The sequence below is a fragment of the Neodiprion pinetum genome, chromosome 4, assembly GCF_021155775.2.
Source record: "Neodiprion pinetum isolate iyNeoPine1 chromosome 4, iyNeoPine1.2, whole genome shotgun sequence".
In the NCBI taxonomy this organism is placed as follows: domain Eukaryota; kingdom Metazoa; phylum Arthropoda; class Insecta; order Hymenoptera; family Diprionidae; genus Neodiprion; species Neodiprion pinetum.
The window spans coordinates 13,009,423-13,081,511 of record NC_060235.2 but is presented as its reverse complement, the minus strand read 5'-3'; the positions used below and the strand labels follow the sequence as shown (position 1 = coordinate 13,081,511).

Here is a 72,089-nt window from a genome sequence, read left to right as displayed (position 1 = left end):
GATAAAACTGTACACGTTTAAGTATTGTGAATATTTACGTTTGACGCCTCGGGCGATCCGCCATCATGCGGAAACGATTTAGACTGGATTTGAAAATGTGAATTCATATACTTAACATTTATTTATTTTTTTATTTATTTATTCATTTATTTATTTATTTATTTATTATCAATATATTGAGAAATTATTCATTTTTATTCGTTTACCACGTGAAAAGTTTTCAGAAAACGAAAAAAAGTTTTCAGAAAATGAAAAAAAGTTTTCCGAAAACTTTTTTCCCATTTGATTAACATGTTACGGGGTAGATTGCGTAGGCTCCGATGAGCGGTAATCGGAGCTTACTCCACGCCCAGCCAAGGTGTTATTTGGCTATTGTAGGGTCCGTTCACGTCGACTATGCACTCGCGTGCTACTACTCCCAATGCAGGAAGGGAATGGAATAGAAAGGGATCGGTATTAAGGGAAGGTAAACGATTTAAAGTGTATGATTATTTATTAGTGGTCAATGCAACGGAGTCGGCCAAGGGAAAAAGGGTATGGTCTTGGTTTAGAGGGATAGGTGTCTTGCTTGAGTGCTGGGATGGATCTGCCTGCTTCTGCCGGATGTAGCAGGCGAGCTGGCCGCGAGTTACAGGAGAACCTGCTGACTCGCGAACGATAAGGGTAGACTACAGAGCGTAAGGTAACTAAGAGCGTGGGAAAGGAATATGAAGTCTGGAGGACGTAACACGCCCCCCCTTGGGGAAGAACATTCGGTGAGGGTACGAAATAGAATGTTCGGAAGGAAGCGGAAGGCCATGAAACGTAGTGACTCACTTACAGAATATTACAAAGAAAGGTCTTAAAATCTAGCGCCTAGATGTTAGTGCGCGTTTAAGTGGGTTAGTATACATTTGAATAAAAAAAAATTTTATAAATGACATCTTATCGTACTGAATCACTTACAGAATATTACAAAGAGGAGTCTTAAAATATAGCGCCTAGATGTTAGTGCGCGTTCAAGTGGGTTAGTATACATTTGAATAAAAAAAAATTTATAAATGACATCTTATAAATGTGGTGGTATATATGATAGATATTGTATATATGATAGATATTGTGTATGTTATAAACGAAACTTATGCAACGTGCTGATGATTATATTATGGCTGCAGATTATTATGGGCAGAATAAGGCAATGAAAGAATATAATTGCTAATAGCGGAGGGCTTAGCGCCAAACTTCGAGTGGTTCGGAGCTATCGTTAAAGCTTTGCTCGGGAACAATTTACGTGGCTTAGGTATGCCTGGTTCCGTCATTTCAATTTCCGATTGGGTCCGGAGCAGCGACGAAGAGCGAGTAGGCAGGTCATCGGGAAATGGTATTATTTCTAGGTGCGGGTGGTGGATGGCATGGCGCGTAGGAATTTGGGGTTTTGTACGACGCGGGTGAGGGATATGTTTAAGGCTGGAAATAATTTGTTCTGGTGATAGAATTTTAGGTTGGACGATACCTTTTTGGGCTAAGGGGATAGCGTCTACTAAACTGGACAGGTCAAGTTCGTATTCGTTCAAGCGTCGGTCCAGGTCAATTAGTCGGTTAAGTGTGCCAATTTCAATTTATTGAAATGGACGATTTTAGTTTTTCGGGGGGTAATCCAAATTTCAGCGTTAATATTGTCAATTATACGTTTAATCGTATACACTCCTTTATAGTGGTCGTCGAATTTGGATCGGGTTTCGTTCAGTAGATAGACCTTTTGACCTGCTTCGAAATTTTGGCTGTTGACGTTACGGTCGTAATACGTCTTGGAACGATGCTTTGCTTGTTGTAGGTTGGACGCGGCGTGTTTTCTTATGCTGGATAGATTAGCGATTAAGTCTAGAAGGAAGGAATCGTAGGAACGAGTATACGCGCTGGCAGGGTTCGCGTCTGTTGGGAGTCTGGCTTGAGAGCCAAAAATTAGTTGGTGGGGGGTGAAGTTAGTACCTTCGTGCTTCGCGGTGTTATAACAAAAAATTGCAAAGCGGATGTAATCGTCCCAGTCTTTACCAGCATCCGTGTAGTGTTTGATGTGCTCAGTGAGAATAAGGTGACTGCGTTCTAGCGATCCGTTAGACTGTGGGCGGTAAGCTGTGGTTCGTATTTGCTTAATTTTGAAAAGTTTACAAAGATGTTTGATGACTGTGCTCATAAAATTCTGTCCTTGGTCTGTGAGTATTGCTCGAGGAGCACCGTAACGTGTAATGTATTCTTTTGCGAATGCTGCGCCTATAGTTTTGGCGGTGGCATCAGGTAAAGGGATGGCGTCCAAGAATTTTGTCAAATTGCATTGTATCGTCAAAAGATATTTGTTGTTCGATTTAGTAAGGGGTAGAGGTCCAACAATATCTAATGCCACTTTGTCGAATGCATCGGCAGGCGTGTCCGTTATCATCATTGGCAATTTGGTTTTTACTCTGACCAATTTTTTTCTTTGGCAAATCTCGCAAGTTCTCATGGAATCTTGGATTTGTTCTTTCATACGGGGCCAAAAATACTTTTGTCTAATGCGGTTATATATTTTAGTGACACCTTGATGACCGCCGATCAACGATTCGTGGCATTCTCTGATTATTTCTTTTCGTAAACATTCGTCTGGGATGACAGTCGTGTTTCGACAAAGGATGATTTGAATTTCTAAGTCTGCGAAAATATAGGATAGAAGTTTTCGGATAACGCGAGGATCGAGAGCGTCTAAACTGTCATCGGTTATCGGGAGGGCAAGAGACTTTAGGTTTGAATCGGCTAAAGCCGTTTTCAGTTTGGACAATAGCTTGAAGATATCGTATAGATTGCTTTTATCTGAGCCTTTTGTTTTCAATACTAGGGTGAAAATACGTCGACTATTGTGCTTAGATTCAATGATATCAAATTTTCGCGGACGAGGCCTCATTACTATTTTTGGGTCAACCATATTCTCGCCGGCAAGTTGGCCTGGTATACCTTTGATCCAAGCGCAGTCTGTCGATATGAAGTGCGCATAGTTGGTTTTGAGCATCAAAAGTCCATCATTGGTATCTTTGACATTGTCCGATACTGGTATGTCGTCCAAGTTGTCAATAAAATATGCGAAACCGTGAGGGTCATTAATTTGATCATCGTTAGTGTTGAGAGCACTGTCATGGTTATGGTCAGTAATTTCCATATGGGAGTCGAATTGTTGAGTGCACGTATAGTATTCAGCGTCTGTGAGCAAGTCGGAACTGTCGTCGTTATCAGAGGTGGGCGGGAGGGGCGAGGGGGGAGGGGAACAGGAGTGTAAGGAAGGGTTCGTCGGCCTGGAAGTAGCGGGGGGGTATCTCCTAGCGGGACGCGGAGGCCCGACAGGGGAGGGCATGATGACGTCAGTGGGTGGGAGTGGAGGTGGAATCGGACGAGGTGCTGCAGGTTTAGTCGGACGTTCCGATTCCTTTCGCAGATGGCGGCGGGGGGGTAATCCAGATGTGGAAGGGACAGGGTCAGGGAGGTTAGTATAAACGGGAGGGGTGTAATGCAGGGGCGCGCGGTGGCAGGAAGCGGAGAGTCGAGGCGGCAAACGGTGATTCTTATTTTCGAATTTTTGAAAACGTAATGGATCATTCTGCGTACCGCGCTCCATTCTAATTTGTCAAGTCCGCAACCTATCAATGGTATCGAGACGGATGTTACGCCATCTTCTTGCAGGGTTTTCCTAAAGTTAACCAAGGTGTCAAAAAAAACGTGGGGCAAAGGTTTGTCGCTGTATTTGGACTTCGTAACTAGGTTATAGATTTTCCGGTTTCCATGTACCACAGAAATAACGTCAGTCACAGTCGGGTCGAATTCTCTAAGTTGTTCGCGGTTTATGAATCTACGTTCTGTCAGTTCTGAAGCGATTCCTTTTGACATTTGGCAGTCAGCCGATATGCAATGAGCCAAGTTATCCTTTTGCTGTAATAGGTCAGCTTTTATTTCTTTGATACGTCTATTACGCATGAGAGGAAAAGTTTCGCTTTCTATGAGGAAATCGCTATAAGCAGGGCCCGGTAAATCGGTGGTTGGACAAAGGTCATCGGTTCCTGATTCAGTTTCTGGGGTCTGTAAGTCATCCGAGCTAAGGGAAGAATCTGAAAAATAGCTCAGGTATGGTCTTTTATGAGGCCCAGGATTTGTTGAAGTATTTGTTTCGCGATGGCGTTTAGGTTGGTGATGTTCTGGGATCGGTGCCGGGGTAACGAGGGGGGTTTTGAGCAACGGAGTTTCTTTATCGCTGAACTCATCGTCGGAGAGATCAGAGGAATTAGAGGCATCAGAGGAGTATATCATCTTACAGGGTTGTGAGATTTTAGGGTGTTTCAGTGGAGCTGGGTTGGTGGACTCGTCTGTGGTCTGTCGAGGGCGTCTGGGGTACTGATGAGTGTTTTTAGTGCGTTTTTTTGGTTTATCGCTAGAGGCTTCAGTCGTTGGACGGGGGCGTTTTGCATCTATGGGAAGAATTTGAGCGGTGTCGGGCGGTGCGTTCCTGGACAGAGCATCAGCGTTGGTATTAGATTTTCCGGACTTGTATTTCGTATCGAAGTCGTACTCTGCTAGTTCTAAGCTCCATCGTAATAAACGGGAATTAGGCTTCTTGACGCTTTTTACCCATTTGAGTGGCTCGTGGTCTGTTATTAAAGTGAACTTCTGACCATAGTTGTAGGGGCGAAAGTGATTCATACTCCAGTAGGCGGCTAAGAATTCTTTATCAGGTACCGAGTAGTTTAATTCAGCGGGCTTGAGGGCTCGGGATGCGTATGCTACCGGTAGGTCGGCACCGTCTTTATCTTGACTGAGAACTGCACCTATCGCGAATTTTGACGCGTCTGTAGTGAGCGTGAATGGTTTGTTGAAGTCCGGGTGTTGTAGAATTGGTTCTTTGCATAAACAATCGCGTAAGGTTTCAAAGGCAGACTGGTGTTCGGACGTCCAGATGAAAGGGGTATCCTTCTTCGTTAAATTGTTAAGGCATTTAGCAATTTTTCCAAAATTTGGAACAAATCTTCGGTAATAACCTAAAAGGCCAAGGAACTGTCTAACGTTTTTGGGACTTTTGGGGACAGGATACTCTTTTACAGCTATTAATTTACCAGGGTCAGGTTTTACTCCTGACTCAGTTATGAGGTGTCCGAGGTAAACGACTTCCTTGCGCAAGAATTCGCACTTGTCTGGCTGTAGAGTTAAACCAGCAGCGGTTAGTCGCTTCATTAATTTCCGAAATTTAATTTCATGTTCTTGCAAGTTTCTAGCGTAAATAACTATGTCATCTAAATATACGAACATCTCGTTGCCTTGGAAGGCCTAGAAGGACTTGGTCCATGAGCCTTTGAAACGTGGCGGGGGCGTTCTTTAGTCCGAAGGGCATACGAGAAAATTCATAATGGCCTCTAGGTGTGGAAAATGCAGTTTTCGTGCTGTGGTCCGGATGCATGGGAATTTGGTGGAACCCGGAAGCAAGGTCGAATGTGGAAAAGTATTTAGCTGAGCCAAGCTGGTCAAGGATTTCCGTGATATCGGGCATGGGGTATGCGTCGCCGACCGTTTTTTCGTTAAGTTTTCTGTAGTCGATTACCATACGCCATCGTTTATTGCCGTCACTATCCGGTTTTTTTGGAACGATCCACACCGGGGAATTATACGGAGATGAGGAATGTTTAATAAGATTTTGTTTGAGTAGTTTATCAACTTGGGATTCGATTTCGTCTTTGTGAATTTTGGGAAAACGGTATTGTTTGGTATGAATGGGCGTATTGTCCATCGTGGGGATAGTGTGATGAGATAAATTGGTGTGGCCTAATTTATCACCTGGGAGGTAAAAGAGATGGTTAAATTCTGTTACGAGGTTAAACATATATTGTTTTTCGGTCTCATTCAAATGATCAAGATGTAAGCTGTTCTTTAGGACGTCCAATCTTTCTGACCTACTGTCAGTCAAGAGCACTGTTGCGGCACCGGGACAGGGTGTACTGTCGTCAGGGATAGGAGGATCGGATTGCAGTTGCGCGAGGTCAGTGGACTGGATGGGGCAGGAGGGGGGATTATTAGTCGGTCGCGATGTACGCTTGGCGGCAGAAACAATTAATGAGTTGCTGAGGAGAGGGCCTGGGTGCGAAACGAGGGTTTTGGCGCGGGCATCGCTGTGGTGGTTACTCGATGCAGTAGGCGTAGCGTTGGGCATGACTGTACTCAGTGGCTCGTCGAACTCGTCTAGGGTTACTGTTGGGGGTCTTATCTCTACGGCAGATTCGTTACAATTGAACGCGTACGAGTAAGCGATGCCGTTCTGGTTTTCAACTAACGCTTCACCACATAGAACATTGTTGCCTAAATCGATGCGTTTAAGGTAACCTACTTTAGTGTCTGGGTTCGCAACTATTAGTGGGATGGCTTTCACGGTACGGGCCTGTATTGTAATTACGCGCGTTTTTTCGGGCGCGGACGAGGGTTCATCGAATTTACTAAAGTAGATTGGCAATGAGGATCCAAGCATCACCGAGTTTGAGTTGAAAGAAATAGTTGCTTTCTCTTTTTGTAAGAATGGCTGGCCTAAGATGCCGTCGTGCGGAATCGGAAACGAGTCAGGGACCAAGTGAAAGGTATGGGATTTATTATTAAAACGTATTTCCGTTTTTGCGATAGTTTGCGTCTTTTTGTCTGTTATACCAGTCAGCGTCAAACGTTCGTCGGTTGTTCGTCGTACAAGGGGCCTAACGGAACTTTCTTTGACCAAGTTGACGTCTGCACCGGTGTCAATAATAAATGTAGATATTTTCATTAGCTCGGGGGTGTCGATCGAAATTAGTGGAGGGTCAGCTGAAGCTGTTATGAGGATATGACTTCAAGATCGGAACGCTAGTTGTTTGCATTGCTCGCGGGCGCGTTCTCCCCGCGGGCGATGTTCCCGTTTAAATGTTTATTTGAGCCTGCATTGCCTTGGTTATTACGCGGAAAGGATCTACATCGGTCTACTGTGTGGCCTCTGCGATTACAATTGTCGCAGTGCAGTTCTTGGTTTACGTTGCATTCATTGTGGAAGTGGCCCATTCTGCGACATTTGGTACAATATCTTTTACTTTGCAAACGGTGACATTCTGTGATGGAGTGACCCTGGTGGTTACAAAATTGACAAGTGCTGGGCAGAGCATTAACGTGGTCAGCAGAACTGTTCTTCGGATGGAGTGCTTGGGCGTAGGTTCCGGGTTCGGTACGAGGCGCTGGTTGATAAACGTAACCACGTGTGGGCAATGACATCAGGGGGGGGATAGAGGAGGCCGCGGTGGGCACCTGAGACGGAGGAGCAGTATGGGGGGGTAACGGCAGACACATGGGTGTAGAGGGGGTAAAATAATGTGCAGAGAATTGCATCTGACGGTTAATTAGCTCGGCTTCTTCACCTTCGGCGATGCTGACGGCAGTTTCGAAGGTTGGTAATGGTCTGATAGTAGCGATTCTCCACTCCAATTCTGGCCGAAGCCCTCTAATAAACGATCTAGAGGTATCCTTCTTTAGATCGTTCAGTAGAAGCGTTGCTAAGTCTGGTGTGTGTTTGGCTATGATTGCTGTGCTTATTTCTTTTGATATTGCTCTTATTCTGCACGAGTAATCTATGATGCGCTCATATGGTTGTTGTGTAATTCTATCTAATTGAGCGGATAACTGGCGTATGGGGATATCCGGGCGGTATGCTCGGCTAAGGGCAGTTATGAGGTCCTCGACGTCATTACAGTTAATGCCTATTAAATATTGAGATGCGGGGCCTGTAACCTTTGATTGCGCAAATTTGGCGAAAGTCATTTTATCCGAAGCTTTTATAAGAGTCTCTACGTGACGTAATTGTTCTACAAATGAGTCAAAGGGCATGTTGTGGCCGTCAAAAGGGGGGATTGTCGGCAAGACATCTTTTACTGACCAAAAATTTGAACCGGTTTCGTTAGTTGGTGCCATGTTGATTTAAGCAGGGTATTGCAAGTACAGGAATAAAAATATCAACTTAATACTAAGACTTAGAATAGACTTACAGGGCGAAGGTAAACGCAAAAACAGAGTACAGCATGGTTCTAGGCAGCTGGACGCAGGTGAAACTTGAAGAGGCGATACACGTCATGCGTCTGCACGAGGAGGGTATAGATGAGGTACTCCGTGGTGTGTTGATAAATAAGTGTGGTAATCCAGGTCTTAGGGCGATGTCACTTTCGGGTCCAGGTTCTCGTCTCAACAGGGTTGCAGGAGTCCGAATGAGCGGGAAGGGTCCATTCAATATTTGTCGGTTCGAAGGGTGATGTGTTCAGATGCGGTGTGCGGCTTAACTTGGCTATCGCACTGAATTTCCACTCGCTACACAGTTATTCGACGTCGTACGTATCGATGAATTTCAATAGTACCAAAATGTGACGGAGTTATTGAAATTGGGGACTGTTTGCAGAGCCTGTGTCCGTGGCGAGTTGAATAGGTTCTGCATGCCTGTCACAGTACCTCGTGGGCCGGAGTTCGTTCGTAACACGGCTATCACTGATTGATACGGCGTTAGAAATTTTGAGCACTGAACACTTTCGTAGAAAACATGCAGCACTGCACTGACGGGTAGGTCGACGGGCAAAACCGCTGCCACCAAAATGTTACGGGGTAGATTGCGTAGGCTCCGATGAGCGGTAATCGGAGCTTACTCCACGCCCAGCCAAGGTGTTATTTGGCTATTGTAGGGTCCGTTCACGTCGACTATGCACTCGCGTGCTACTACTCCCAATGCAGGAAGGGAATGGAATAGAAAGGGATCGGTATTAAGGGAGGGTAAACGATTTAAAGTGTATGATTATTTATTAGTGGTCAATGCAACGGAGTCGGTCAAGGGAAAAAGGGTATGGTCTTGGTTTAGAGGGATAGGTGTCTTGCTTGAGTGCTGGGATGGATCTGCCTGCTTCTGCCGGATGTAGCAGGCGAGCTGGCCGCGAGTTACAGGAGAACCTGCTGACTCGCGAACGATAAGGGTAGACTACAGAGCGTAAGGTAACTAAGAGCGTGGGAAAGGAATATAAAGTCTGGAGGACGTAACAAACACGTAAAAAAAGTTTTCAGAAAATGAAAATAAGTTTTCTGAAAACGAAAAAAAGTTTTCTGAAAATGAAAATGAGTTTTCTGAAAATGAAAAAAAGTTTTCTGAAGATGAAAAAAATAAAATGTGTAATAATCGTATGGAAAAATTGCAGATTATGATTATTATTATTATTATTATTATCATGGCATCGAGTACGGCACATGTGCATGCAAAGGAGATAAGTGTGGAAATATTTGTATATTCAAATCTTTTATTGTAATTCGGAAAATACATAAAAATTATGTTACATGGCTGTTTTATTTATCCGGCTTTTGTGCGAACTATCAAAATCAAACCACTTCTCATAGACCCGATTCCACCGTTTGCGTAATACTTTCTCCACAAGATAGCCGTCGGGGTATTTTACTTTGCCTAGCTCCTCCTCGTAGAAGCCCCCCTCGATGGGATGATCTTGATAATCTGTAGGTTTGTACGTCAGTGGATTGGTATCTTTCACCTCACTCACGGTGAATATTTCAGTCGTCCAATTGGGCGTATAGCCTTTTCGAATACATTCTTGTACTTGCTGATTCGAACTCGATCGCCCGCACTGAAGGATGTCCCTAAATTGGGGGCCACGGACCAGTCAGCGTGATACCTGACTCAAATCCAACCGAGAATTTCTTTGCCGCAAGCTCGTTCGACGCATAGTTTTTGAATTATAAGCGATAGCGTTAGGCCAATCAGAGTGCACCATTTCATCTGGATTTGCCGCCGCGGAAATTGCTGTTTTCTTCGTCTGGGTGAATTATTATTATTCGTTTACGAATTGAATATCGGCACCTCCCCTCTCTCCCTGTTGTACCCCTTCTCGAGCGCTGACCTCGGTATTGTTACCGCGGCACACGCTGCCGGCCGCACACCCGCGGACGCACACTCGTGTGTGTGAAACATAAGCGAATGCCCAGCTACACAATACTACGAAACACACATCTACGAGTGAAAATAAAAATATATCCCCAAATAAATCAGCGGATTTAAGATTTAATGTTATAAAACACTTCCAATCATCGATGTATGCATCAAACTAGAGATTTTAGATGGTTGATATGCCGTTAGGGTTCATAATTAGTCATTCAATCAATCTGAATTATGCTTTCCGAACATTTCTTGTGTCTTTGCAACATAATTCTTCCACTAGTTTGAAATTCATCATTGACATCCGATTTTTCAATAATGCGAGGGAAAAAAAACTTGCTGAATTGACGTGTCAATGGGTTTGTAAATCAATTACGATTCACTTGAGTTAACACAAAATAACTGAATAAATGAGAATTCACTGAATCACTAACAATGATAACCGAAATCATGCGAATTATTTGAGATATAACTGAATTAGGAAGAGTTGTAATAAGTCAAGTTACTTTGAATAACTTTAGATTCGTGCCAAAATTTTATGTTTAGAGAGAAAAATAATTAAATTCAAATAAAAAAGTAATTTCAAATCAAGAAGAAGGAAATTCCCAAATACCTGAATTCAAATGAAGCAATTTCAATTTAATAAATCTATCTGAATTTGAGGAAAAATAATAATTATTATTAGGAATAGAAAAATGAAGTCGAATTACATGAATAAATTCAATTAATTCAATTCAAAAAAATATGGTGTCATTCAAATTCCTAGTCATTTCCTCGTCGATTCAATGTGGGTCTGGAGCCGCTTGTTTACTCACACGAACGATGCAATACAGTATCGATGTATGTAATTTAAGTATCAATTACTCAAAATTTATCAAACTTAAAAATATTTTGAATAAGGCTATGAATTATCAAAATATCTCTCAAATACCTCGACGAGGAAATGACTAGGAATTTGAATGACACCATATTTTTTTGAATTGAATTAATTGAATTTATTCATGTAATTCGACTTCATTTTTCTATTCCTAATAATAATTATTATTTTTCCTCAAATTAAGATCGATTTATTAAATTGAAATTGCTTCATTTGAATTCAGGTATTTGGGAATTTCCTTTTTCTTGATTTAAAATTACTTTTTTATTTGAATTTAATTATTTTTCTCTCTAAACATAAAATTTTGGCACGAATCTAAAGTTATTCAAAGTAACTTGACTTATTACAACTCTTCCTAATTCAGTTATATCTCAAATAATTCTCATGATTTCGGTTATCATTGTTAGTGATTCAGTGAATTCTCATTTATTCAGTTATTTTGTGTTAACTCAGGTGAATCGTAATTGATTTACAAACCCATTGACACGTCAATTCAGCAAGTTTTTTTTCCCTCGCATTATTGAAAAATCGGATGTCAATGATGAATTTCAAACTAGTGGAAGAATTATGTTGCAAAGACACAAAAAATGTTTGGAAAGCATAATTCAGATTGATTGAATGACTAATTATGAACCCAAACGGCATATCAACCATCTAAAATCTCTAGTTTGATGCATACATCGATGATTGGAAGTGTTTTATAACATTAAATCTTAAATCCGCTGATTTATTTGGGGATATATTTTTATTTTCACTCGTAGATGTGTGTTTCGTAGTATTGTGTAGCTGGGCATTCGCTTATGTTTCACACACACGAGTGTGCGTCCGTGGGTGTGCGGCCGGCAGCGTGTGCCGCGGTAACAATACCGAGGTCAGCGCTCGAGAAGGGGTACAACAGGGAGAGAGGGGAGGTGCCGATATTCAATTCGTAAACAAATAATAATAATTCACCCAGACGAACAAAACAGCAATTTCCGCGGCGGCAAATCTAGATGAAATGGTGCACTCTGATTGGCCTAGGGCTATCGCTTATAATTCAAAAAATATGCGTCGGACGAGCTTCCGGAAAAGAAATTCTCGGTTGGATTTTAACGAGGTATCTTGCTGGCTAGTCCGTGGAAGGCAATTTAGGGACACCCTGTATATATATAAAAATTATACATTAATATAATCTATTATAAATGTGGGCGAATAAATCAAATAATTCAATGATATAGAAAAAAATAATCCATATGAATCATATTTCTTGAATTAAAAAATTATTAGTTTTTGAAAATTAAAAATATGAAACTAAACAACCGATCATTTATCTGTGTGTATGTTTTCTTCACACTTTCCGATCAGTTCTAATCTATTGTATAAATGTTCTAAATTACAATTCATGAAGAACATTAAATGGCATTCTTTGATTGAATATTGTTTATCATAATTATTATGTGAGCGAATAATTAAAAAATATATAGAATTTTTCGGATGATCATATTCATTTTTAAAAAATTGATTTGGTGTAAAAATTTTATTTTTCTTATTCTTCTTTTTTGGAAAGTTAATTGAAAATTATGATATATAGAAATAACATTTAAATCGGAAATTCATTTATCATTTTCTTCATTCAATCAATCATATATACATACAAATTATACATTGATATAATTGATTATAAATGTAGGCAAATGAATTGGATAATTCAATGATGTAAAAAGAAATACTTCAAATGAATCATATTTCTTAAATTAAAAAATTGTTGGTTTTTCTAAATCAAAAATATGAAATTAAGTAACTAATCATTTATCGATCTGTATGTTCTCTTTAGACTTTTTAATGAGTTCTAATCCATTGTATGAATGTTCCAAATTACAATCCATAAGGGACAACGAACGGCATTTTTTCAATGAATGATACCCTTATTTTGATTATTATGTGAGCAAACAATTAAAAAATATGTAAAATTTTTCTAATAATGACATTTATTTTGGAAAAATTTGATTATTGGAAATTTTTTTTTTCAAAATCTTTTTCTTAGAGTTAAATTGAAAATTATAGTACGCATAGATGAAATATACATGATAAATTTATTCATCATTTTTTTATCATTCAATTAATCATATACCTATATAAAGATACAAATCATACATTAATGTAAAATAATATTAGGCGGCAATTCAATGAAAAAATCTAATGATATGAAAAATGATAATTGAAATAAATCATTTTTCTCAAATTAAATAATACTTAATTTCTAAAGACTAAAAATATGAAATTAAATAACTTATCATTTATCTATCTGTATGTTTTCTTTGAACTTGTCAATAAGTTCTAATCCGTTGTATAAATGTTCCAAATTGCAATCCACAAAGTACAATAAATGGCATTACTCTAATGGATAATGTTTTTACTTTGATTAATATGTGAGCGAATAATTAGAAAATACAAACTTTTTTTTCCAATAATTATATTTATCCTCACAAAATATGTTCAAAGAAAAACTTTTTTTTTTTTTCAAATCATTCTTTTTTTAGAAGTAAATCAAAAATTATAATGTACATGAATGAAATATAAATAATAAATTTATTATTCAATTTTTTCGTTCAATTAATTATATATATATACAAATGATACATCAATATAATTCAATATATGTACGCAACTGAACCAAATAATTCAATGATATGAAAAATATTTAACCTGAATAATTCATTATTCTCGAATCAAAGAATAATTAGTTTTGAAAAATTAAAAATACGTAATTGAATAACTAATCATAGATCTATCTGCGTGTTTTCTTTGAACTTCTCAATGAGTTATAATCCATAGTATGAATGTTTCAAATTACAATCCATGAAGTACACCAAATGGCATTTTTTTAACGAATCTTATTTTCATTTTAATGAATATGTGAACAAATAATCAAAAAATATATAGGATTTTTTTAATGATTATATTTTTATCTGAAAAATTTAATTATTGTGAAAATTTTTTTTTAAAAAAATTCTTTTTTTTTCAAAAGTGAATTGAAAGTTATGATATACATCAATAAAATATGTATAATAAATTTATTCATAATTTTTACTATTCAATTAATTATATATATATATATGTACAATTTATACATTATTATGATTAAATATAAATAGAGGCAATTAAATTAAATAATTTGATGATACAGAAAATAATTAATTTAAATTGATCACTTTTCTTGAATTGAAGAATTATTAATTTTCAAAAATTAAAAATATGATATTAAACAACTAATCATTCATCTATCTGTATGTTTTCTTTGAACTTTTCAATAAGTTATAATCCATTGTATAAATGTTCCGAATTACGATCTATGAAGTACATTGAATGGCATTTTTCGATTGAATACTATTTTTATTATAATTAATATGTGAGCGAATAATGAAGAAATATATAGAATTTTTGTAATGATTATATTCATTTTTGAAAAATGTAATTCATGTGAAAATTTTTTTTTTTCAATTCTTCTTTTTTTGAAAGTTAATTGGAAATTATAATGTATACAAATGTGATATAAATAATAAATTTATCTATCATTTTACTTACCTAATCAATTATATATATATACAAATTATACAATAATATAATCTATTATAAATGTGGGCGAATAAATTAAATAATTCAATGATATAGAAAAAAATAATCCATATAAATCATATTTCTTAAATTACAAAATAATTAGTTTTCGAAAATTAAAAATATGAAACTGTTACGCGCCGACGTACCTTCTTGGCGTACCTCTTTCAAAATTCCATTTCATTTCATTTCTTCAATTTCTTCAATGCACAGATATCATTTCATCAAAATCTCATATTCTAATAACGGCGAGTTCCACCCCTCCTGGCAAAAGTCACGCATAGACCAACGATGATCCCTAGTATAAGGTTCAACTGTCTTCTATTTAACTGGTACCAAGAACTGAGATAGGAGACTGCTGAATTAGCATCAGTAGCGCTCAGCCTGGAAATATCCCTCTTTTTAAGTCAAACTATAATCAATAATTAGGATAAACCACTACCTTTCGAACCACCAAATTAAAATAGATTACTCATTAGGATGTATGAATGAATGTGTGAACATTGCATGTAAATATATTTTGTTCATATCTTCAATGTGTCACCGACGAGATTGAGAATCGTCGGAACACCGTCGAAGAGCGAGAAGTAACGCTGACCATGTGGATTTGGGCGCCAGGAGGTCGCCCTCGCACCTCATTGGCTAATTACCGTTGTAACTTATTACAACTGAAACTCCTTGGACCCTCGGGCCCAAGAAGCCGCGTCTTTCGTCTGTCAAGTCGCGAAGTGCGTGGACGTCAACCCGTATTATCCCTTCTTGAGCAAGAGTAGCGTTTGGAAAACCTTAGTTGTGACCGGCCTAAAGTCTCGCGCTAATTCGTCAAATTCGAGCATTCAGTTATCCTGTTAGCTGCAAGAGACTCACTATCTTCTACGTTTCCATCTTTTCTGTGCTTTGCTGAATCTTATCATTTCGAGAATAGACATTTTTATGCCATTTCATTTTTCATAATTAAATTGAGTTCGGCCCTGATTCAACCGAATCAGGTAATTTTAAGTGATAATAATAATAATTACACTATCGTTTTTAATAAATAATCGTTGCAATCATTTTTAACTTACATCAAAATCAGAAAATAGACACTTTCAAGCTTTCGATAATAAGATATCATTCCAAATCTACAAAGACTAAGTGACCGACGTTCAACATCGTTCGATTGATCAACTCTTCCAAACTTGAGGTGAGGCCCTGGTCCAGAATTCTACAGACGCAGACCGACACGATTCGACGGCTCTCAATCTCGTCGACCGATTCACCTAAAGCTAAGTCAATCCGAGTGTTAATCTTCGAAATTGAACGAATTCTTGTTTCACCTTTATAATCAAAATTTACTTCAGTAATATTTATTCAAAAGCAAGTCTAGAATTGGTAGCTAGCTTCACTACCCCTAATTAAATCACACTTATTGTATTCCAAGAATTAATCAACAAGACTTAACAATAGGATATATAATTGATTCAAGATAATCTAAAAAGAGAGATACAATACAATAATCGCGACCAGCTAGTTATAACCATCGTTCAGAGTAGATGTTCCTGGTACCAAACAATAATATCCTTTAGAATAGAATAACACAGGATTTGTATAAACTCGAACACTTTATAAATTGTTACTTTCGGCTCTTATATCATTATCACCATTGATTGTTACTAGACATTTCAATCACCAAATCGAAACAGAATATACTTCATCTTTTACCAGTTGAATCATATTAAACATTTATTTTGAACGACCTTTTCCCAATTTTTATCATTATAAAATTGCCTCAACAATTTAAACAAACCTCACAGACCTGTACAGGACTATAGCAACACGATCCTACAAATTACCGGCTTATCGAAAGGTAGGTCTTTTCTTAGTTTCAATAATTATGCATTGTCGTTACGTGGGAGCTTGATTATTCAATTAATCATTAACTACCACCGCTCAGTACACCCTCACCCCCACGTAACAAAACTAAACAAATGATCATTTATCTGTGTGTACGTTTTCTTCACACTTTCCAATCAGTTCTAATCCATTGTATAAATGTTCTAAATTACAATGCATAAAGAACATTAAACGTCATTTTTTGATTGAATAATGTTTATTATAATTATTATGTGAGCGAATAATTAAAAAATATATAGAATTTTTCGGATAATCATATTCATTTTTAAAAAATTGATTTCGTGTGAATATTTCATTTTTCCTAATTCTTCTTTTTTTAAAAGTTAATTGAAAATTATGATATATAGAAATAAGATATAAATCGGAAATTCATTTATCATTTTCTTCATTTAATCAATCATATATACATACAAATTATACATGGATATAATTGATTATAAATGTAGGCAAATGAATTGGATAATTTAATGATATAAAAAAAAATACTTCAAATGAATCATATTTCTTAAATTAAAAAATTATTAGTTTTTCTAAATCAAAAATATGGAATTGAGTAACTAATCATTTATCGATCTGTATGTTCTCTTTAGACTTTTTAATGAGTTCTAATCCATTGTATGAATGTTCCAAATTACAATCCATAAGGGACAACGAATGGCATTTTTTTAATGACTGATACTCTTATTTTGATTATTATGTGAGCAAACAATTAAAAAATATGTAAAATTTTTCTAATAGTGATATTTATTTTGGAAAAATTCAATTATTGGAAATTTTTTTTTTTCAAAATCTTTTTCTTAGAGTTAAATTAAAAATTGTAATACACATAGATAAAATATACATGATAAATTTATTTATCATTTCTTTATCATTTAATTAATTATATACATATATAAAGATACAAATCATACATTAATGTTTTTTTTTTTTGATTTTTTTTTTTTAATTTATTGCAATAAACAGTTACAGAACTGTTTTTAGCAAGGGAGAAATACAATATAAGTTCATACAAAATAGTTAATCAGTTGTTGTGTAGAATAAGACAGCAAAATGTAAAATAAGGTAAAATAGAGTGAAAAATAACATAACAAACTGTCAATTCTCTCCTATGAGGAGTTGATCAGTGCGGCAAAAACAGCCTGAATATATAATTAACTAATTAATGACTTAGACAGTTTTTTTTTTTTTTTATAATTAACTAATAAAACTTATCACTTAGATAACAGCTTGTTCAACCAGAATTAACAGTAGAGTATACGTGTAGTGATTTAAATTTTATGATCTATGGTGTCACAGGTTCAGAGCCTAGGCTCTCAGTTTCATGCACGATTCCACGTAGTTAGAAATCGCAAATATTTCCGTGACATTTGTAGTTGCTAGTAGCATGTCAATGGTTCCTGTTTTTCGAAGGGTGTCTTGGAGATAAGATGCTCTTAAGGCCGTGAACATTGGGCACATACTCAGGAAGTGGCGGAGGCTGTCAGCTTCGTGTAGGTTACATAATGGGCATTGATTGTTTGGCGAGAATTTAATAGCCAGCATGCTTAGATTTAGAAAGCAATTATAGATGTTGGCAAGTCTTAGTTGTGCAAGGGCGCGCTTAGTTGAAAGAGGCAGTTTTATCAGCAGGTATTTGGCTGGTGTGTATCGGTCTGGTCTGGCTAGCTGGAATTCGAGTGAACTGCAGCTTCTTGAGTTCTTGCTTCCCAGATAAGCGGATCAAGCGTATCAAAGAGGTCAGTAGCTTCACATTCCGTTAAAAATTCTCTTATTTGAGTAGCCCAGTTGTAAGGAGAAGTAGTCGTAGTATTTTTGGCTGATTCGAACAGGTGAACCACGCAAATTTTGTGCAGGCAGGTGTCTTTTGATTTGAGCGTTTTGATTAGCCATCTCCACAGACGGAGCATCGCTTTCTATGCAACTGGGACAAGACCAAACTCTAACCGTACAGCCCAGTCGGCCGAGTTTCGTGGAAGGTTAAAAAGTTTTTTATAAAGAAAGGTTTCAACGGGCTCCGGTGAATTGCGGTACCAAAGACCCCATGCTGGGAAAGCATACAGGAAAACAGACTCCACCATGCTTTCGAAGATTTTATTGTAGGCTTCCCACGAGTCACATTTAGCTTTAGCCAGTATGGTCATAGCAGCTCCAGAGGCACATTTAGCCTTGTTGATAGCTGTTTGTAATGATTTAAGGCCCTTCGTCGACGAGGATATGTTGACACCCAAGTATGAGTAACTTTTGACTACCTCTAAGCATGAGCCCTTGTACATTCTGTATTGCGACAAGCAATCACGTGTCCTCCCAGCAGCTTTGAAGGTGACAATCTTGGTTTTCGGTTTGTTGACGGTGAGACCATTTGCGTCGCAGTATTCTTCCAGCACTCGGAGCTTTCGTAGCAAATCTATTGGTGAGTGAGCAAAGATGACCGTGTCGTCGGCGTAAAGAAGCATCAGGATGTCAGTTAGTCCGTTAATACTGAGGCCATAGTAACCTTTGGATTGCTCAGCGACATTCGGTGGAGCTTCTCCTAGAGAAGTGTGTGAGGAACCGAATCAAACGCTCTTTGGAAATCTGCAAAGATGCCGAATATCTCTCTCCCATCTTTGTGGTGGAATTGAAGTTGTATGGAGCTGATAAGGGAGAATATGGCTTCGGTGCAACCTCGGTTTTTGCGGAATCTCAGCTGGCACTCGGGAAGCTGATTTTCTTGCTCTGCCCACGTGACGAGTCTTTTTTTTAGAAGAGTTGTGAAAATCTTAGTGATTGTGTTGATAAGGGCTATGCCTCGGTAGTTAGATGGTTCAGATTTATCACCGTTTTTGTGTATCATAGTCATCTGTGTGATTGCCCAGGATCTGGGGACTTGCTCCTCCTCGAGTACCTTGTTGAATAGGCTTCTGAGGATTTCTTTGTGTTGACTAGTTAGTGCTTTTAAAATCTCGTTTATTACAAGGTCAGGGCGAGGGGCTTTGCCTGATTTGAGAGATGCGAGTGTAGCGTCCAGCTCAGTCAGAGAAATTTCGGCGTCTAAAGTGTTGTTGAGAATCTTCGGCAGAAGAGATGGAATGACAATTCGTGGTTTGTATATTGTGGCGTAAAAGGCATTCCACGTGTTCACCGGAATTTCGCATTGCGCTCCTTTTCTGAAGCTAAATTTTTTCAGAAATTGGAAGGGACGGACAGGTTGGCAAAAGCATTCTTAATGTTCAAAATGTAGGCTTTCTTTTTTTCCTGGCAAAGGTTTCTGTAGATATTCTTGCAATTTGACACTTCTTGGTGCGCCCTAATATTGAATTGACCTTTCTTGCAGTTTCGAAGTGATTTCCGGAAATTTCTTTCAGCGTCTTTGCAGCTTTTGTCAAACCATGGGGTACGGGACGCTTTTTGACTGCTGGTTGAATTTGAAACTTTTATTAGTCCTGCCTTCTGAGCAGCAGAGTGTATAGAGCTTAGCAGCCAGTTGTAGGTGGTATCAGCTGGATCGTTCTGGGCATCCGGGAGGTCTTGTGAACTAAGTAAGTGGTTCTGGTATGTCAGTTTGGCTTCTTCGGAGCAGACGATTTTTTTCTTTATGTGTAGAGTGGCCTGTGGAGCGCAGGCATGATGTTGGTCAAGTGTCTCGGTATGAAGGGTTAGACGGACAGGTCGATGGTCCGAAAGAGATGGTTCAAGAATGACTTCTAGATCCACTATCAGGTGAAGCGCAGAGATGTCAACCCAAACCAGGTCAATTATTGAAGTGCCACGATTATCGAAAGTGGGCTGAGCCGGGGAATCACCAATTGTTCTGCCATTTAAAAGGATGAAATCGCTGTCGAGCATAAAGTCCATGAGCATACGTCCTCTATCACATATTGTTTCATCTGTGTAGTAATTAGCGGGTTCAGAGGAAGTCCTGTGAAGAGTTCCTCTGGCCAGGGGTTCAGAGAGCCTACTTTGGCGTTCAGATCTCCACCAATAATGAATATATCGTACGTTTGGGAGGATTTGATGCCATCAATTACCTCTTGTAGTATATCGAGTAGGTATCGAAGGTCGAGACATTTTCTTAGGTAGACTGAGCCAAGGATCAGTACTGTGGAACCTATTAATACTTTGTTGAAGATCCAGCATGGAGCGTCTTCTAGTAACGATGCGTTGAGGTTAGCGTTAATTGCAGTGATTAGGCCTCCACTGGCTCTTCCGATGGCATGGTTCCTGATGGCATTAGACCAGTATGTGTTGTAGTTAGCGAGGAAAGGTGGTGAAAACGGCTGCGTGTTCCAGGTTTCGCAGGCTGCTATGATGGTAGAGTGGTTTATTAACGAGCTGTGTTGGAGGTTTGAGAAGCCGTGGAGATTCCAGAATGTTATTTCAGTCAATTCTGGCGAGCTGTTATCTAGTTTTGCTAAAAATTTTTTGGGACAGCATTCAGTTCTGGAATAAAGGAGCTTACGGTTTTTGGCTGAGGAACAAGAGCGTTTTTTGCCTCATCCCACGAATAAACCAAGTCCTTCGTTGCGATCTTGTTTCCTTTTCTGCTGAACTTTGTGCCTTCACTCACTAGTTGCTTAACCTTTGTTCTTACATGCCAATCTATTGTCCTCTCTTTCGCAGTACGGTCCGGGTTGATGTAGATTTTTGTGCCTGCTAGAATATTTTTTTTGTTCTTGAGAATATGCGCTTTCTGATCAAGATCAAAGAGATTCACAATAATCCGTTTCGTGAATTCTTTTAGCGAAATGTTAAGGCACGATACTCCGAATTTCGTACTGAGGAAATTTTCAATCTCGGATACGTGGTCGCTGGAGGTAAAAGAGTACCCTGTAATAGAGATGTTTGTCTTTTTACTTTCTTTTTCGATAGAATTTAGCTTATTAGTGAGATAAGAGATCTGATCATTGCTAGGATTATTAACACGTGCAGTGAAGTTGAGATTAGAGGAAGACGGGTCCGCCAGAATGTTACTCAGTTGATCCATCGTAACAGCATTTTTTTCAAGTTCTGCAATACGGTTAGTCAGGTCAGTCTTGGTTGCTTTATGTTCCTCTTCTAGCAACATTAGGCTGGCTTTTATCTCAGTGAAGGAGGCCTGGTCTTTCAAAAAGTTCTCTTGAAGTTTGTCCGTTAGTTCCTTGTGTTTTTCTTCTTGGCTGGTTCTAAGCGCAGCAATTTCATTGAAAATTCGTGCCATGTCTGCGGGTTGATCGAAAAAGTTGGGCTTGACGGGACTTGACTCCTTGTTGAGTTTTTTAGGTGTTCTGAAGTCCAGAGTAGAGTCTTCTGACTGCCGGGAATCGTCCAAAGTTCTTTTTCTCTTCGTATCAACTGTTTAGTTCGTGATAGGAGTACAAGATTGGCTGGCCGCAACCAGTAGTTGCTGGTTAGACGGTCTGCCTGGCTTTGGAGTGGCAATTACAGGGGTTTTTACTTGAGAGTTACCGACGGCTGTAGGTGTGCTCAAAAGCGATGGAGAGCTACCCGTGGCGAGACCAGAGATGGCGTTGGTATTCATAAATCGCGTGGGCAGTATTAGCCGAAAAATATCCAGCTCCTAACCTAGATGCTCTTAGTCGGGCCGAAAACAGGCTGACAAGAAAGAAAACCCGCAGATCTCACCAGATTCATTAATTTAGAATGATAGAGTTTTATTTTGCGCGTTGAGAGAGATCAAACACTTGAGGTAGAAAAGTGAATCACTATAGTTATATGATAAAACTTAGAGAGCACACAGAAAAAGCGTCTTGACACAACAACGGTTCAGTGGCCCCCCCTTATTTAAATATATTATGATTTTCAATTCACTTTTGAAAAAAGAAGAATTTTTATGGAAAAATATCTTGACAATAATTGAATTTTTTAGAGAAAAATATAATTATGAAAAGAATCCTATATATTTTTTGATTATTTGTTCACATATTAATTGAAATGAAAATATAATTCATTAAAAAAATGCCATTTGATGTACTTCATGGATTGTACTTTGAAACATTCATACAATGGATCACAACTTATTAAAAAGTTCAAAGAAAACACATAGATAGATATATGATTAGTTATTTGATTTCAGATTTTCAATTTTTGAGAATTAATTATTCTTGAATACAAGGAAAATAATTAATTTAAAATGATTATTTTTTGTATCACCAAATCATTTAATATACTTGCCTCCATTTATATTCGATTATAATAATGTATAATCTGCATATATCTAATTAATTAAATGGAAGAAATAATGAATAAATTTATTATTCATATTTTATTCATATATATTATAATTTTCAATTCTTTTTTGGAGAAAAAAAATTTTTCTAGGAAAAAATTCTTACAACAATTGAAATTTTTAGAGAAATATATAATTATTGGAAAAATCCTATGTATTTTTTAATTATCCGTTCACATATTAATTGAAACAAAAATATAATTCATTAAAAAAATTCCATTTGATGTACTTTATGGATTGTAATTTGGAAAATTTATACAGTCGATTGGAACTTATTGAAAAGTTTGAAGAAGACATACAGATAGATGAATGATTAGTTATTTAATTTCATAATTTCAATTTTTCAAAATTAATTAATTTTCAATTTAAGAAAAATGAATTATGTAGGTTATTTATTTTCCGTAACATTGAATTATTTGATTCAGTTGCCTTCATGTGTATTTAATTATATTAACGTATCATTTGTATATATATATAATTATTTGAATAAAAAAAATTATTAATAAATTTATTATTTATATTTTATTTATATATATCATAATTTTTAGTTTACTTTTAAAATAAGGAAAATGTGGAAGAAAAAATTTTCAGATCAATCAAATTTCTCACAAATAACTATAATTATTAAAAAAATCCTGTATATTTCTTCATTATTCGCTCACACATTAATTATGATGAAAATATTATTTAATCAAAAAATGCCAATTAATGTACCTTATGGATTGTGATTTGTAACATTAATACAACGTTTTATAACTTATTAAAATGTTAAACGGAAACATACACATAGGTGAATGATTAGTTACTTAATTTCATATTTTTGATATTTGGAAATTGATTATTTATTAATTCAAGAAAAATGATTAATTTAAATTTATTATTTTTTATATCATCAAATCATTGAATTCAATTGCCTCCATTTATATTCAATTATAATAATCTATAATTCGTTTATATATATAATTAATTGAAACTAATTGAAAATAAATTTATTATTCAAATTTCACTTATATGTATTATAATTTTGAATTCATTTTCGAAAAAAAATAATTTTTCTAAAAAAAAATTCTTACAACAAATAAATTTTTTAGAGGTAACATAGTTATTGAAAGAATTCTATGTAGTTTTTGATTATTTGATCACATATCAATTGAAATGAAAATATGATCCATTAAAGAATTGCCATTTGATGTACTTCATGGATTGTAGTTTGGAACATTTATACAATGGATTAGAACTTATTATAAGGTTTAAAGAAAACATACAGATAGATAAATGATTATTTATTTAATTTCATATTTTTAATTTTAAGAAACAAATTATTTGTTGATTTGAGAAATATGATTTATTTAAATTCATTATTTTTTATATCATTAAAGTATTCAATTCAATTGCCACCATTCACATTGAATTATCTTAATGTAAAATTTGTATATATATATAATTGATGAAATAAAAGAAAATGATAAATAAATTTATTATTTATATTTTATTTATATATATTATAATTTCCAATTTAATTTCAAAAAAAGAAAATTTCATGAAATAAAAAAATTATCAAATTAATTGAATTTTTTGAAAATAAATACAAATATGAAAAAAATCCTATATATTTTTTGATTACTTGCTTACATATTAATTAAAATAAAAATATTATTCATTGAAAATATGCCATGCAATGCCCTTTATGGATTGCAATTTGGAACATTCATACAATGGATTAGAACTTACTGAAACGTCTAAAGAAAACACACAGACAGATGAATAATCAGTTATTCTATTCGATATTTCTAATTTTCAAAATCTGATTATTTTTTAATTTAGGAAATATGATTCATTTTGATCATTTCTTATCATATCATTGAATCATTTAATTTATTCGCCTACATTTCTAATCAATAATATTATTCTGTAATTTGTATATATATATAATTGATCAAATGAATTGAATGATAAATAAATTCATTATTCATATTTTATTTATATATAATATAATTTTTAAACAACTTTTAGCAGGAGGGAAATTAAAGAAGAAAAATATTTCCACATGAAATCAATTTTTTGAAAATGAATATAATAATAAGAAAAATTCTTTGTATTTTTCAATTATTCGCTCACAAATGAATTTGATTAAAAATAGTATTCATTAAAATAATGCCATTCAATGTCCCTTATGGATTGTAATTTGGAACATTAGTACAATAGATTAGAACTTATTGAAAAGTCTGAAGAAAACTCACGGATAGATATATGATTAGTTATTTAATCTCATATTTTCAATTTTTCAAAATTAATTCTTCTTGAATTTGAGAAAAATGATTTATTGAGATGAATTATTTTCAATATCACTGAATTATTTGATTCAATTGCCCCCATCTATATACAATTATATCAGTGGATAATTTATATACATATATACAAAATTGTTGAATGAAAAAAATTAGAAAATAAATTCATCATTCATATTTTATCCACTATATTATAATTTTTAATTCACTTCTGAAAAAAAAAGAATTTCTGAAAGAAAAAAATTTTTACACTAATCAAATTTTTTAGAAATAAATACGATTATTGGAAAATTTCTATATATTATTGGATTATTCGCTCACATATTAATTGAAATAGAAATATTATACATCAAAAAAATGCTATTCAATGTCCTTTATGGATTGTAATTTAGAACATTTATGCAATGGATCGGAACTTGTTGAAAAGTGTAAAGAAAACATACAGACAGATAAATGATCATTTATTTAATTTCATATTTTTAATTTTCGAAAACCTATTATTTTTTAATTCAAGAAATATGATTCATTTGGATAATTTTTTTTTATATCATTGAATTATTTAATTCATCCGCCTACATTTATAATCAATTGTATTCATGTATAATTTGTGAATATATATGATTGATTGAGTGAATGAAATGATAGATAAATTTATCATTTATACTATATTTCATTTTTTTTTTTTTATTTATTTATTTATTCCCAAGAAAATATAAATATACATAATATACAGAAGTAATATACAAAAGTACATTTATAGTCCTATAGAGGTAACTTAAAGTTTCCTGTGCATAGGCTCGGGAAGAGTGAAAAGGCATATAATCTAACATATATGCCAGTTCAACGATTTTAAATTTAATTTTAAAATTAAGAAAAATCATACAGTTTGTACATTTAATTGAGCGAAAAGCATGGATATGCCATTAGTTCATGTTTCATAAGATTTTTAAATAATTAGAGGATTAAATTTTACAAATAAAGTGAAAGACGGATATATTCTACTAAAGCGGTGATAGATGCTCAGGGTGGCCGATCAACCATTTTTTCAATTTATATGTAATTGACTTGGTCAATATAGGTAAATTCTTAATTTCGTTTGGTAACAGATTGAAAAATTTAATTGCAGTGTGTAAAGGACTGCTGCAGAACTTAGTTTTAGTGACTTTGGGTCCTTGTATTAACTTATGTCTGGATCTACCGTCGTAGTTATTGTATTTTTGCCTACAAAAATTAAAGTATTTTGTTAAACTATTTAAGACGAAATGTTGTTTGATGTTCAGTATTATTTTATCATCTACTCTTATTTTCTTTAATATTCTTTTTTGTAAGCTAAAAAGTGGCTTAATTGAATTATTATATGCTCCACCCCACGCTATGATACCATAGTTAATTGTACTTTCGAAAAGTGTATGGTAGAGAATTCTCAGAACATTTTTTTCCATGAAATAACTTAATTTATACACGAGAAATTGGAAGTATCTGACTTCTTTAATTAACTCTTGTATATGTATATCCCACTTCAAACATCTGTCAATGTAAATACCAAGATACTTACAGCTATTTACTGCCTTAATTGTTTTATTATTTATGCTAACTAGGGGCTTCGCCCCTGCGCGCTTCGCGCGCCAACCCCATCTCGGCGCTACGCGCCTCGGGCACTCGGCGCTGCGCGCCTCACTATTTCCTTACGCATTGTCTAGTAGACAGGCGAATTCCTTCATGTTGATTTAATGACAGGTCCTGCACTTGCTGTCCACTTCAATTCCTTCTGTGCTTACTTTTCTTTTTTCCATCAATCTAAGCTTCCATTCGTTGGTTGAAAATTGGTGTTCCTTCTCTATTGATATCTATCTATCTCCTTGACTTGCTGAATTATTTTTGCTACTGCTCTGCCCGTTATTCTCCAAAATCACCTTCTTTATATTATTTTTTTCTCTATATTTATGTTGCTGTTCACTTCGTAAAACACCTCTTTCTCTTGTGGTCAACATCGATCATGGTCGTCCTCTTGCCTGGTTATAGGAATATTTGTTTATTATTATTCTCTGGCTTATTTGGTTCTTCGCACTTAAAATTTTATTTTCCTTTTTCCTTTGTGATACTTCCGACCATCCACCATCTTCATCGCCTTGTCTGCTGCTTGAAACTCCTCCTTTCTCCATTGTCATCGTAAATCCTGGCTGTCCTTTTGACTGTTTGGTGATATATTTAGATTTACTATTATTTGATTGTTACTTTTCATACTTATTACTCACTATCTGAATTTTATTTTGGTTCTGCAAGACATCAAAGTGTCCACTGTCTCCGTCGCTGGTGAAAAGTAGCGAGAATTGTGTTCCATTTTGTGATCCGATCCGGTGTGGATGAATTTGTTCTTCGCGATACACGATTAAACATATCTTAAAAATATCCGCAGCTGCATATATTGCATTTTTATTCATATGTGATTTGTAATCACCAGGTCACCTAATCACAGCACCGTTTGACTCATTACCTGTAATAAAACCCGCAAATGTAGACCAATTATCCACTATATTTGGAACGATACTCAGTCTCACCTCTGCGTGTCGATCTTGAGTGCCGTATACACAATACGCCAACGCGCGAAAAAGACAATTCCTGTCGGGAATCATCTTGATAATTTTCGTTTGCATGTTCATTTTTTGCGCGTCAGAAACAGATACCTATAAAGATATTTGTCAAAGACTGTCATAAACAGCCGATGACAGCTGTCAAAGGGTTTGCTAGATGCTTTTTGTTTTGTTTTCGGGATCTCACCCCACCGCCAACTTCATGCGTATACTATTGTTATTATAATCTTTTTTTACTATTGTTATTATAATCTTTTTTTACTATTGTTATTATAATCTTTTTCTACGTTCATTTGTTTGAAACTTTTTTATTAGATAGAGAGATTATAGTCTTTGGAGTAGAATCACTATAACAGGAAAAAGTTAGATAAACAGTTTTATCAACATTTAGTGTCAACTGGTTATTATTTCACCAGTCGCTGATTATTTTTAACATGTTATTCATGTCCTTTTGCACTTCGTCCCATTTGTCTCCTGAACACCGAACAGCAGTGTCGTCTGCATATGATAATAAGTATTTTTTGTCTACAACTCTAAAAATGTCATTAATGAACATTAAGAATAATAGTGGGCCCAGTATAGTTCCTTGTGGAACACCAATTTTTACATTCTCAGATTTACTATAAGACCCTTTGTATTTCACTGTTTTCACTCCATTATTTAAGGAGTCTTTAATCAAGTTATTAGCAACACCTCTTATACCATATCTTTCAAGCTTATTTAATAATATGACGTGATTAACAGTGTCAAATGCCTTGGCTAAATCCAGAAACGTAATAATTGTTCGTTTATCAGAGTTTAGGTTGTCATATATATACTGAACAAGGTCTGCATGAGCATCACTTGCGCTTCTATTTTTCAAAAAACCAAATTGTCTCTCAGAAATTATGTTACATTCAGTTATAAAGTCCGATAAACGATGATGTATTAGTTTCTCGAAAACTTTTGCTAAGTTAGATATTAATGATATCGGTCGATAGTTACTAGGCTCACAGTGTTCTCCACTTTTGTAAAAGGGTACAACGACTGCAGATTTTAAAGCGCGTGGCTAGATACCTTTGCTTATGCTTAAGTTGAAAATATGTTCTAGAGGTTTGCTAATAGCGTGTACTTATAGTCTTCAAAACTTTACTGTTAATATCATCCAGACCACCTGGTTTATCTTTTAAATTTTTAATCGTATTAAATATTTCACCAGGATCTGTAGGCCGTATGAATATAGACTTACAATTGTTTTCTACTAAATCAGATGCCCTACCTTCGCTCTTTTTATCTAGATTTATTTTACTAGCTAAGTTTAGCCCTATACTGCTGAAAAAATCAACAAAAGCATCGGCCATCTCTCTATTATCAGTTATTTCTTTATTCTGATAAATTAAATATTTAACATCATAGTCTGCTTTATTGTTTCTTCCCAGTTTATTATTTAAGTATTGCCATAATTTTTTGCTGTCGCCGCTGCTTTTATTGACTTGTTCTGCGTCATAGTTTCTTTTAGCACGAGTCATTACACTAGTTAGGATTTTACAATAGGTTTTATAATCGTTTTTAAGTTTAGTATTATTCTTATCAAGCTTCCAGACGTTATACAACATTTCTTTAGTGTTACATGACTTAACTATACCCTTAGTTATCCATTTTTTTCTATGGACACTAATTTTACTTTTATTTATATGTTTATTTGATTTTATTTTACGTGTTGAGTCTCTTATTAAAGTTTGAATTTCATTTATTAACGCCTCTATTGCTGTGTTTGGGTCTTGTATATCAAATATGTAATTAAAATCAATTTTATCAACTATAATTTTGAGTTTGTTGTAGTTTATGATAGTTTTTGGAGCTTTAGTGTTATTTTCTCTTTGAAAGTTTATTGTTAAAAAAATTGGATAGTGATCTGTAAAAGCATTAGTGTATGTAAAAGAATTTGTTCTTGCTATTTTGGATTTAATAAACATATTATCAATACATGAACCCTCAAGACTGTTAGGTCTAGTAATGTCACTGAAACAGTTAACATAACCAGATCCTAACATAGTCTCAAGAAACTGTTCAGCAATAAAGTCTGCTTTGAGCAGGTTAATGTTAAAATCGCCAACGATGCAATGATGTTTAACATTTTTGTTTATAATTAGATATTCTTTCATTTCAACATTAAAATTATCTACATTAATATCATGACATCTATATATACCTGTTATTTTAAAAGACATATTATTTCTAATTCTCAACATAACCGACAATACATTACATGGACCTATATTTTCATTTGTTGTTGTGTGAGATATTGTAGATTTGACGTATATCACTACACCGTCCGCCTTGTTGATATTCCCGTGGCTATAGTATATAGTATAGTCGTCGAGCTTATAATACTTGTAATATTCTAGCTTCCATGTCTCGGTACAAACAATAACGTCCGGCTTCGTGTGTAAATTGTTTATTAAAATTTCTAAATTCTGATGGTTAGCATTTAGGCTTCTCACGTTAACATGTAAGATTATTACATTTTTGGACACTGAGGCCTGGTTTAATTTGCTTAGGCAGTTACATTGTTTTTCTATACTTGTAATGTAAGTATCGTTGTTAGCCATTGATATGTGTAATTATTACGCGTTGGTCGATGTCGAGGCTTCTTTTTTTCTGGTCAGGCAACCTACCTAAGAATTTTGGTATTCTAGGTGAGGTTGGATAATCAGTCGTGTTCATTAGTTTTTGTAGTTTAAATTTAATGTATTCACACTTAGCGGTGTCGTTTGGACGATGATTTGTACATTTCTTTTGCTTATATTTATCATTATAGAATTCGCAATTTACAGACTTAATAATGTCAGATTTACAGTCAATAGTTTCATGGTCACCGGAGCACTTTAAACACTTCATCACGTTTTTACAGTTTTTACCACTGTGATTAAGGACGCCCGCACTTAAAACACAAGTTTAAATTAATGTCATCAACAATTTTACAACATTGGTATCCAATGTACAGTTTGTATTCATTCTTGACAATAATACCGTATATTTCAGGCGCGGCCTCAAGTATAACCGTGCGTTGTTTTGATGCATTTTTAAATTCACCTATTCATGAGAAATTACCATTTAGCATCTCTGAGTTCCTATTTTTGATGTCCTCAGTAAGGTCCTCGAGATTCATGTCATTTTGCACATCCAAGATTTTGATTCTTGGTGCCTTTAGTGATTGCACTTCAACTTGGTTGTTGTTTTTCAGCTTATTATTTAGTACAGCGGTAGTTCTGTCTACATCCTCTTTGTTCTTACACTTGATGGTGACTTCACCAGACTTGTTAGTAAGTAGTTTTTCAATCGGCACAGCAATATCCCCCAGCAATTGGTTCTTGACTTGGTTGACAGTGTCGTTGTTGTTATTATCTTTTGCTTTAACTATTATATTAGGTATAATATTCCTTGTGTTGACTTTGTTAGTCCTTGTTACATCCGCGTAACTAACCACATTACTATGGTTATTATTATTTTTGATATTTACCATTTCTTTTGACAGATCATTTTTTTCTTTTAGTTCCTGATTTATTTCTTTTAGTAGGTCGTTTTCAACTCTGAGGATGGCCAGCTCGTCTTCGATAACCGTCTCGTCTAACAGTATACTCTCCCTAGTCTTGTTTAAGGAAATATTTTGACTTAGCTCATCTTTTACTTTATCCTTTTCAAACAGTTTGGCATGTGCGATTATTTTGCGCGCATCTTCACATAACTCAATGTTGTCAAACTGACTTTTAGAAGTAATGTCCACATGATGTGCCGCGCATATAACAAATATATCACTAATAAACTTGCCCGGACCATTTTTATTTAATCGATTGAAGTCATTAGTATGAAAAACACTTTCACATAGTATGCAGATCACGATTTTAGGGACCGGCATATTCGAGTGGCACTTAAATGTTTTCGCATTACTCGGCACGATGTGCGTATCGCCCGCCATCTTGGCATACGTCTGATTCTATTTGTATATATTATAATTTTTAATTAACTTTTAGAAAAAAAAGAATTGAAAAAAAAATTTTCACATAAATGAAATTTTTTGAAAATGAATATAACCATTAGAAAAATTCTATATATTTTTCAATTTTTCGCTCACATATTAATTATAATAAAGATAGTATCCAATCGAAAAATGCCATTTAATGTACTTTATGGATTGCAATTTGGAACATCTCCACAATGAATTATAACTTATTGAAAAGTTTGATGAAAACGTACAGATAGATGAATGATTAGTTATTCAAGTTCATATTTTTAATTGTTGAAAATGAATTATTCTTCAATTCAAGAAAAAAGATTTATTCGGATTAGTCATTTTCAATGTCATCAAATTATTCAATTTAATTGCCCCCATTTATATTCAATTATGATAATGTATAATTTGTAGATATGTTACGTGGGGGTGAGGGTGAAACTGAGCGGTGGTAGTTGATGATTAATTGAATAATCTAGCTCCCACGTAACGACAATGAATAATAATTATAACTAAGAAAAGACCTACCTTTCGATAAGCCGGTATTTTGTAGGATCATGCTGCTATAGACCTGTACAGGTCTGTGAGGTTTGTTTAAATTGTTGAGGCAATTACAATAATAAAAATAGGAAGAAGGTCGTTCAAAATAAATGATTAATATAATTTGACTGGTAAAAGATGAAATATATTCTATTTTGATTTGGTAATTGAAATGTTGGGTAACAATCAATGGTGATGATGATATATATGTATGAGCCGAAAATAACAATTTATAAAGTCTTCAAGTTTATAAAAATCATGTGTTATACTATTCTAGAGGATATTATTATTTGATACCAAGAACATCTACTCTGAACGATGGTTATAACTAGCTGGTCGTGATTATTGTATTGTATCTCTCTTTTTAGATTATCTTAAATCGATTATATATATATAATTGTTAAGTCTTATTCGTCGATTCTTGGAAACCATAAGTACGAATAAATTGGGGGTAGTGAAGCTAGCCACCAATTCTAGACTTGGTTTTTGTGAATTTACTGAAGTAGTTTTGATTATCAAGGTGAAACAAGAATTCGTCTAATTTCGAAGATTAACACTCGGATTGACTTAGCTTTTTGGTGAATCGGTCGACGAGATTGAGAGCCGTCGGATCGTGTCGGTCTGCGTCGGTAGAATGCTGGACCAGGGGCCTCACCTCAAATTTGGACGAGTTGATCAATCGAATGACGTTGAACGTTGGTCACTTAGTCTTTGTGAATTTAGAATGATATCTTGTTATCGAAAGTTTGAAAGTGTCTGTTTTCTGATTTTGATGATGAGTTAAAATTGATTGGAACGATTATTTATTAAAAATGATAGTGTAATTATTATTATTTTTACTTAAGATTACCTGATTCGCTTGAATCAGGGCCGAACTCAATTTTAACTAAGGAAAATGGAATATCATAAAAATGTCTATTCGCGAAATGATGAGATTTAGTAAAGAACAGAAAAGAGGGAAATGTAGAAGATAGTGAGTCCTTTGCAATTAACAGATTAACTGAATGCTCGAATTTGACGAATTAGTGCGAGACTTTAGGCCGGTCACAATTAAGATTTTCCAAACACTACTCTTGCTCGAGAGGGCTAATCCGGGCTTACGTCCACGCACTTCGCGACTTGACAGACGAAAGACGCGGCTTCTTGGGCCCGAGGGTCCAAGGAGCTGCGGTTGTAATTAGTTACAACGGTAATTAGCCAATGAGGTGCGAGGGCGACCTCCTGGTGCACAAATCCACATGGTCAGCGTTACTTCTCGCTCTTCGACGGTGTTCCGACGATTCTCAATCTCGTCGGTGACACATTGAAGATATGAACAAAAGATATTTACATGCAATGTTCACACATTCATTCATACATTCCAATGAGTAATCTATTTTAATTTGGTGGTTCTAAAGGTAGTGGTTTATCCTAGTTATTGATTATAGTTTTAACTTAAAAAGAGGGATATTTCCAGTCTGAGCGCTACTGATGCTAATTCAGCAGTCTCCTATCTCAGTTCTTGGTACCAGTTATAAGAAACAATTTTGAACCTTATACTAGGGATCATTGTTGGTCTATGCATGACTTTTGCCAGGAGGGGTGGAACTCGCCGTTATTAGAATATGAGATTTTGATGAAATGATATCTGTGCATTGAAGAAATTAAAGCAATGAAATGAAATGGAATTTTGAAAAAGTTACGCCAAGGCGGTACGTCGGGGCGTAACAGATATATATAATTATTTGAATGGAAAAAATGATGAATAAATTTATTGTATCTATTTTATTTAAATATATTATAATTTTCAATTCACTTTTGAAAAAAGAAGAATTTTTATCGAAAAATTTCATTACAATAATTGAATTTTTTATAGAAAAATATAATTACGAAAAGAATCCTATATATTTTTTGATTATTTGTTCACATATTAATTGAAATGAAAATATAAATCATTAAAAAAATGCCATTTGATGTACTTCATGGATTGTACTTTGAAACATTCATACAATGGAACACAACTTATTGAAAAGTTTAAAGAAAACACACAGATAGATTTATGATGAGTTATTTGATTTCAGATTTTTAATTTTTCAAAATTAATTATTCTTGAATACAAGAAAAATGATTAATGCAGATTAATTATTTTTTATACCATCATATTATTTAATTCAATTGCCTCCATTTATACTCAATTACAATAATGTATAATTTGTATATATATATATATAATTAATTGAAAGAAAAAAAAATGATAAATAAATTTATTATGTATATTTCATTTAAGTATATTATAATTTTTAATTTACTTTTGAAAAAATAATTTTGGGAAAAAAACAACAACCATTAATTAAATTTTCAAAAATAAATATCATTGTTGAAAAAATTCTATATATTTTTCAATTGTTTGCTCACATATTAATCAGAATAAAAGTGATATTCATTAAAAAAATGCCATTCAATGTCGCTTATGGATTGTAATTTGGAACAATTATGGAATGGATCAGAACTTATTGAAATGTTTTAAGAAAACACAGAGATAGATATATAATTAAATATTTAATTTCATATTTTTGATTTTTCAAAGCTGATTATTCTTCAATTTCAGAAAAATTAATTATTGAGGTAAATTATTTTTCATATTATTAAATCATTTAATTCAGTTGCCCCCATTTATATTCAATTATATTAATGTATCATTCGCGTAAATATATAATTAATTTAATAAAATAATCACAAATAAATTTATTATCTATATCACATTCATATATATTATATATTTGAATTCACCTCCTAAAAAAGAAAAATGTTGAAAAAAAAATTTTCACAGTCGATAAATTTCTCAAAAATGACTATAATTGTTGAAAAAATCCGTCGCATTTCTTCATTATTCGCTCACACAATAATTATGATAATAATATCATTCAATCAAAAAATGCCATTTAATGTACTTCATGGATTATAATTAAACGATCAAACGAACTTACCTGTTGTGAAGTTCGATCGTAATTATATGTAGAGTCTCGTTTGAGATGATTACATCGTAGTACCGTCTACTTCACGTTAGTGTCACGAATATTCAGAGCTTATAAAAAAAAAAGAGAGCGCCTGGCCCCCTGGCGCTGCGGTTGTTCCTTCTCCAAGTCATATTGTTTAAAGTACTCCATAAGGATTGAAAATAATAAAACAAACACATTTCAATAAATAAAGGGGGAGGGAATGATAGAAACGAACGGAAATAAAACGTTCAATGGGTGGGATGTAATCATCTCAAACGAGACTCTACATATAATTACGATCGAACTTCACAACAGGTAAGTTCGTTTGATCGTTTAATTATATTACGAGTCTCGTTTTCGAGATTACATCGTAGATGTTCAGAAAAAAAATTATTTTATTATTTTCTAAACAGCCTCAGGCAACAAAAACGTAACTTTTATCGAGACCAGTGGTCTCTCGAGAACAAGAATCAGCGGTTTTTTATTCGCTTACTTCGATTCTAACAAAATGTAATTAATGATATCTTATGCAATAACTTATAAATATTATGAGAACACGGTTGCTGCAAAGTCTTTTCTGCCCGATTTAATCGGCCGATTATAATACTTTGCAAATACCTGCGAGTCCTTTGACCAGCCCGCGGTATTTCTTATCGCGCTAATATCCAACCCCTTTGCCAAGGCAGCCGACGTAGACGCGTGCCTTGTACTGTGCGCCGTGAACTCAGGTCCTATGCCGCTCTTTGCCAACACTGACCGGATCCAACGACTTATTGTCTGGGTACTCGCCGATTTGAAGGGTTTTCTCGAAGTGATCAGTACGTTACTGCAATCGCCTCTGAGTGGTTTTGTTATTTCCAAATATCTCTTCAACGTGCTCGCTATGCACAGTCTAGGCTGTTCGCGAAAGTACGGCAATAACAAAAGTGGCTGGAAAGCCCCTGGTCTCGACGTTTTAATGATGTCCGAGATCCTTATCTCGAAGCCCTGTGCCGAGTGAGAAATATTGTCAAGTCTCATAAGCGAGAAAGTTTGCACTCGATGAGCCGTACCTAAAGCTAACAGCGTAACTAATCTCTCTGACAATTGTTGATTGTTTAATGATTCGAGAGGATATAAGTTCGCAATGTACGTAAGTACGATGCCGACGTCCCATGTTTCGTCGTATCGAGGTTTCGTTGGTCTAAGCCGAAAAATCCCTTTAAAAAATCTACTGATAATCCGATCGTTAGTCATGTCGTTCGTCGATATTAACGAGATCGCCGATCGCGTCGCGTTTAATGTGCCATAGGAGGCTCCTGAACCGTATCTCATTTGCAGAAATTCGAGAATGCGGTTCGCGCTCGCTTTGTAAATGTCTGTTTCCGTCTCTCAACAGAAATTCGCCCATAGCTTAATAGGTCCTGAGTACTGCTTCCATGTACTCTGGGCGAGAGAAGCCAACAACGTCTCGATCACTGAGTCCGAGAATTTCTTGCGGCGGTAAGATTCGCCGACAATTTCCCGGCAATCAAAGCCAGTGATTTCTGTAATGGATGCTGGAGAGACCTACAAGGAGACAATAAAAGCCATTTAGCGGGAGCGAAGATCATCGGTTTCTCTACGAGAAGGTCCATAAATATAGGGAACCATGGTTGCGAAGGCCAATTCGGCACTATCGCAATCCCACAGGCGCGATCTGCGATAACTTTTCGAAGGAACCTGAGTACCAATGCGAACGGTGGAAATGCATAAAAATACTCCGATTTCCAGTTGATCGTGAACGCGTCAATAGCTAAGGCATCAGGATCTCTGTGCCACGAACAATAAGCTTGACATTTCGCGTTAATCCTGAATGCAAACAGGTCCAATTTTGGTTTGCCAAATTCCGAAATTACTTTCTCGTATGCCCAACTCGACAGTTCCCATTCCGTGTCTATATTCTTTATCCTCGACTCCCTATCGGCCTCGACGTTTTCCTTGGACGCTATGTAAGATGCGAAAATCCAAATTTTCCTACACTCGCACCATTGCCAAATCTCTTTTGCTATCCCGTGAAGTGCGGCATATTGAACTCCTCCCATTCGATTCACATATGCAATAGCTGTCGTATTATCGATTCTTAGTAAAATTTCGCAATCGTACAATTCGCTTGCAAAACATTTAAGGGCCATAAAGACGGCAATTAGTTCGAGTTGGTTAATGTGCAGCCCCCTTTCGGTGTCACTCCAAAAACCGTGCGTGCCTTCATTACAACAATACGCGCCCCAGCCCGCTTTTGACGCGTCCGAGTAAATCTCCTTAATAAATCGAAAACTTCTTATCGGACCAAATGACGTTGTAATATTTTGTTTCCACCAATCGAATTCGATCTGCAAATCTGCGGATAATTCGAGCTGTGCATCGTAATCCCCCCCGCTGACTAACAAGGCGAAGAACTTTTCTCGTTCGAATCTCTTGGTGTATAACCATCCATACTCAATTGCGCGACAACAGTCGACTAACTTCCCGATGAGGTGAGCGAATTCCCGAATTGTACAAAACTTGCGATGGCTAAAGTCGTCGATCACGGCTACCATTTTCTTTCTCTTGACTTCCGGTAGCTCCAATCTCATTTTTCGAGAGTTAATAACGAATCCTAAAAAAGTGCAATCTTTCTTGGGAATCAAGCTACTTTTTTCGATAATTCACCATAAACCCTAGTGACTGCAGTTCTTTAATAGTGACTTCTACGTTTGTGCGACACGCGTTAAGATTCGAGCCGATGCAGAGGATATCGTCTAAGTAAATTGTCGAGATGAATCCTTTCCCTCGTAAATAATTCACTACCGGTTTTAGGATTTTTGTAAAAATATACGGCGCTGTGCATAGACCGAACGGGAGGCATACAAATTCGTACATTATATCCCCGAAAATGAATCTCAAATATTTCCGGCTTTCCACGTGCATAGATACCAAAAAATACGCATCTTGTAAATCTATGTTACACATAAAATCACCTCGCGAGATTAGTTTCGTCGCAGTTCTAATGTCCTCTAACTTGAAATGCTGCGTGACTATAAAGTTATTGAGCTTTTTCAAGTTTAACACGAATCTCATTTTTCCGTTTGATTTTGGTACTAAGAAATACGACGAAATAAATTGTCCCGGGCATGGCAAGCAGGGTCTGACTGCGCCCAGATCTAACAATTTGGCGATCGCCAGTTTCATATGTTCAAGATCAATCCCAGAATTGAATTTTTGCTGAGGAGGCGTAAGAGATTGGTGTACTGACTGGTCAAATTCAATTTTGTACCCTCTTACACAGTTTAAAATGAATCGATCCCGCGTGATCTTTTCCCATTGGGGGAGACACTTTTGCAGCCGCCCCGCTGCTTTATTTACCTTTAAGGCCTGTCCCGCGAGCGTTGGTACGAGCTCTGCTTGCGACTCTGGCTCCAAGCTCGTTGTTGATCTCGCTGTTGATACGACTGATTCGACTTCGGGACAAATTTGACAGTCTTCCTCGATCCTCTCTGGTTCGCGCCCGCCCGAGATCCCTCTCGATACGAGTTGGACGACGGGCCTTTCCAGTTTCCCGAATTCGAGTTACGAAGAGGCGCCTTGGGCACCGATGGTTGAGCCTTCAACTCCAAGCCCACCTTTTCGATCGACTTTGCCGTTTTTATTTTTCCGGGCAAATCCTCGCCGAATAAAAAAGCGTCGGGCATAGTTTCGTCCAGAATTCCCTTGATCTTCTTGTCGAGAGACGGCGTAATGCACGATCTTCGTGTAATCGAGTCCAGACGAGAAGCGTGTGCCAACAGTCGACCCGCGTCGGCAAGATACTCCAACAATTGATACTCGTCAATGCCGTCTTCCTTGGGGGTCAACAGCAACGAAATTCCAGCACCCAATGCGGCCATAGCTGAACCGCGAATATTTTGCGCATTTCTCAAGTATTTGTCTCGTTTCGTGGCCGACTCGAAGAGCGATGACGCTACTTCTGCGTTTAACACTGGCGCTTCCAAGCGACAATTGCCTGTTCGCGCATACTTTGACAACAACTCCTCTAGGTCGTCTTTCTTGAGTCCTTCGGCTATCCATTTTTCCCAATTTTGTGCCAAAGTTGAGTTTAGCTGTAATTCTGGCGCACCAGATTTTTCAAGGGCACCCAGGATACGCAGGGTCTCTTCGTCGAAAGCCTGTGCTGCGTCCTCTGTAGCCTGACTCTCAGCATCCGCTGGAGTTTGTCCTTCGGTATCTCGAGATGGATCAACCGATGCGACGTGGAGAATATTTCCCCCATTGTTGTCGTTCGTTGGTGACAAGCCTGCAATGGATTAACCTGCGATAAAGACAGCCTCTCGTATTTGTTACGCAAACGAGTCTCATTTCGCAACAGCCTCGTGATTGACAAAATTACTCTATCTTTGTTCGGCTAATGCCGTCGAGTTACGCGACCGTAACCTTGGGCCATCTGCCGATTCCTCCATACAGGGGAATCGTACAGTTCGACTCTAAGAAAATACTCTGAGAGATTTCCTTCGTACGGCCTGGGCCGCCGAGTCATGTGGCCATGATAAATGCGGAATATGCAATAATCATTCATTTTTGCGAATTACATTCACAATCGACTCAAGGCAGAACTCTGAGAGTCTGCCTTCGTACGGACAAAACCGCCGAGTCTGTGGCCCGCTATTTCCGCGAGCGACACCCGCTCAAACCTTTTTAGGTTTTGTTCGACCCGAGACAATTTCTGTGAACTTGTCTCCGCACGGCAAAGCCGCCCGGTCTACGGAAATAACGAAAGAAAAACAGAAGAAAATACCTTGACGACTTGTCGATGCCTCCTGATTGCCAGCAATTGTTTTCTTTGCAGCTCTACCCGAGGTGGACACGCTCGTGTGCATAACCTCGCGTCTCGGGCTACTCGAGGTCGTATCTGAAGAGCTATCAGGCATCGCATCAACTATCTTCTTCAACTTTTTAAAGAACTTCTCGCTCTTATTCTCCTTATTCTTCTTCCTCTTGTGAGATTTTCCCATGATTTTTCTTGATTAATAAACTGGAACAATGCTCTAAACGTGCTACACTTTTACGCACGAAAAACGTTATGGCTTGGAGAAGGAACAACCGCAGCGCCAGGGGGCCAGGCGCTCATTTTTTTTTTTATAAGCTCTGAATATTCGTGACACTAACGTGAAGTAGACGGTACTACGATGTAATCTCGAAAACGAGACTCGTGATATAATTTGGAACATTTATACAATGGATTGTAACTTATTGAAATGTTTATAGAAAACACAGAGATAGATATATAATTAAATATTTAATTTCATATTCTTCATTCTACAAGGCTAATCATTCTTTAATTTCAGAAAAATTAATTATAGAGGTAAATTATTTTTCATATCATTATATTATTTAATTCAGTTTCCTCCATTTATATTCAATTATATTAATGTATCATTCGTGTAAATGTATAATTAATTTAATAAAATAATCTCAAATAAATTTATTATCTATATGACATTCATATATATTATATATTTGAATTTACCTCCTGAAAAAGGAAAACGTTGAAAAAAAAATTTTCACAGTCATTAAATTTCTCAAAAATGACCATAATTGTTAAAAAAATCCGTCGCATTTTTTCATTATTCGCTCACACAATAAATATGATAATAATATCATTCAATCAAAAAATGCCATTTGATGTACTTCATGGATTATAATTTGGAACATTTATACAATGGATTGTAACTTTTTAAAAAGTTTGAAGAAAACATACAGATGGATCTATGATTAGTTATTTGATTTCATATTTCTAATTTTTGAACATGAATTATAATAATGTAACATCTGTTTATATATATAATTAATTAAAACAAAAAAATGATAAATAAATTTATGATTCATATTTTATTTATACATTCCAAAATTTTCGGTTTACTTCTGAAAAAAAAAAATATGTTGAAAAAATTTTTACAATAATCAAAATTCTTAAAAATAACTGTAATTATTAAAAAAATCATATACATTTTTTTATTATTTGCTCACATTAATGATAATGGAAATATTTTTCCCTCAAAAAATGCCATTCGATGTACTTTATGGATTGTATTTCGGAACACGTATACAATGGATCGGAACTTATTAGGAAGTTTTAAGGAACCACACAGATCGATAAAAACTGAATCGTTTGATTTCATATTTTTCAAACTCGAAAATTAATCACCCATGAATTTAGAAAACCGGGATCGACTTCCGGGCGACACGCATTACCTCGTGCGCATCTTTGACCGTGCTTCTCACACGTCCTCACGGCCTAAAATCGACTGCCGGACGCCCTGCATTGCCTCCTGCTCCACTCTGACGCTGCTCGTGTCAAGTCCCCACTGCCACGGATCGACTCTGGGACGACGCGCATTGCCTTTTGCTCGACCTCGACCGTTCTTGTGTCATGTACCCTCTTCCGCCGATCGACTCCGGGACGACGCGCATTGCCTTTTGCTCGACCTCGACCGTGCTCGTGGCAATTCCCCTTTGCCACTGATCGTACCAGGGACGACGCGTATTGCGTTTTGCTCGACCTCGACCGTTCTTGTGTCATGTACCCTCTTCCACCGATCGACTCAGGGACGACGCGAATTGCCTTTTGCACGACTTTGACCGTGATAGACCCATGTCCTCGCGGCCTGTGATCGACTGCCGGACGCAATGCGGGGCGTCCCCGCGCATTTTTATATAATTATTCAAAATAATTATTTTCTTATTTCATTAAATTATTTAACTTAATTACCTCCATTTATATTCAATTATATTAATGTATAATATATGTATATATGTATAAATAAATGTATTCATATTTGATTATATTGATGTATAATATACTCATATATATATATATATATATATATAGATATATATATTATAATTTTCAATTTACTTTCAAAAAAAGGGAAATATGAAAAAAAAAATTTTTTTTACAATAATTAAATTCATTAAAAATAAATATAATTATCAGAAGAATCCTATATATCATCCAATTATTTGCTCATATATCAATAAAAATAGAAATATCATTCATTAAGAAAATGACATTTAATTTACTTTATGAATTGTAATTTGGAACATTCACACAATGGATTAGAACCTATTATAAGGTTTAGAGAAAATATACAGATAGATCAATGATTATTTATTTAATTTCAAATTTTCAATTTTTAAAAATTAATTATTCTTCAATTTAAGAAAAATAATTTATTTAAATTAATTATTTTCTTACTTCATTAAATTATTCAACTTAATTACCTCCATTTATATTCAATTATATTAATGTATAATATATATATATATATATTATAATTTTCAATTTACTTTTAAAAAAAGAGAAATTTAAAAAAAAAATTTTCTTTACATTTATTAAATTCATTAAAAATGAATATCATTATTAAAAAAATCCTAAATATTTTTCAACTATTTGCTCACATATTAATTAGAATAAAAATATTATTCATTAAGAAAATTACATTTAATTTACTTTATGAATTGTAATTTGGAACATTTATACAATCGATTAGAACTTATTACATGGTTTGAAGGAAACATACAGATGAATAAATGATCATTTATTGAATTTCATATTTTTAATTTTTAAAAATTAATTATTCTTCAATTTAGGAAAAATAATTTATTTAAATTAATTATTTTCTTATTTTGTTAAATTAATTAACTTAATTACCATGATTTATATTCAATTATATTAATGTATAATGAATATATATATAAATAAATGTATTTATATTCAATTATAATATATATATATGTACTCGTATATTATAATTTTTAATTCACTTTCAAAAAAAGAGAAATTTGAGAAAAAAAAATTTTTTTTACAATAATTAAATTCATTAAAAATAAATATGTTACGTGGGGTTGAGGGTGTACTGAGCGGTGGTAGTTAATGATTAATTGAATAATCAAGCTCCCACGTAACGACAATGAATAATTATTAAATCTAAGAAAAGACCTACCTTTCGATAAGCCGGTAATTTGTAGGATCGTGTTGCTATAGTCCTGTACAGGTCTGTGAGGTTTGTTTAAATTGTTGAGGCAATTTTATAATGATGAAAATGGGAAAAAGGTCGTTCAAAATAAATGGTTCAATATGATTTAACCGGTAAAAGATGAAGTATATTCTGTTTCGATTTGGTGATTGAAATGTCTGGTAACAATCAATGGTGATAATGACATAAGAGCCGAAAGTAACAATTTATAAAGTGTTCGAGTTTATACAAATCCTGTGTTATTCTATTCTAAAGGATATTATTATTTGGTACCAGGAACATCTACTCCGAACGATGGTTATAACTAGTTGGTCGTGATTATTCGATATAGTATCTCTCTTTTTAGATTATCTTAAATCAATTATATATACTATTGTTAAGTCTTATTGGTTAATTCTTGGAAACAATAAGTATGATTTAATTGGGGGTAGTGAAGCTAGCCACCAATTCTAGACTTGCTTTTGAATGAATATTACTGAAGTAAATTTTGATTAAAAAGGTGAAACAAAAATTCGTTCAATTTCGAAGATTAACACTCGGATTGACTTAACTTTAGGTGAATCAGTCGACGAGATTGAGAGCCGTCGGATCGTGTCGGTCTGCGTCGGTAGAATTCTGGACCAGGGGCCTCACCTCAAGTTTGCAAGAGTTGATCAATCGAACGATGTTGAACGTCGGTCACTTAGTCTTTGTGAATTTAGAATGATATCTTATTATCGCAAGCTTGAAAGTGTCAATTTCCTGATTTTGATGTATGTTAAAAATGATTCCAACGATTATTTATTCAAAACGATAGTGTAGTTATTATTATTATCACTTAAAATTACCTGATTCGGTTGAATCAGGGCCGAACTCAATTTAATTATGGAAAATGGAATGGCATAAAAATGTCTATTCGCGAAATGATGAGATTTAGTAAAGCACAGAAAAGATGGAAACGTAGAAGATAGTGAGTCTCTTGCAGCTAACAGAATAACTGAATGCTCGAATTTGACGAATTAGCGCGAGACTTTAGGTCGGTCACAACTAAGATTTTCCAAACGCTACTCTTGCTCGAGAGGGCTAATCCGGGTTGATGTCCACGCACTTCGCGACTTGATAGACGAAAGACGCAGCTTCTTGGGCCCGAGGGTCCAAGGAGCTGCAGTTGTAATGAGTTACAACGGTAATTAGCCAATGAGGTGCGAGGGCGACCTCCTGGTGCCCAAATCCACATGGTCAGCGTTACTTCTCGCTCTTCGACGGTGTTCCGACGATTCTCAATCTCGTCGGTGACACATTGAAGATATGAACAAAAGATATTTACATGCAATGTTCACACATTCATTCATACATTCCAATAAGTAATCTATTTTAATTTGGTGGTTCTAAAGGTAGTGGTTTATCCTAGTTATTGATTGTAGTTTTAACATAAAAAGAGGGATATTTCCAGGCTAAGCGCTACTGATGCTAATTCAGCAGTCTCCTATCTCAGTTCTTGGTACCAGTTAAATAGAAGAAAGTTGAACCTTATACTAGGGATCATCGTTGGTCTCTACGTGACTTTTGCCAGGAGGGGTGGAACTCGCCGTTATTAGAATATGAGATTTTGATGAAATGATATCTGTGCATTGAAGAAATTAAAGAAATGAAATGAAATGGAATTTTGAAAAAGGTACGCCAAGGCGGTACGTCGGGGCGTAACAAATATAATCATTAAAAAAATCCTATATATTTTTTGATTATTTGCTCACATATTAATTAAAATAAAAATATTATTCATGAAGAAATGCCATTTAATTTACTTTATGAATTGTAATCTGGAACATTCATACAATGGATTAGAACTTATTATAAGGTTTGAAGAAAACATACGGATAGATGAATAATCAGTTATTCTATTCGAAATTTTACTTTTCAAAATCTGATTATTTTTTAATTTAGGAAATATGATTCATTTTAATTATTTTTTTTCATATCACTGAATCATTTAATTTATTTGCCTACATTTCTAATCAATAATATTATTGTATAATTTGTATGTATATATAATTGATGAAATGAATTGAATGATAAATAAATTCATTATTCATGTTTTATTTATATATATATTATAATTTTCAATTAACTTCTAGAAGGAGGGAAATTAAAGAAGAAGAAAATTTTTACAGGAATTAAATTTTTTGAAAATGAATATAATAATTAGAAAAATTCTTTGTATTTTTCAATTATTCGCTCACATATGAATTTTGATAAAAATGGCATTCATTAAAAAAATGCCATTCATTGTCCCTTATGGATTGTAATTTGGAACAATTATGCAATGGATTAAAACTTATTGAAATGTTTAAAGAAAACACAGAGATAGATATATAATTAGTTTATAAAGTTAATAAAGTTTGCACGTTTAGGATACTGAAAAATGTAATCTACTTTTTTGCAACTTATGTAAGTCGACTGGTGCAATTATTCCTTAAATTATCCCTGACAATCTGATTTACCGAGGTTCAGTCTGGGGCTTACATGTCGTAATGTGGGTTGGGAGGTGAAAAATAAAGTGAATTTTATTGTCAAGTACAACTTTCCAATGTACACGGATCTTTTTATAAGTATGATAAGAAATGTAAGAAAATCACTTGTTTTTGGGGAAAAAAAGTCAAAAGTGCAAAATCTTGAGACCTTCAACATGCTTCTTCACAAGGGCGATAAACTCATTTGACGAAAATCGAATGTCGCAATGGCGAAACTACACGAATTAAAGTTCCAGTTGCTGCCCCATCCACCGTAATCTCTATATTTGACTTCTTCTGACTTCTTCCTATACCTAAACCTAAAATTCTAGCTCTGGGGAAAACAAATTTCGTCAAATGAGGAGATCATTACTGTTGTAAACGAGTTGGACCCAGTGTGCGGAGCTCAAAGTAGCCTACATTGAGAAATAAAGACGATTTTTCTTGAAAGAAAGTGATTTTCTTGCTTGCGCTTCGCCATACTTGTAAAACGATTTATGTGCATATTCCTTACCGGTGCTGCAAAACCAGTAGAAAATTATCAGATCGTTGTTCTTTCATTATTGAGCATGTTAATTTACCTTTCTCGTTCATCCATCAAATTAGTATTTGAATATCCTGGCTGCGTAATTTGTTAAATTTCGGGTCCGCAGTTTTTTTTTTTATCAGCTTCTTTCTGTTCAGATTTTTTATTCAGTTTTAAAGATCATCCGTTATGCCAGCGATTGAGAAATAATTCTGTGGCTAATGCTCTGACCTGATCTTTTTATCATTCTGTACCCGCTGTCGCCGCAGCAATTGTTGTCGCCTCAAGTAACGACACCGAATTCTTCGGTGGCGGAATTTTCGTCGTTGATGAAGCCACCGCGACCCCATCCACAGCCTCCACCTCCCCCTCCGCCAGCCTCTACACAACCTGCAAGCTCGATGGGCAGCAAGCAGGTGCAGGTAAGGCCTACCAACCTTCCTAGGACAAGCCAGGTCAGGCAAGCGAAGACTAACACCTCAAATGTAAGCACCATTCGGTTGTTCCTGCAAGCACTTAACGAGAAAGGTCTGGTCTGTCTCTGTTGAGTGCAACGAGTATCCTTCTTCACTCATACGTCTAGTTGAGGAAAAAAATTTCCCCTCCATAATGATTAAAAATATTGTGGGTTTTGAGAAGAACAAATTTTTCTCGGCAGAAGCACTAGCTAAGTGTGTTAGCTAGACCTTCACCTTGTTGGGTGTCTGCAGAGACTTGAGCTAGCTTATTGCTGGCAAAAATCGCAACGTTGTTACAATTTGTCATCATAGAAATATGGGGGCTACCTTGTGATGGTATTAAACGCATCCATTTAATTGTCTTCATCTTTACAGTTAATGTTTTATTTTCTTTTTCTTTACTCGGCCAACAGGTAACAATAAATTCTAAGTTTCATGTCGTTTTCTCCCTCTGCCTACATTTTTGGTGTTTTCTTTGCTGCCTGTGAGATATATTTCTACATCTTGTTTGAACTATATTTCACAAAGTAACAATTATTCTATCTTAATTCTGTAATATTCTATGAAATCAACATTTTGTCGAAAAGTACCACAAATCACACTTCCGACTTTCACCACTTTCTCAAAAACTAATTTCTGAGCCTGTTAAAAAGATTCGGAGTAATTATTTTCAAACATCGTTTCTCTGTTTTAATGTAATATGATTTTTTCGTAATGCAACAAGGTAGTAACTGCTATTTATGAAACTGTGCTGACAAATGTATCAAACGTTACATTGGTAAGAGGTCACGAATCTCTAAGGACTGTTTGCGTTATTTTCAGACGGAGCTCACTTGCCAGAGGATACAGGAATTTGAAACACAAGCGTCTTCAGATCTGGAGTTACGTAATAATAAAATTGACGAATTGAACCGAGTAAGTACAGTATCAAAGTTTTGTCGAACTATGAAGTCAATTGCTGAACACTTTATTTAACCTACAATTTTTTCACGTGTCAATTTATTCGCATAAAAAACAAGTAACTTTTACAGTTTACAACTAAATAACCATTCCTGTCTAGGATAACTTGATTGAGGTATTAACGGATTTTACACGTTTTCCAGACAACAGAGGAACTTAGGCATCAAATGGCTAATCAGCAGAAAGTGATTGAGCAGCACAAATCGCATATAAATAAGTGTATAGACGTTGTAAAGAAGTTATTAAAAGAAAAATCAAACATAGAAAAAAAAGAAGCTAGACAAAAGTGCATGCAAAATAGACTGAGGCTAGGTCAGTTTGTGACTCAGAGGGTAGGAGCAACTTTTCAAGAAAATTGGACGGACGGATACGCTTTTCAAGAATTGGCGCGACGGCAAGAAGAAATAACGTTGGAAAGAGAAGAAATTGATAAGCAGAAGAAATTGCTTCTGAAAAAAGGCCATCTAATAGTGAGACGGGACGGAAACGGAGCCAACCTCAACCTTCTTTGCATAATGGTACCGAAGCTACGTTTCTAAAGCCGGACGCTGTGCCAGGATCGTATACGTGGCAGGAATACTACGAGGCTGATGAAATACTCAAGGTAAGATAATTTACTGATGCTTTAAATGTGCCCCATCTTTTTCTTACGCTCTTTAAAATAAGGAGAATATTTTTAATCGTAAATAATAGTAAAAGCGTAACTCTCCAAGAACCTTCGTAAAATGTTAGAACTTTGTATTCATTCTTGTCTACTAATTGCTTGTTTTCCGCTTTCTCTGTTCTCTTTTTAAGCTGAGGCAAAGTGCACTGAAGAAAGAAGACGCAGATCTGCAACTCGAGATGGAGAAGCTTGAACGAGAACGTAACTTGCATATTAGAGAACTGAAACGTATACACAACGAGGACCAATCGCGCTTCAACTCTCATCCTGTACTCAACGAGCGATACCTTTTACTCATGCTATTAGGCAAAGGCGGCTTTAGCGAAGTCCATAAGGCAATAATTTGGACAGATTATATGAAAACGTGAAATACTATGTGTGAATGCACGCGTGCGTGGTATTCTAAATTGGAATTTTTTTTCTTTTCCATTATATCAGAAGTGTTGTTATCACTCACCACTTATTACGAACAATATTTACAGGAATTCAAGCTCCAATTATTAGACTTGTACCTGATCTGCTTATATCATTTACAGGCATTTGATCTGAAGGAACAACGCTACGTAGCGTGCAAGGTACATCAACTTAATAAAGACTGGAAAGAAGACAAAAAAGCTAACTATATAAAGTGAGTACAATAATGGATGATCTGTTTTTCAAGATGAATGATATAATGTGACTCGGGAGTTTGTTCTAGAGAAAGGCTGTAATTAAACCAACCCACGCCACAAATATTTATTATTCTTTCAGGCACGCGCTGCGGGAATACAATATACACAAGGCACTAGATCATCCACGTGTTGTTAAATTGTACGACGTGTTTGAGATTGATGCCAACTCGTTCTGTACAGTGTTAGAGTACTGCGATGGTCATGATTTAGGCTTCTGCCTCAAACAGGTGAGTTGATCAGTCTTTGAGAAATACATCCGAATGTTTAAAAACACGTCTTGCATCTTCCATGTGCTGTATATTAAATTCATTTAAATCTATGTATTTATTAGCATAAAACTATACCGGAGAGGGAAGCGAAATCAATTGTCATGCAGGTTGTTTCTGCACTGAAGTACCTCAACGAAATAAAACCACCTGTCATTCACTACGACTTGAAACCAGGTAACAACTTGAAATTTTTTGACCACACAACAAATAAATAAGGAATGAAAATAAAAACCAAACGTTTAGTTCAAATTGCGAAATGCTGTACAATTTTTTGAATCTTATAAGGAAAAAGTTCCCACCTCCATACTGAATTGTAACATGTGTATATTTGATCAGTAATCATTGGATTATCTCATTCGGATATAGTATACCTATATAGAGTTGACGTGAGATTCGACAAATCAAGGTTATCTGTGAGGCGAACGTTTTTTAATATTAGAAAATATTGAAATCTTATGGTAGCAGTTTATGGTCTTGATTGGAAAGTTTTTTCCTGTTTAGATTTGCGATATTCTTTGGACTGATAAACATATATATTGCCATGTCCACTCATTGCTTTTTTTTTCTTTTTTTTTTTATATATCATTTTTACTCGCCATTCAGATACAGAAATCTAACTCTCTACTCGCAGGTAATCACCCAAGTTCATGTAATTTGAGCTTTACATCTAGAAACAAAAAACGTGGAAACTTTGACCTGACGGTTATTGATTCCACACATCGCAGTCCCATCTTTTCAAATGCGTTTCTTCAATTTATTAGTTGTGATAATAATTTTGTATTCTGTCTTTTTATTATAGAAAATATTTTATTGACCGAAGGAAACGTGTGTGGCGAGATTAAAATAAACACAGAGATAGATATATAATTGAATATTTAATTTCATATTCTTGATTCTTCAAAGCTAATTATTCTTTAATTTTAGAAAAATTAATTATAGAGGTAAATTATTTTTCATATCATTGAATTATTTAATTCAGTTGCCTCCATTTATATTCAATTATATTAATGTATCATTCGTGTAAATATATAATTAATTTAATAAAATAATCACAAATAAATTTATTATCTATATTACATTTATATATATTATATATTTGAATTTACCTCCTAAAGAAGGAAAATGTTGGAAAAAAAATTTTTACAGTCATTAAATTTCTCAAAAATGACCATAATTGTTAAAAAAATCCGTCGCATTTTTTGATTATTCGCTCACACAATAATTATGATAATAATATCATTCAATCAAACAATGCCATTTAATGTACTTCATGGATTATAATTTGGAACATTTACACAATGGATTGTAACTTATTGAAAAGTTTGAAGGAAACATACAGATGGATATATGATTAGTTATTTGATTTCATATTTCTAATTTTTGAACATGAGTTATAATAATGTAACACCTGTTTATATATATAATTAATTGAAATACAAAAATGATAAATAAATTTATGATTCATATTTTATTTATACATTTCAAAATTTTCGGTTTACTTTTGGAAAAAAAAAATGTTGAAAAAATTTTTACAATAATCAGAATTCTTAAAAATAAGTGTAATTATTAAAAAAATCCTATACATTTTCTCATTATTCGCTCACTTTGATGATAATGGAAATATTATTCCCTCAAAAAATGCCATTCGATGTACTTTATGGATTGTATTTCGGAACATTTATACAATGGATTGGAACTTGTTAGGAAGTTTTAAGGAAACACACAGATCGATAAGAAATTAATCATTTGATTTCATATTTTTCATACTCGAAAATTAATCGCCCACGAATTTAGAAAAACGGGATCGACTTCCGGGCGATACGCATTACCACGTGCGCATCTTTGACCGTAATCGTCACACGTCCTCACGGCCTGAAATCAACTGCCGGACGCCCTGCATTGCCTCCTGCTCCACTCTGACGCTGCTCGTGTCAAGTCCCCACTGCCACGGATCGACTCTGGGACGACGCGCATTGCCTTTTGCTCTACCTCGACCGTTCTTATGTCATGTCCTTCTTCCGCCGATCGACTCCGGGACGACGCGCATTGCCTTTTGCTCGACCTCGACCGTTCTTGTGTCATGTACCCTCTTCCACCGATCGACTCAGGGACGACGCGAATTGCCTTTCGCACGACTTTGACCGTGATAGTCCCATGTCCTCGCGGCCTGTGACCGACTGCCCGACGCAATGCGGGGCGTCCCCGCGCATTTTTATATAATTATTCAAAATAATTATTTTCTTATTTTATTAAATTATTTAACTTAATTACCTCCATTTATATTCAATTATATTGATGTATAATATATATATATAAAAAAATGTATTCATATTTGATTATATTAATGTACTAGGGGCTTCGCCCCTGCGCGCTTCGCGCTAACCCCATCTCGGCGCTACGCGCCTCGTTGTTCGGCGCTTCGCGCCTCACCATTTCCTTACGCATTGTCTAGTCGGTTGTTTCCGATCAACCCGACACTGCTATTGGCTCCCAATGTAGGTCTGCTCAGATTATTTTCGTAAACGAATCCACTCACATGTACAAAACTCCCGATGCCATGCAACCCCAATTGCATCCGGCGACTTATTTTGCTATAGTTATTATTTTCAGATTTTTTTACGTATATCTACGTATAGAGATATAGAGTCTACTGCGTCTGATTTATAAGTACAAATAATTGATATCAATCCTTTGTTTTTTCAAATAAATTTATTCAACATTTTTCATTCTAAATTTAGTTCGAAGTTGACTTCGAATTTCATTGATTGATGAAAAATTTCGATATTCGCTTTCGCTCGTCTGAGCTCAGAGTAGATTCAATTGTCTATTTGCGAGTTTCCCCAGAAACTATTTTAGCCCGAGTCAGTTCCGGTTCTCGTGAGGAAGAATCGAACATTTCTTTAGAGCTCCTCAGAACTATTCAGGAGGTTCATGAGGATTGGTTGATAAAACAAACCTTTTTTTCTTTATCAGCTCCGATCTTGGTTATTAATGCAGAAGCTACGGCTGATCAAGTTTTTAAAGATTTTTGTACTTTCTTGACATGCGTAGGTTAACCTATACTTACTTTATGAAGGAATAAAGCTAATTAAATGAAAGACAAAAAAAAAGTAAAATAGATTTTCTATATTGGAATAACACAAAGATTACATGAAATTGTGTTTCAAAAATTGCTTTCTTGCAATCATTATTTTGTACAGCTGGTCTCCATTTTGTAGGTTCGATGCGGGGTAACGCTTTATTAGTCGAAATCGGGTTTCAGTCAGTTTGATTTTCTGCGTTGTACCTAATGCTTAGTTGGAATCGGGTTTCGGTCAACTTGATCTTCTGCGTTGTACCTAACAATCGCCCCGAGCGTTGCCCTATAATCAAAAGAGAATGATTTTTAAGATAGGCTTGATTTTTTACGGAATTATAATTGAATTATTTTTCATTAATTAACAAACTTTTCAAAGAGCTTACATTCGTTGTCATCAAGGCGAAGCAAGATGCGGGCACAGTTCCTTGAACCGTTAAGATCCCATTGCGCGGACCGATGTTGAGCCGTGAATACGTACTTTCTTCGGTCCGCGCAATGGGATCTTAACGGTCCAAGGAGCTTCGCCTATCTTGCTTCGCCTTCATGGTAACGAATGTAAGCTCTGAAAAGTTTATTAATTATTGAGAAATAATTCAATTCTATTTCGAAAGACCCGTAAAAGAACAAGCCTATCTTAAAAATCATTCTCTTTTAATTATACGGCAACACTCGGGGCGATTGTTAGGTACAACGCAGAAGATCAAGTTGACCGAAACCCGATTCCAACTAAGCATTAGGTACAACGTAGAAAATCAAACTGACAAAATGGAGACCAGTAGCACAAAATGATAATTGTAGGAAAGCAAATTTTGAAACACAATCTCTTCTTCTTTTACGGGTCTTTCAAAATAGAATTGAATTATTTCTCAATAGTTAATAAACTTTTTAAAGAGTTTACATTCGTTGCCATCAAGGCGGAGCAAGATGAGCGCAGCTCCTTGGAACGTTGAGATCCCATTGTGCGGACCGATGTTGAGCCGTGAATGTGGAGCCCTGGTCACATATCTTCTTCGGGCTCTCGGTCGGTTACCGTTTTTCTTCAAACGGCGTAGGCTTGTTGGCTTGTCTTTTATGGATCTTTCAAAATAGAATTGAATTATTTTTCATTAATTAACACACTTCTCAAAGAGCTTACATTCGTTGCCATCAAGGTGGAGCAAGATGCGGGCGCAGCTCCTTGGACCGTTGAGATCCCATTGTGCGGACTGATGTTGAGCTGTGAATACGGAGTCCTGGTCACGTACCTCCTTCGGGCTCTCAGTCGATTATCATTTTTCTTTGAACGATGTCGAGTTGTTGCACACATTATTGACCAATATTTAGAAGGGCTCTTGAGGGAATTGAAGAGTTGTGCAATTGTGTAATTGATTAGTCGAGGAGTTGAGGAGTTGGGGAGTATAGGATAGGCCCCGGCCGGCGTGCGTGCCGGCCGGAGAACAACAACGAACTGATGTCTTCAATAATCGAAGTTGTTTGTTTTGTATTGGTCTTTTGTTTTTCCATGAGTTTTGTTTCTTCCTAGAAACTTCTTCTCTTGAATCGAGTTTTGTGTTGGATAGGCTTTACACATAGATATACTGTGTCTGGTTTATAATGTACAAATAATTGATATCAATCCTTTTTTCTTTTCAAATAAATTTATTTTACATTTTTTACTTGAAATTTAGTTCGAAGTTGACCTCTTTCGTTTTTGGGACTTCGGGATGTTTTTGCTGTGGAATAATGAATTTTTTATCATTTTCTTTACATTTCCTTGTATAATTTTCATTTACCATACATAGACGGACCACTCTTCGTCGTTCGTCTCAAGCAACAGCTCCTCCTCTGCTGCTTCTGCTGCTGCGCACAGCAGATCATCTAATCCGTCATCTTGTTTTGGTGAAATAGGCGTTAAATTATTTGCTTAGGGATTCATACGTGTTTGACTGTATTTTCAAATGTCGATATTTTTTTCTTTCTTTGACAAATGATTGTATGTAAGTAATTATTTTTCCATTTTTAATGGCCAGCTGTAGAATTCACTGGTAATGATTCTCAAAAAGCGTCCGGCTCTTTGGTCTGCCGAGTTGAATTTGGATTTACATACTATTATATTATATCGATATGCTTCACCTGGTATTTTCTCGCTCGACCGCTGCAAAACATCGTCGCTGTCCTGTTTCGAGAAATTTTCATTAATTTTATCATACTGCTTACTTTGCTATTTATTCATTCATATTTCCAATGATATACTTACTTTGTTCGGCATGTTTGATTTAATTTATCTGTTTACAAAACAAAATATCACTAAACTGGGTAGCGCTCACCTATTCTTATTTTTTTGCTTCTTTTTATTAGCTACGGTGTTTCATTTGAACTGTCAAATGTCGGAATATAATTATTTGTAATTAATTTTGTTGTTGCATGTATAGGTATAATAGATATGTACTTATATATTTCTTTTATTTATCTTGAAATTTAATATGGTATGAATATCGTAGAAATATTTGCAATTTTACATCAACAAATTTGTACTTTTATCATTTTTTTATTTCTGATAATTTACATTTTTTTCTCACCTTCAACTCAGTCAATACATCCTTATATCTTTTTTATAATCTTACTATTTGCTTCCTAATTTCATAGGCTAACTTTTATTTTTTCACAAGTTTCTATTTCATTGTATGCGTTGCGGCTTTTTCACCAAATGACCGACACGTGTGAATTTACATCTGAATAATCACAAAATAAGAAAATCCTTAGTGGAAATGATTTATGTATTTGAACATCCAATTACAAATCGCGATTGTTTAAATTTCCATACGTTGTGCTTTATTTCCTCTTTATCGTTTTATGCTGCTACCTATTTTTGCATCTTCTTGCTCCTCTTGGCTTTTCTTTCTCTTTTCTCTGTTGTCCATTTTTTCAGTGATTTTTATATTCTTGCTGGTTTTCCTTTCGTTGCTGAATCTGTATTCCTTTCATTTGTATTCTCTCCTCCTTTTTCTTTCACTTTCGCTTCTTTTCTCCTCTATACAGTACTTTTTTTTCCTTCTTCGTATGAGGTCCCGGTGGAGTTAGTAGAGGGGGTCAACCCCTCGGCCTCTCGAACTCCTATCACCTCCTGTGCATTTTTCTTTTAAGTTCATCCATGTTTATTTGTTCGTTTGTGACCTTGATGAATATACATTATGCAGTATTTATTCAATAATTTCCTTGTACACAATGTTATTTATTGCATTTTCATTTTTTTTCAGTTGAATTTTTATACCTTTCTTCGACCTGCATCGTGACAATGCAACGTAGAGTTGACCATGTCCAAACATTGGTCGGTCAATGAATATTCCCACGTGGTCAAAACTTTGTCCTTGTGATTTATTTATAGTTATTGCAAATGCCAACCTGACTGGAAACTGTCGCCTATGGAGGATAAATGGCATATCTGTGTCTCCCCGCGTATTTAATTTCATTCTTGGTATTTCTACTATTTGCCCTTTTCGCTCTCCGATTAGAAGTTCACCAATCAAAATTCTAGAGTGAATTTCTCTTACAACTAACCGTGTTCCATTGCATAAACCATCTGATATTGATAAATTTCGCAATGACATTACAATTGCTCCGACTTTCAGCTGTAGATTGTGTGGTGGTAAACTTGATGGCGTTAATCCATTTAAATACTCCATCGGATATCGCAGAATAGCTTCTTCGTCAAGTGCTGCATCTGCAGTATCAATTCCTTGTAATGTTGCGTAATCTATGTTTTTTGATTCGAATATACTGCCATCCATTCTTCGTAGTATCTCTGTATTTAACTGATTAAATTTGACATTCAATGGAGCTAAGATGGCTCTGTTTGTTAATTCATCAAGTGGCAAATTTCTTGGATATAAATCGTCTATTAAATTGTTGCTTTGTATTTCTTTCTCTGGTACAAACAACTCCACTTCTCCATTACCTATATTAAGTAACCACTCTGAAAACTTTGCGGCATCCTCCTTTGCTCGCATATTTTTTTTCAAGCTTAATTTTTCAAATATACTCCAAAGTGTAGAGTATTTAATTGTTTCCTCTATTATTTGTTGTTTACCTCCTCGTTTCACAATGGGTAAAACTTGTCTGAAGTCTCCACCTAGTGTTATAGTCTTCCCACCAAACGGTGATGCGTCTTCCATTATATCTTTTAACGTTCTGTCGATCAATTCTAAAGCAATTTTCGGTATCATCGAACATTCGTCCCATATAAATACATCTATACTTTGTATTTTTTTCTTCATCGTTGCATTTGTGAAAATTGTTCCTTCCTTTTGCAGTGTCAATGGTAATCCAAATGTTTTGTGCGCGGTTGTGCCATATGGTAGTAAGATGGCTGCTATACCTGTCCAAGCAGCACATGCAACATTTTTTTTTTCAGATTTCAACATGTAGTACAATGCGTTGTATAAAAATGTTTTTCCTGTTCCTCCTGATCCATCGATGTAAAAGCATTTTTCTCGCTTTCTATCAGTACTTTTGTCATCCATAATATTATCAACAATTTGCGTATAAATTATTTTCTGATCGTTGTTTAATTGCTTCACCAGTTCATTGCCTTTCTTTGCAAAGGTTTCTATATTTTCCACTGTTATTTCGTCCGCTTCATTTTCGAAAATTATCTCCGGTATTGGTAAGTAAAAATCTGCACATGATCTTGCCTCAGCTCTGAGAAGATGCTCAATTGCACATAGTGCTCTATTTTCATGCTGATCCACGAAGTCTTTAGATAGTGCTTTCTTGTAAGTATTCCATAAATCTATCACGTTCGATGGCATTTCACCGATTAAATACCACACAAAAAAATGACGTAACCGTTTCGGCATAAGTATTGAAACAGCTTCGTCGAATATTTTGAAAGCTTCGTCATTTGTCGCAGTTAAACCCATATCCACTGCAGCCTCACTAAATGTATTCCATTCTTTCCCGTTTACAGTGCGTAAATCTATAAAACTCCTTGCATTTGTCGCATGTCCAAGGATTAGTTTGAGGTGAAATCTTTCGGAATCCCTTGGTGAAACATTTGTCATTCTACTAACTACTTGACATGCATATTTTCTTTTTTTCCACGTTTTTGTTGCTTCTTGAAACGAATAGTAATCTGGCGTGTTCGCGTAAGTTATATTTCTTGCCATTTCATCTATGCTGTTCAATTCAAACCATGCAATAAGATGGGTTCTCCACTTTTTTTCATTTGTAGCGGCTTCGACTTCTCTACCTTCCTCAAACGTTGCGTATTGCTGCCCCGGTAGGTGTACAGGTAAGCGTGTGACGGCATGACTTCGTCCATGCATTGGCAGTTCTAGTATACGCCAAGCTGCTTCCATCGGTCCTACGTAACGCGAATCTACATAATCCTGTATTTCGTTGATTATTGGCTGACCATCACTCTCGCTGTTTGAATCAGTTATCTGTACTCTTGCACGATCATGTCCCTTGTGGATGTACTTGAAGACATACTTAATAGCCATTATTGACGCACAATATTCTACGTTCATGTGGCAGTCGTACTTTGCAAGTAGGTATGGATTGTGAGGCACAACCATGCTGTTGTCTACTTGGATATTTCTTCCTTCCACGCGGTTGCGGTAATAATTTATGTCTGTATTTTTTCGTCTGCGATACTTTGGAAAACCGCCACCGCTTATATCAGTATTTTCCACTAAGTCTTTCGGAAATTTCTTTGAGCATGACTTCGTTACCGAATTCCAGCATGGTATTTTGGATGTGTGAGGACCGTGTAGCATGTGTGATGTGACAGATTGATATAGTTGTTGATGTATTCGTTTGTATGGTATTTCTGCAGATATAAAACTGTCAATTGCTTCTGGAGTCAAAAGTTTGTCATTGTTATTTAAGATAAATAGTATGTGAGCATGCGGTAAGCCTCTTACCTGAAATTCAACTGTGTATACGTATCCTTCAATCTTTCCAAATACTGAACCGCTTTCGATTTCCTTTAGTGCCTGTTGTAGCCGCAGGTTGAATATTCGACAAGCTATTGTTGGAATGTCGTTTACAGTGGTACCTGTAGGAAAATCTTTTAATACCGTACATATTTCCGGCCACTTAGGATTACATGTCATTGTAATGAATAAATCCGGTCGTCCAACTTTCCTTGTTATTGCCATTGCATCTTGGTACTGCTGTTGCATATGTCGCATGCTGCCGGAAAATGATGATGGTAAAATCATTTGGTTCCCAAGTCTTGTTCGGTCCGACGTATTCGCTTCACTATTTGATATGTGATCAGTGATTCCTTTGTAACATTCTACACGCAATTGCTTCTGATTATTTCTTAAAAACAATAAACGCTGCGATTCAATTTTGAGATATGCGTGAATCACATAGTGTTGTGTCAATCGTCCGCTCCGCAAAAACTGATTCTGTGCTTCGCCTCGACGTAAGGCCAATCGATGTCCATAGTATTGAACAGGAGAGATTTTCTTGTTTGTTCCTACGTGTTTCATATTATAGCTCCATCCTAAATCACCGCTCGGAAATAGTAATGGAAAAGTCATTGGATCAACGTGATGCGAATATCTCGGCACATATCCAACTGCACGGTCTTGTTTTGGAAATACTTGTACTTCTATATTTTCAGATACTGCCCCGTCATCTGAAACGATCAGAGCTGCTGGCTCACCACAAGTTGGCGCATTGTACCGCCGTCTATCGTCTTCCTTGAGTGCTATAAAGCTTAATCTCACCAGGCTTTCTCCCTTAACAAATCGCTCGTACGTTGTTTTAAAATTTGCTGCATAAGGATTGATATCTATTATCAGTCTACCAATAATTTCTAACAGATTTGCTCTTCTTGCATCATTTTCTCTCAGCGCTAGCTGAGTTTGTACGTCGTAGATGTAAATTTGTCCATATCTTGGTCGGTTATTGTTTGCGGTCTCTAAACTTGTAGATATTTTGTAACTCACATCCCCGATTATTTTCATCACATATGGTCCTGAATTCCCCAGATCTGCCACGGTACAATTAAATGATGCAAACGCAAACGCGTCATTATATGATCGTATATGTTGTCTGAAGTGTCTTGATACTTCGTCATTCCCTTCTCGCAGACGTTGAAGTACATCAGGATATTCCGTTAATGGTGGTAATGTTATTTTTCCTCCATGACAGCAATTATTTGCCACCCTTCCTGTTTCATATTTGAACCTTTCTGCATTGCAATGTTTACATTTTACGTTCATTTCACCCATGTGTAGTTGTTCTACAGTTTTAAAAGTGCCTTTTTCAATATCCCCGTTGTAACGATGCTCAGCAATGATTGATTCACTGTTCATTGCTTCTACTCGTTCTCTGTTTCTGTCTAATTCCAACCTGTCTCTGCTATCTTCTATTGTTTGGCTGAATACACACAGTTCCTTCTCCATCGATTTCAACATATCACTGTCACTTGATATTTCATCACAAACATGAATTTCCGACACGTTATTCTTGCTTATAAGTCGTCGACACACGTTTTCGTCTGTCGTTTCATCTCGTTGTCTCTTGCTATCCACTTCAATTCCTTCTATGCTTGCTTTTCTTTTTTTCATCAATCTAAGCTTCCATTCGTTGGTTGAAAATTGGTGTTCCTTCTCTATTGATATCGATCTATCTCCTTGACTTGCTGAATTATTTTTGCTACCGCTCTGCCCGTTATTCTCCAAAATCACCTTCTTTATATTATTTTTTTCTCTATATTTGCGTTGCTGTTCACTCCGCAAAACACGTCTTTCTTTTGTGGTTAATATAGATCCTGGTCGTCCTCTTGCCTGGTTATAGGAATATTTGTTTATTATTATTCTCTGGCTTATTTGGTTCTTCTCACTTACAATTTTATTTTCCTCTTTCTTTTGTGATACTTCCGACCATCCACCATCTTCATCGCCTTGTCTGCTGCTTGAAACTCCTCCTTTCTCCATTGTCATCGTAAATCCTGGCTGTCCTTTTGACTGTTTGGTGATATATTTAGATTTACTTATTATTTGATTGTTACTTTTCATACTTATTACTCACTATCTGAATTTTATTTTGGATCTGCGAGACATCAAAGTGTCCACTGTCTCCGTCGCCGGTGAAGAGTAGCGAGAATTGTATTTCATTTTGTGATCCGATCCGGTGCGGATGAATTTGTTCTTCGCGATACACGATTAAACATATTTTAAAAATGTCCGCAGCTGCAGCTACTTCTGCTTCTCCCCCGTATATCCCATTTTTATTCATACGTGATTTGTAATCACCAGGTGACCTAATCACAGCACCGTTTGACTCATTACCTGTAATAAAACCCGAAAATGTAGACCAATTATCCACTACATTTGAAACGATACTCAGTCTCACCTCTGCATGTCGATCTTGAGTGCCGTATACACAATACGCCAACGCGTGAAAAAGACAATTCCCGTCGGGAATCATCTTGATAATTTTCACTTGCATGGTCATTTTTTGCGCGTCAGAAACAGATACCTATGAAGGTATTTGTCATAAACAGCCGATGACAGCTGTCAAAGGGTTTCCTAGATGCTTTTTGTTTTGTTTTCGGGATCTCACCCCACCGCCAACTTCATGCGTATACTATTGTTATTATAATCTTTTTCTACGTTCATTTGTTTGAAACTTTTTTATTAGATAGAGAGATTTGTTTATATATATATATATATATATATATATATATATATATATATATATATTATACATTAATATAATTGAATATAAATGGAAGTAATTAAGTTAAATAATTTTATGAAATAAGAAAATAATTATTTTAAATCATTACATAAAAATGCGCGGGGACGCCCCGCATTGCGTCCGGCAGTCGATCACAGGCCGCAAGGACATGGGTCTATCACGGTCAAAGTCGTGCAAAAGGCAATTCGCGTCGTCCCTGAGTCGATCAGTGGAAGAGGGTACATGACACAAGAACGGTCGAGGTCGAGCAAAAGGCAATGCGCGTCGTCCCAGAGTCGATCCGTGGCAGTGGGGACTTGACACGAGCAGCGTCAGAGTGGAGCAGGAGGCAATGCAGGGCGTCCGGCAGTCGATTTCAGGCCGCGAGGACGTGTGACAAGCACGGTCGAAGATGCGTACGAGGTAATGCGTGTCGCCCGGAAGTCGATCCCGTTTTTCTAAATTCATGGGTGATTAATTTTCGAGTATGAAAAATATGAAATCAAATGATTAATTTTTTATCGATCTGTGTGTTTCCTTAAAACTTCCTAATAAGTTCCAATCCATTGTGTATATGTTCCGAAGTACAATCCATAAAGTACATCGAATGGCATTTTTTGAGGAAATAATATTTCCATTATCATTAATGTGAGCGAATAATGAAAAAATGTATAGGATTTTCTTAACAATTACAGTTATTTTTAAGAATTCTGATTATTGTAAAAATTTTTTCAACATTTTTTTTTTCAGAAGTAAACCGAAAATTTTGAAATGTATAAATAAAATATGAATCATATATTTATTTATCATTTTTTCATTTTAATTAATTATATATATAAACAGATGTTACATCAATATAATTCATGTTCAAAAATTGAAAATATGAAATCAAATAACTAATCATATATCCATCTGTATGTTTTCTTCAAACTTTTTAATGAGTTACAATCCATTGTGTAAATGTTCCAAATTATAATCCATAAAGCACACTAAATGGCATTGTTTGATTGAATGATATTATTATCATAATTATTGTGTGAGCGAATGATGAAAAAATGCGACTGATTTTTTTAACAATTATAGTCATTTTTGTGAAATTTATTGACTGTGAAAATTTTTTTTTTAAGATTTTCCTTTTTTTGGAGGTAAATTCAAATATATAATATACATGAATGTCATATAAATAAAAAATTTATTTGTGATTATTTTATTAAATCAATTATATATTTGTACGAATGATACATTAATATAATTGAATATAAATGGAGGCAACTGAATTAAATAATTTAATGATATGAAAAATAATTTACCTTACTAATTAATTTTTCCGAAATTAAAGAATAATTAGCTTTGAAAAATCAAAAATATGAAATTAAATATTTAATTATATATCTATGGCTGTGTTTCCTTTAAACATTCCAATAAGTTCTAATCCATTGCATAATTGTTCCAAATTACAATCCATAAAAGACATTAAATGGCATTTTTTCAATGTATACTATTTTCATCGAAATTCATATGTGAGCGTATAATTGAAAAATACAAATAATTTTTCTAATTATTATATTCATTTTCAAAAAATTTAATTGATGTGAAAATTTTTTTCTTCTTTAATTTCCCTCCTTTTAGAAGTTGATTAAAAATTATAATTTACATATATAAAATATGAATGATGAATTTATTTATCATTTAATTCATTTGATCAATTATATATATATATACAATTTATACAATAATATTATTGATTAGAAATAGAGGCGAATAAATTAAATGATTCAATGATTTGAAAAGAAATAATTAAAATGAATCATATTTTCTGAATTAAAAAATGATGAGATTCTGAAAATTGAAAATATCGAATAGAATAACTGATTATTTATCTATATGTATGTTTTCTTCAAACCTTATAATAAGTTATAATCCATTGTATAAATGTTCCAAATTACAATTCATAAAGTAAATCAAATAGCATTTTCTTAATAAATAATATTTTTATTTTAATTGATATGTGAGCAACTAATTAAAAAATATATAGGATTTTTTTAATAATTATATTTATTTTGAATGAATTCAATTAATGTAAAAAAATTTTTTTTGTAAATTTCCCTTTTTTGAAAAGTAAATTGAAAATTATAATAAACATACATATATATATATATATATATTATACAATAATATATTATACATCAATATAATTGAATACAAATGGAGGTCATTAAGTTAAATAATTCAATAAAATGAGAAAATAATTGATTTGAATAAATTATTTTTCTTAAATTGAAGAATAATTAATTTTTGAAAATTAAAAATATGAGAGAAAATCTCACGCTATTGCGCAAACGCGAAGAGCGAAATTTTGAATTTGCGCAGGCGCAAAGAGCGAAATTTTAAATTTGATAAACTAATGTGAAGTTATAATTCCAGTATATTTCATTGTAGTATTTTATTTTTCTTAAAGAAGATATTGTCACTCAAAATCAATTTGTAACAATACTTAGTTATCACATTGTTTTAATTTTAAAATAATAAAACAATAACTACAACAGCATAGAAACACGGAGTGACATGGAATATTTATATATCTATATATAATTTCAAATATGGCGACTGGAAACTACGGAAATAACCGAAGTATAACGAAGCCATCCGAATTGAGGTTTTTCTTATCAACGACTTGACTGAAGTAATGAGAGAAATTCTCACAGCTGTCAATAAATATTTTTTTTTGCTTTATACTTTTGAGTTTTTAAAAAAATTTTATCGACTATCATGTAGAGCATAAAATTCAGTGAAGGTAAAAAAATTTTCAAATGGTCATTCCATTCGAAATTATAAAGAAAAAAAAGTTTTAAAATGAGCGTGAGAGATTTTGTCTACGCGACGGGTACGAAGGGTTAAGAGGTCGCGCATCGGGAATTTCTATTTCCCGTTTAAATAACACAAGAATAAATTTTTGTAAATTTGCAATTTCGTATTTTTGCAACGGTTCATTGAATTAGCGGACCAAAGCATATTTTTGTAGGAAATTTGACGCTCTACAAAAAAAGTCCTTACAAAGTTTTCGATAGTCACACTCCTTCAAAAGTTATTCGAGGTCAAAGTTGAACTTACAAAAAAATTCAATGTTTTTTGTTTTTTTCGATGATACTATGAATCTTTTCTCATTATTTTGTTATAAAGATATATTCAATAAATATATGTTACTCTAATTGGGCTTTTTCAATCATTAATTTTCCCATCGAGTCAATATAAAGTTACCTTACAAAAATGCAATGTTAAATAATAAACATGTTATCATGGAGAATCCATAACTGATGCACTTGACTATTTAAAAATGTAATTGTTCCGAAATCTATCCTCTTTATAACAAAATGATGAGAAAAGATTCATAGTATCATCGAAAAAAAAAAACATTGAATTTTTTCGTAAGTTCAACTTTGACCTCGAATAACTTTTGAAGGAGTGTGACTATCGGAAACTTCGTAAGGACTTTTTTTGAAGAGCGTTAAATTTCCTACAAAAATATGCTTTGGTCCGCTAATTCAATGAGCCGTTGCAAAAATACGAAATTGCAAAATTTAAAAAAATTTATTCCTGTGTTATTTAAACGGGAAATAGAAATTCCCGATGCGCGACCTCTTAATCATAATATTAAGGGCTCTGCTTTTTACAGGCGTCTTTTCACACCTTCTCGGAAGTTTTTATGTGAGGATTTTGAAAAAAAAAAATTAGCCATTTTTTTTGAATCAGCCTAATATATATATATATATTTATATATATGTATATATATTATAATTTCTAATTTACTTTTAAAAAAAGAGAAATTTGCAAAAAAATTTTTTTTTCACAATAATTAAATTCATCAAAAGAAAATATAATTATCAAAAAAATCCTATATATTTTTCAATCATTTACTGACATATCAATTGCAATAAAAATATTATTCATTAAGAAAATGCCATTTAATTTACTTCATGAATTGTAATTTGGAACATTATTACAATGGATGAGAACTTATTTTAAGGTTTGAAGAAAACATACAGATAGATAAATGATTATTTATTCAATTTCATATTTTTAATTTTCAAAAATTAATTATTCTTCAATTTAAGAAAAATAATTTATTCAAATCAATTATTTTCTCATTTTATTAAATTATTTAACATGATTACCTCCATTTGTATTCAATTATATTATTGTGTAATATATATATGTGTATAAAAAATGTATTTTCTATTTAATTATATTAATGTATAATATATATATATATACGAGTATATATATATATATATATATATATATATATATATATATTATAATGTTTAATTTACTTTCAAAAAAAGAGAAATTTGTAAAAAAATTTTACCTGTTTCATTAAATTATTTAATTTCATTTATGGGTTTGAAATTTATATTTTATTGTTTTTTATTATAAATTATATTAAAAATTTAATTATTTAAGTTTAAATCAATAAAAGATTTAAAACTTTTATATTATGTTTTCAAGACATAAACTTATTCAAGTTCATTGATTTGTAGGGTTAATATAATTTAATAAATAGTCTCATATTTTTGTTAATATAGGATATATTAAAAAATAAAAGAAGTACACTAATGTTAAAATTTGTCTAACAATAATAAATGGATTCTCTACAGGTCTTATTCCAATTCGTGTTAGTATTAATACAATTCTAATAAATATTCAAAATAGAAATTGTCTGAATGGATAAAAATTTAATCCTTTAAAATTTATTATTTTATAAAAAGGTATAATCAATAAGACTCAAATAGATATTAAAAGAAGAATTACTCCTCCTAATTTATTAGGGATAGATCGTAGGATTGCATATGCAAATAAAAAATATCATTCAGGTTTAATATGAGGTGGGGTAGTTATAGGATTAGCAGGGGCAAAATTGTCTGGGTCTCCTAATATATTGGGATTTATTAAAATAATATAAATTAAAATAAAGTGTATTAAAATAAATCCTACAATGAAAAGTATGGTTGAAATGGTATTTTGTCAATATCACTATTAGTTCCTAAAGGATTTCTTGATCCTGTACAATGGAGAAATATTAAATGAATAATTGTTATTATAATAATAATGAAAGGAATAATAAAATGAAGAGTAAAATATCGTGTTAGTGTAGCATTATTAATAGAAAATCTTCCTCATAATCATTGTACTAAGAATTCTCCTAAATACGGAATAGCTGAAAGGAGGTTTGTGATTACAGTGGCTCCTCAAAAAGATATTTGCCCTCAAGGTAAGACGTATCCTAAAAATGCAGCTGCTATAGTTAATAATAACATTATTGTTCCTGTCATTCAAGTTAGTTTAAAGTTGAATGATCCAAAAAATATTCTGCGTCCGATATGTAAATATATACAGATGAAAAATATAGAAGCACCATTTGCATGTAAATTTTTGATTATTCAACCATTATTAATATCTCGGTAAATATGAATAATTCTATTAAATGCTATTTGAATATTAGGTGTATAATGTATAGCTGAAAAAATACCTGTAATTAGTTGGGTTACTAAACATAATCCTAACAATGAACCAAAATTTCATATTGAATTAATATTTGATGGTGTTGGTAAATCTACTAAAGATCTATTGATAATTTTTAATAAACTATTTTTTAAACGTAAAGGTAACATTAGAAAGTTTTTCGTAAAGGTCCTAAACTGATATTAGAAATTTTTAGAACAATAATTAGTGTGATAAATAAATAGTTTATTATTATAAATGAAATAATGAAATATGGTTTATTAAATAATTTATTTAATGATATTTTAATTAATATACTTTTATTTAGTTCAATATAAGGGAATTTTATTGTATCTTCAAATATAAAATTTATTTTATTATAATTAATTATTAATATAAATATTAAAACAATTATGATAATATTTATTATTATTCATTTGTTAAAAAGAAATTTTACAGTTGAGATTAATCTTGATACATAAATAAAAATAATTGATAATCTTCTTAAAAAAACTGAAAAAATTATATATGAGTATCAAAATCTTATATTTAACATTCCTGATGTTACAGAAATTAAAGATGTTTGGATTAGTAAGATTAATCCTATTGTAAATGGAGTTTTTGTTGAATATATTATTATAGTGTTGATTAATATAAATAGTATGAAAATTTTTATAATGAATTAATTTAAATAAATTCATATTAATTAGTTTTAAAAAAAATTTTTTTCTCTGATTTACAAAATCAATATTTTTAATAAACCGTCAAAACTTATATTTAATATTAAAATTTCAAAAAATAGTTTATTAAAATATTAATTTTGGAGATTAATGATAAGTATTTTTTTTCTTTTTTTTGAAATTAATATATATACTTATTATATATATATATATAATTTATAGTAATATATATATAGTCGTATAGTAATATATATATATATAGTATTATATATATATATATAGTAATGTATATATATAATTTATTATTTTGATAGATTTTTGTTATTCAGTTTATTTTGTATTTTTAATTAGATTTTTAAGTTTAAGATTAAATCGGTTTCATTTATTGATAGTTTTATTAAGAATTGAATTTATTATTTTAATATTATATTCAATAATAATTTCATTTTTAAATATGTATATATTAGAGATGTATTTTATTATAATTTTTTTAATTTTCAGAGTTTGTGAGGGGGTTTTGGGTTTATCTATTTTGATTTATATGATTCGATCACATGGTAATGATTATTTTCAAGTTTTAAATATTTTTGAATGATAAAGTTTTATTTTTATTTATTATTTTTAATTATAGTTTCTAAGGATAATTTTTGATTTTTTCAGTTTAATTTTTTTTTTTTTATAAATTCTTTTTATATTTTCTGGAAATTATAGATTTGAATTTGAGAGCATAAATATTTTTTTGGGGTGTGATAATTTATCGTTTGGGTTAGTTTTATTAACTTTATGAATTGGAGCATTAATAATTATATCAAGGTATTTTATTTATGAATTAAAGATTTATTTGAAATATTTTATTTTATTAATATTTTTTGCAATTTTATTTTTATTTTTGACATTTACTGTAAATAATTTGTTTTTATTTTATCTTTTTTTTGAATGTAGTTTGATTCCTACTTTTTGTTCAATTTTAGGATGAGGTAATCAATTGGATCGGGTTCAAGCAGGTATTCATTTATTATTTTACACTTTATTTGCTTCTTTACCTTTATTATTAAGAATTATTCATTTATTTTTTGAATTTAAAAATTTAAATCATATTTTTTCTGTAGAAAATTTATTTCAAGTTTATTCTTTTTATTTATTTTTATTTTTAATTTTTGCTTTTTTAGTAAAGTTACCTATTTTTTTTATACATTTATGGTTGCCTAAAGCTCATGTAGAAGCTCCTGTTTGTGGTTCAATGGTTTTAGCTGCTATTATATTGAAGTTAGGGGGGTATGGTTTATTGCGAGTTTATTTATATTCAATTAATATGGGGATTTTTTTAAATGTTCATTTAATTGTTTTGAGAATAATAGGAGGAATTTATATTAGTTTAATTAGAATATTTCAAGTTGATTTAAAATCTTTAATTGCTTATTATTCAATTGCTCATATTAATAATATTATCTGGTTTATTAACTTTAATAAGATGAGGAATTTATGGTTCTTATTTATTAATAATTTCTCATGGTTTATGTTCTTCAGGTTTATTTTGTTTAGTGAATATTATTTATGAGCGTTTGAGAAGTCGAAGATTATTTATTAATAAAGGTTCAATAAATTATATGCCTAGAATATGTTTATGATGATTTTTATTATGTTCTTCAGATATAGCAGCTGTTCCGTCTTTGAATTTGAGCCAATAATTAAAAACTACATAGGATTTTTTTAATAATCACATTTATTTTTAATGAATTTAATTAATGTAAGGAAAATTTTTTTTTCAAATTTCTCTTTATTTGAAAGTGAATTAAACATTATAATATATATATATATATATATATATATATATATATATATATATATATGGGCTATTCCGCGTCAACCGGATCAGTCATCTCTCAGATATTTTTTTAATTTGGCATGTGGATTGTGTAGGGGGAGTTAGATTTGTATGCCGAAGCGCGAATCTCATGATGCAAGATTCAATTTTTTATTAACAATAACAAATTAGACTCCCATTTTTTTCAAAAATTCATAACTTCGGCAAAAAATTAGATACAATATTTTTTTTTTTCCAAATTACGCGGAAAGCTCCATAGAATTCAAAAAAAAATACGAAATGATAAAAAAAAGTTGTTATCAATTGTTTATTTAACAATTAATTTTTCAAAGATTTTTAAAACAGTGATTGACACCATCAAAAATTTTTTTTTAAATTCTTACATGTTCCTTGAACTGTACTACAATCTGTGAATTGATTCCAGAGGGGTGTTTTTCTTCGTTTTCAAGTAAAAAATCATAACGGTGTCGATGCGCATGAAATTGCGGCGCGCCGAGTCTCTACGTAATGGCGGGCGGCCGGTTGCCGTCCACCGCTACCACGCGGTGGCGTCGCAGCGTTATTTTAGTCATTTTCACGATGTAGGACATGATTGAAGAATCTGAAAAAAATACTGTACCTTCACAAGGCCTGCTCAAAGCGATAAGTGAAGTTTCAAGAATGTGTTTTTATTTTAAAATAAATAGCAAGTTATGTAATTATTATCATTTATGTGCACTCTCATGGTGTGTAACCGTTATTTTGAATCTCTGTAATAAAAAAACGGTGAAAAACACATTCTTGAAACTTCACTTATCGCTTTGAGCAGGCCTTGTGAAGGTACAGTATTATTTTCAGATTCTTCAATCATGTCCTACATCGTGAAAATGACTCTAAAATAACGCTGCGACGCCACCGCGGGGTAGCGGTGGACGACAACCGGCCGCCCGCCGTTACGTAGAGACTCGGCGCGCCGCAATTTCATGCGCATCGACACCTTTAATGATTTTTTACTCAAAAACGAAGAAAAACGCCCCTCTGGAATTAATTCACAGATTGTAGTACAGTTCAAGGAACATGTCAGAAATTAAAAAAAATTTTTTGATGTTGTCAGTCACTGTTTTAAAAATCTTTGAAAAATTAATTGTTAAATAAACAATTGATAACAACTTTTTTTTAACATTTCGTATTTTTTTTTGAATTTTATGGAGCTTTCCGCGTAATTTGGAAAAAAAAAAATATTGTATCTAATTTTTTGCCGAAGTTATGAATTTTTGAAAAAAATGGGAGTCTAATTTGTTATTGTTAATAAAAAATCGAATTTTGCGTTATGAGATTCGCGCTTTGGCACAAAAATCTAACTCCCCCTACACAATCCACATGCCAAATTAAAAAAATATCTGACAGATGATTGATCCGGTTGACGCGGAATAGCCCATATATGTGTATATTTAAATATTATACATTAATATAATTGAATATAAATACATTCATTTATATATATATATTATACATTCATATAATTGAATATAGATGAAGGTAATCTTGTCAAATAATTTAATAAAAAAAGGAAATAATTGATTAAATAAATTATTTTTCTTAATGAATAATATTTTTATTTCTATTAATATGTGAGCAAATAATTAAAAAATATTCAGGATCTTCTGAATAACTATATTTATTTTTAATGAATTTCATTATTGTTAAAAAAATTTTTCTTTGAAAAATTTCTTTTTTTTCAAAAGTAAGTTTGAAATTATGCTATATATATATATATATATATATATATATATATATATATATATATGTATATTATTATACATGTATATATGTATACATATGTATATTATACATTGATATAATTGAATATAAATGGAGGTGATTGAGTTGAATAATTGATTGAAATGAGGAAATAATTGATTGCGCTGAATCATTTTTCTCAACTGGTAATATTTATATTTTAATTAATATGTGAGCAAATGAATAAAAAATACTGAGACTTTTTTGAATCATTATATTTATTTTTAATGAATTTAATTACTGTAAAAAAATTTTTTTTTTTCAAATTTCTCTTTCGTTAAAAGTAAATTAAAAATCATAATATATATATATATATATATATATATATATATATATATATATATATATATATATATATATGTATATATTTGAATTTTATACATTAATATAATTAAATATAATACATTTATTTATATATATATTATACATCAATATAATTGAATATAAGTGAAGATAATCAAGTCAAATGAATTAATAAAAGAAGGAAATAGTTGATTGAAATAAATTGTTTTTCCTAATAAATAAAATTTTCATTTCAATGAATATGCAAGCGAATAATTAAAGAATAAGTAGAATTTTTTGAATAATTATATTTATTTTTACTGAATTGAATTATTGTAAAAATATTTTTTTTTTTTCAAATTTCTCTTTTTCTAAAAGTAAATTGAAAATCATAATATATATATATATATATATATTTGTTCATTATACATTATTATAATTGAATATGAATACATTTATTTATATATATATTATACCTTGATATAATCGAATATAAGTGGAGATAATCGAGTCAAATAATCCAATAAAAAAAGGAAATAGTTGATTGAAATTGATTGTTTTTCCTGATAAATAATATTTTTATTTCAAATAATATGCGAGTAAATAATTAAAAAACTAACAGGATCTTTTCAATAATTATATTTATTTTCAATGAATAGAATTATCGAAAACAAAATTTTTTTTTCAAAAAGTTCTTTTCTTCTTAGAAGTAAATTCAAAATTATAATATATACATTTATGTATATTATTATATATGTATATATTTATATATATGTATATTATACAATAATATAATTGAATATAAATGGAGGTAAATTATTTTTACTAACGGATAATATTCATATCCTCATAATATGTGAGCAAATAATTAAAAAATACGTAGGATTTTTTGAATAATTATATTTATTTTAATGAATTTAATGATTGTGAAGAAATTTTTTTTTTTCAAATTTCTCTTTTTTTGAAAGTAAATGAAAAATCATAATATATATACATGTCTATATTTGAATTTTATACATTAATATAATTGAATATAAATACATTTATTTATATATATATATTAAACATTAATATAATTGAATACAAATGGAGGTAATTCAGTCAAATAATTCAGTGAAGAAAGGAAATAGTTGATTGAAATGAATTATTTTTCCTGATGAATAATATTTTGATTTCAATTAATATGTGAGCAAATGATCAAAAAGTACATAGGATTTCTGAAATAATTATATTCATTTTTAATGAATTTAATGATTGTGAGAAAATTTTTTTTTTTTT

General features: G+C 33.5%; 2 protein-coding genes and 2 pseudogenes across 2 annotated transcripts; 1 reads left to right on the top strand and 3 right to left on the bottom strand.

Moving 5' to 3' along the window:
- Positions 1–36,375: 36,375 nt before the first annotated feature.
- On the bottom strand, positions 36,376–37,515 carry LOC124217252 (uncharacterized). Its single transcript, XM_046622655.1, has one exon. The coding sequence runs from the start codon at positions 37,513–37,515 to the stop codon at positions 36,376–36,378; it is 1,140 nt and encodes a 379-aa protein (XP_046478611.1).
- An 8,696-nt stretch (positions 37,516–46,211) lies between these two features.
- LOC124217251 (serine/threonine-protein kinase tousled-like 2) lies at positions 46,212–49,214 on the top strand (annotated as a pseudogene).
- A 6,032-nt stretch (positions 49,215–55,246) lies between these two features.
- On the bottom strand, positions 55,247–59,632 carry LOC124217250 (uncharacterized). Its single transcript, XM_046622652.2, has one exon. It carries the CDS (start codon positions 59,630–59,632, stop codon positions 55,247–55,249), a length of 4,386 nt encoding a protein of 1,461 aa, XP_046478608.2.
- Positions 59,633–65,309: 5,677 nt separating this feature from the next.
- On the bottom strand, positions 65,310–66,415 carry LOC124216822 (cytochrome b-like; annotated as a pseudogene).
- Positions 66,416–72,089: the final 5,674 nt, after the last annotated feature.

Coding starts and splice junctions, on each gene's coding strand:
- LOC124217252 (XM_046622655.1), bottom strand. CDS start 37,515: ATGAGATTGGAGCTACCGGAAGTCAAGAGAAAGAAAATGGTAGCCGTG.
- LOC124217250 (XM_046622652.2), bottom strand. CDS start 59,632: ATGAAAAAAAGAAAAGCAAGCATAGAAGGAATTGAAGTGGATAGCAAG.